Genomic DNA, 60948 nt, shown 5'->3' with positions numbered 1-60948 from the left:
TATATTTCATATTCTACTATGTAAAATATATGCGTACAAGAGTTTTACCGATGGCTTCATGACCGTCAGCAATGGTTAGCGACAAGAGTTTTATCAACGACTTCATGACCGTTGTTATGCCATCAATAAATGATCATTACCGACAACTTCTGATTGTTTTTGAAGGATTATGATCGTCAGTAATGTCCTTCTTTTTTGTAATCGTAATATAGGAACAATGATTGTGATAAGAAATTGTCTAAAATGTTGAACCTAAATAGAATGTGAAAATAATATACATCATCAAGAATAAAATGACATAACTCAGAAAAAACATAGTTTTTGCCTTTTTTAATTATGTTATTTCTTTGGCTTTTGTTAAAAAAACCTATGTTAATCATTTTCATTATGGAAAAAGGTTTTATTGTCTCTTGTTATTGACGTATTTGAAGGAGTTGATGCTAATTTTTTCTAAGAAGTTGGTGAAGAACAGATAAAGTTTTGATTAGGTAAAACAAATATAGCCGGCAATATATTATGATTTTCCTTTTTAAACCCTTTTCTACGTACCACAAGTACAACTATTTTTCTATCTTATTTTGTCACTCACAGAAACTTCAACAATGGAATAATGATTTTTTTAAACATTTTTTCCTAAGATTAACGACATGTAATGCGGGAGTCGGAAAAAAATAATTAATGGATAGGGTTTTAACATGTTATTATGCTATCATAATATTATGATTGTTATACTTAATTCGAGAAAATTAATGATAATAAAAAAATTAATAAAAGCCAAAAGTAAGACACCTTTAGTTTTTTTTTTTTCGTTTTTTTTTCTGTTAGAAGTAATTAATGTACTTTATTAACATAAATTAACAATATATTGTCAATTTTTAGACTACTTCAACCAAGAAAAATACTTATTTTTTCAATTCTTAAATGGGAAACCTAAAAGGTTTGGTTTGGCGCATTTGTCTTCTTTTATGAGTTCCATTCAGATAGAGTTGGAAAGTCAAAGTATGACATAGTCTTCTCCAAAGCTACCCTTTATACCATAATATAAACTATTCATGCATTTTCTTTTTCATTTTCCCTTGTTGATAATTAAGAATTATTTTTTTCAAAAATCAAAATCTTTTAAGTAATTGGTTCTTCTTCATAGATATTACTTTGTTTTCTAAACTATTTATGAATTTGATAATAAGTTTTCTTATACAATTTCTTTTTCTAATTCTAAATTTAGGTCAAAGTTTGATTTTTAATTTTTCTTGAACTGTCTGTTTGGAGTAAGTATCACTTCCAGAAGATATTCTAATACTTAAGTCTCGGTATTTGTCTAGTCACTTTGACAATAAATAAATAATAAAATAAGTAATCAACTATCTAAACTAGAATTGATCCAATTACGACATTAATAACTTAAATTAAAGTTAATTTAATTATTTTTTATAACTAATCATTGTTTCGTTGCTGGATAGTCGATCGCTCGGTCCACGAACATAGAAGACATAAACAAAATTTTTAATAGATAAGATTATGTGTGAAGTGCGTTATTGCTTCTTTTCATGACTTGGAATGTTCTTGAGACTCGTTCCCACTATCAAGATCCATGGTTCACGATGCAGACTGGGAAAAACTTGCATTCTCGTGGGAACAACACAAAACAAGTACTAAGTAATTGTTGGCAAAGTTATTTCTTTTCCATTATTATGTATTTATTTTTAATATATAAGTTATGAAACTTCTAAGGATTCTTTCTTGTACAGAAACAAAAAATTATTACTTTGAAAATGCATGCAATCTTGAAATTCACGAACTTACATATTCGTGCTTTTTGTTAGAACAACGTGCTTTGAATATGTAATTAATTCATATGGCTTTATGACAGTTTGAAAGCTGATACAGTTGAAGGAAACATCGCACATGATCATCACATGTTGTTACCTAAAGACACAACACAATAATGAATTGAGACATATTTGACTGACAAAGAAAACCACCATAAGAAAACACACATATTATTATATATACACATGTCTGTGTGTGAAGAAACAGAAAATTAGATGGATGAAACACTACATGGATAACTTATAATGGTTATCAAACAACATATCAAGATTTACAAATGAATGTCACGTAATATAAAATATATTAAAATATATTAAAAAGATTTGTAAAAATTAACTTATGAATACTAAAATATATTAAAATTTGTAAATTACCAATATACCATATAACACCAAAAAACCAATAAAAAATTTAAAATATATTTGCATTCTTTTATATATTATAAATTATAAATTAGTAATATTTCTTATCTACGTTGTACTTCCAACATGTTTTAACAAATTAAAATAACCTGTTACCAAATATGCCTTCGGCAAACATTGAATATACATTATGTTGGTAAGAAAAGCATTTGAAGTTTTCAGCTATAAAAACAACAGTGCTTTGCCCGGTCAGATGGTTGGGAAGATGTTAATTAAAAAGTCCCGACAATAAATCTTATCATGTTCTTTTCAATAGTTTCTTTTTTAATTTAGAAACTACAAATTAAAGTAGAGATTTATTAAGGAAAATGATATTTTAACACCAATTTTTGACATTATTTTGACACTCCACACGTGTCAAAATGTGGTTGGACGATTTCAAATTAAAAAAAGCTGAGACAAGGACATATTTGGAAGAGAAAAACCAAAGTTTTTTTTTTAATTTGAAATCGTTCAATCACATTTTGACACGTGTACAGTGTCAAAATGGTGTCAAAAAATTGGTATTAAAATATCATTTTCCATTTATTAAACTATAACTTAATTATTGACTTACAGTACTTCATGCTTATAAATAAATTTTAATTGATAATAAAATGTGCAGAAGACGTTTAAGTTCTGAGAGATTAAGATTATATGAGTATTGCTCTGAAATGTAACATGGTTGACATTCTTTTTTCAACTCTGATGTCAGCTTGGCAACTTAAGGAAGCTGTCGTGTTAATACGATGAACATAAGAGTCAAAATGTAGAGCCTGTTGTGGGGTGCATGGCCCTTACCACACTTCAATCTTTGAAGAGTCAAAGTGAGCAAACGAGTAATGTTTGTTCAGCGATTATCAAAATTTTCCTCCCATTGACTAGGCTGTTTCCTCTGTCGGCCTTTGCTTCCACTTCTTTATCTAAGCCTAGACAGTGCACATCTTCTTCTTACTTCTTCTTGCTCCGCACACAGCTTGGAGATCTTTTCATTCGCACCCTCTTTGCCATTGTTGTTCTTGTTCTCTCCTCTGATACAAAAGATTAAAACTTTGATCATGGGAAACTGCTGCAGAAAACCAGTGGCTCATGTGTCTTCCACAAGTTTCTTTGGTCAGTTTTTATTTGGTTGTTTTAATCGTGTGTGTGTGTGTGTGTTTGCCCTCATTTTTCTTTAGTGCAAAATATAAATAAGCCTTGAGTTGTTTTTCTTCTGCTTTGATGCCTTGAATTTTAATATTTGTTTGTCATGGTGGATGGTTCCATTTTTGTGTCTTTGGTTTACACGGAAAGAAGAAGAAGGCGATGGTTTCCAAAGGGTAAGAGTTAAAACAATAGTTCACAGGCTGTAACCTGGAAGATTATAGGATTAGCTATTTTTGTATGAACCTTCTTGTTCTGTTTTCTTGTTTTTTAGTGTTCTAAAGTCCTTGGTTTCGTAGAACTGGATGAATTTTTTTTTGTATGTTTGTTAACTTAAATGTAAGCCTCCAGATTGTGTGGGTATTGGTATGAAAATGATGGAAATTGTGAGGTTTCTTCGCTTTGATTCAGGTTCTAAATAATGTTGAATGATTTTCTCCTTTTATTTCTTCTTAGAAGCAGTGACTGGTATGAATTAACATTCTTAGTTGACTTTCAACTCTTTGATTTCATCTCTCTCAAAGAGTGACAATATTTGTGTATATATACATGTGTGTTTGGCTATGTGTGCCAAATTAATTTGTAGATAGTGTTTCAGATTAATTTACGCGTAATAGTACAATCTTCTGTACAAGAATATAGAAGTTACTGTAGTGGCTGATTGTAACTTGCATTTCATCCACTCTCAGGAGGCTCAAAGTCTCGAAGTAAGACAAAAGAGAACTCAAAATCTACTGAAGGAAAAGCTCCTTTAAAAACTTCAGGATCAAATGTTAACAAACTCATCTCCAGTAACCTAAAGTCCTTCACCTTCAATGAACTAAAAGAGGCCACTAAGAACTTCAGGCAAGAAAACTTGATTGGAGAAGGAGGGTTTGGGTTTGTATACAAGGGATGGATAGATGAGAACACTTATGCTCCCACAAGACCAGGGACTGGAATTGTTGTTGCCATCAAAAAACTTAAACCAGAAAGTTTTCAAGGCCACAGAGAATGGCTGGTATGTCCAAGTCCTACACAAACTCTTAAACTGTTGTATAACTTCTTGGTGTTTCTAAGCCTTGGCTCATTTTCTGCCCATTATGTTTGCAGGCAGAAGTCAATTATCTAAGCCAGCTTCACCATGAAAATCTGGTGAAACTTATTGGTTACTGCTCAGATGGAAAAAACAGGCTTCTAGTTTATGAGTTTATGCATAAAGGAAGTCTGGAAAATCATTTATTTAGAAGTAAGTAGTGCATTTACTCTTCAACATATTTATTCTGAAATGATGCATTGGGTACCATTGTACAAAGGGGTTAAAATAGGCAAGACTAAGCTTTGGTTGTAGGCTTGAAGCTAACCTGTTCTAGTTTGAGTTTAGGCCTACCACCAAAGCTAAGTCTTGCTTATTGTATAAAAGAAGTTTGGAAAATCATTTATGTAGAGGTTGTGCATTCACTCCTCATCATATTTAGTCTCCATTAATCCATTTGAGTAGTAATGTACAAAGGGGTTAGAATGAGATTAAGCCAAACTTTGGTAAACTTAAACCTGGTCTAATTCATAATTGCAAAATCTGAGTCTGATCTGATTATCTATTATATGTCAATGTTAAAGTCACAACTTTGCTTGTTTGAAGGCTCTGCTTAACCTCAAAACCTACTTACATGAGCTGTTTTATATAAGACCTATAAGCCTATATGTCTAGATTGGCCTTCAAAAAATCATTATTGGTAATTATGTTTTTATATTACTATATTGTGGTATATATTTTTATATATTATTTGTATAATGTAATCATGTAATGTTATATCATGCATATATATAACCAGACCAACCTATCAAGTCTAATAGACATTTTGCAGAGTCTCAAGAAACTTAGTCTTCATACATAAACAAGCTTTTTAAAAAGTCTAAACCATGATTTTTAATAAGCAGTTGAGGTCTAATTCAGGCCCTAACAGAACTTCTGACTTGTTTAGTATTTACACCCTTAGGTGCAACATAGTTGTTTTTGAACTGAACCATAGTTTCCTCTTGATTCATAATACCTTAAATTTGGTTATATATTTCTGCAGAAGGTGTTCAGCCTATTCCCTGGACTATCCGGATCAACATTGCAGTTGCTGTTGCAAGAGGACTAACATTTTTACATACCCTGGATACAAATGTTATATATCGTGATTTAAAGGCAGCCAACATCCTACTTGATTCGGTATTTAACACTGAAAGTTTGGCTTGTGAATTTGTGAAGAAAACAGCACCTGTTGTTTGCATGTATGTCTCATTCTGAAAGAGTAGAACTATGATATATGCAGGATTTCAACCCAAAGCTTTCGGATTTTGGCTTGGCAAGAGATGGTCCTACAGGAGACAACACTCATGTTTCAACCAGAGTTATTGGTACTCATGGTTATGCTGCACCAGAGTATGTAGCTACAGGTAAAGCAACCTTTCCATTTTTCTATACCCTTTTATGAAAAGTGTTAGGTTCTTAGCTTTTGGATGTTCATATTTTCAGTACCAAAAGAAAGCAAGGAACAATTGAGACACAAAAAGATGCAATAGTACACTGTTATTACTGTTAATGAACACTTGAGACTTACTTTTATTATAAAAACTGATTCCAATCTGAATGCATACTATACCAGTTTACTACACTTGGTAAAAGAGCCCTAGCACCTGGCGTAGGCAATTTGTCAGTCACTTCTTCCTGCAGGATCACAGCTTAAAATGAAGAAGCAAAATTGGCTAAAATATATGCCATTACACATAATATAAAACTAAAGGGCAAAACAGTTCATAATATTTCTTCATAATACTAATTTGTTCCATGTGTTAGGTGTAGAATAAACTTAAATGTATTATCCGTTGGAGTCTTACAAATAGTTAATGTATCACTCATTAGAATCTTATGGATAGTTAATGTATTAATCGTTAGAATCTTATAGATAATTAATGTATAAGCCATTTTTGTCTGTTTTGAGTACAACAGTCAAGAGCATGTGATTCTATAAATTGCATTGTTGATTGCATGAATAACACAATAACAACATAGGTGAATCAGTTTATTTACAAGAGAGATTTGTCTACACCATGTACTGTGTCCATGATTTGTGAAGTTGATGAGCCTATCTTTTGTTAAGTATAATAACTTTGCCATTTGACTAAACAAACAGGTCATTTGACCTCAAGGAGTGATGTATACAGCTTTGGAGTTGTGTTGTTAGAGTTACTAACAGGAAGGAGTGTAGTTGAAGATGAGAAACCTGGATTTTCAGAAGAAACACTGGTGGATTGGGCAAGACCATTCCTGAGTGATAGCAGAAGAATTTGGAGAATCATGGACACAAGGTTAGGTGGTCAATACTCCAAGAGAGGAGCACAAGCAGCAGCAATACTTGCACTACGGTGTCTAAATACAGATCCAAAAAACAGACCAACTATGGTGAATGTGCTAGCAGAATTGGAAGCACTAAATTCCTCAAATTCATTCCCAAGAACCCCAAAATCTGGAACTGAGAATCATACAACAAAGCATTCTAGTCATTCCCAAAAATCAGCTACAAATAATAACAGACTATGAGCTGTTTTTCTCTCTCTGTGCTAATGATGCTTATGCATCCCAACCACTGTTTTGTTCTTTCAATTTTTGGTGCAAATAGTAAGTTTGAATAAAATTTGTTAGAAACACTTTTAGGAGAGAAAAATGTATAAAGGAAGAATAGAATAATATTTTTTTTCTAAGATTAGTTAAAATCTATTTTTTAAATAAATTAATATAAAACAAATTTTACTAAAACAATGATTTCTTAATTCTTGTGTTCTTTTAGGTTTATTAGTCTCATAATTTTTGTAAAAATTGAATTAACCAGACAAACTCTATATTCACATAATTTACATGCAATATAAGTTTGGTAGCATCTACGCTGACTTTTTGAACGTTGAGTCTGCGTAATTAATTAAATAATATATTAGAGAGGTATTGCAAATCATATTGCGGTGTTTGGATAATATCTTACTATTTTCCTCCCCTATGAATAGTAATATCTATCATTTACCTTGAGTGGGTGTAGAAAAAAAGTATTATATCAATACTGTAATATATTTTTAAGCTTGAAAGAATCTCTAATTTGATTTAAACACAGTAATATATAGCACTGTTGATGTAATAAACTATATGAGTTTTTTCTATGAAAAAATTTTATATAAAAAATTATTTTAAGATAATCAATTTTTTTGGATTGTTTAGAAAAATGCTTTTCATAGCAACGAAAAGAAGTATAAATTTATTTGCATTTGTATTGATTAGTTCGGCATTCAAAATAACCAACTAATGTAAGGTTAAAAATTGTAGAAAGAATAACATGTGAGTACGAATTCCAATTATCCACGATTAAAAATAGGAAAATATTCTTTTGACACACCTAAATTTTATAGGTTCATTTGATATTATCTTTATTTATTTTTTATTTTCTTCTTTTTTGAAAACATACAAAATTTTACACTTTTAAAATCATTTTATCTTTATATCATATATCAAATAAATATAAAAATGTATTATAATATTATTAAAAACATGTCTTCATGGACAGTATCAAATAAACCACAGGTTTCTTCGTTGTTTATAAAGCAAAGAACAAAATACAACATTTGAACCTAGTGCATTCTTGAGTGGGTGGGTGGCTGAGTGGAGTGAACTAAGTGCATTATAATTATTTTAAAAATTAATAAAAAAGAATCAATTATATTTTTTATAAGTGGGTTGTAAATTTTTCTAATGTTTTAAATGTGCTCCGACATTATAATAGGAAATAAGATATAAAGCAGAATGTACTAAGTAATTTTGATACTGTATTAAAATTATATCAGTGGAGTAAACCTCTATTACAATGCTGTCATTCAAGAAAATAAAATCAAATAATGGCAGTAATTAGAAAGTAGAAAGTAGCTCCTTGCATGATGAACAATAGAAAAACAAATGACAGAATTCCACAGGTTACATTCTTCCCCACTTCTGCCTCCTTTGAAATTTGTTTACTTCTTCCACAATCTATCGTAATTAATTAATTTCAGTTCCCTACCCCACCACTACCACCACCATAACCATCCATATTGAGCCTATTTATTTATTTGTTACTACATATTGTGCCTGTCATACTAAAGTATAAAACTAAGAAAAAGTTGTACAAGGAAGTATCCTGAAAAGAATCAGTAAGCAGCTGCTTATAACACATTTTGAAGTATACTGCTATCATCCATACATAATGCACAGGATTCAATGAGTATAGAAAAAAAAAAAACTAAAAAATCGGAGGTTTACTCTTCTTTTGTGGAGCCCTTATGATTAGGAGCACCAAACATTACAGAGGTGCATGCACGCATCACAAAGGTTTCCAGGTACTTAATGAGAATAGTAGATCTCAATAATATACAAAACACAGACGTCAGATCTCATATCTTCTTCTAAATAACTTGATCCATTAATAGTCAGATCTGTCTCAAATTTATCAGGGTATTGCCAAATCATAGTGCTAATACTGATCATCGTAAGAAAGTATATTTACTGCTGCCAACCATACTGTTGTTGATTGCGATTTCCACCCATCATGTTCGAGCCACGACCAGGTGCTGAACCCCCATATGGACCACCTTGTTGGGGATAATTTGGAGCTCCAACTCCATACCCACTGCCACCGCCTCCACCACCGCCACCACGAGGACCACCACCAGGCATGTTATTGGACCCATAAGGTGCCCCCCGCCCTTGAGGAGGATAAGGTCCAGTGCCATAACCACCACCTTGACCTCCTCGATTTGGGTGATTGTATCCTCCGCCTTGGTTCCCATTGGGAGGATATCTTCCTGGTCCACCAGATGGACCTCTAGGCTTCCCATAATGATGATTAGGTCCTGCAGCAACTGGGGGTTGAGAGCCATGAATCTGTTGGTTTGGTCCTGACCGCATTTGACCATGTTGTCCGGACTGCTGAATGGGGGGAAGACGACTGTGCTGCTGTGGGTGCTGCATTTTCTGACGCTTAGCCATTTCTTCATTTTGCCGTTGCTGTTGGCGCTTTTTCTTTGTCTGAAACTCATGTGATGACTCGTACTTGGGTAAACTAAGCCGTACAGAAGAGTAGGAAGTTGAAAAGTATCGACCAGAAAACGATTAGTCAAGTAGAAACAATAAAGTAAAAAGGAAAAGGAAAGGAGTGAATGAGAAGATATTTATTCCTATTAAGATGACAGTTTCATACAAAAAGTGGCATTCTGAAAATTAGTAACTAAAGTACATCGAAGGTCTTACCTCTTGGGGTCACATGGTAATGGATCTGTCCAGAAATACTCAGCATCAAGTGCATCTTTCGCAGTAATTCTCTGAAGAAATCAAATCGGCAAACAAATTTTAGAAAAGGGATCACAATCCCAAACAAAATTAATAGTCATAAAATCACGTAAACATACACTTTTTTGTTACAATAAATTTTCAGGTTAGCCAACATAACTTCATATTTATCAATTACAGCACATAGATAATTACTTTACAGAATTCGTCTGAACTAGCAAGCACTGCCATTGACGTTTTTCCGTTTTTCACAAAGGAAAAACCAGACGCATAGCACTTTTCTCTTAAGTTTACTGAGAATTTTGTCAACATCCATGATATAATATAACAAGCCAGCTATTGTAGATACAGTTAACCATGTCAAAATAAAATAGATGGAGCGATTAAAAATAAAACTAGGAAAAACAGGTATTTGGACCCTGTAAAATAAAAATTCAAGATTACTTAACAATTAATAAATCAGACTTATAAGTGAAGAAATGATACCTGTGCTGGATCAAGTGTCAACATCTTCTCCAACAACTCCAGAGCATGATGATCAAAACTGTAAGTCATAGGGAAACAAGCTATTTAAATATAAAAAAAAAAAATCCCAGGAAATGAAATACAGATTAGCTTTTCTGGTGGATAGAAAAGCATGTATATTTTGATACTTACTGCCGGAAAACTTCCCTCAAACGTCTTTTCATTGGCCTTGTTGGCATAAATTTATTATAATAAGGTATCTTAGAAACCCCAGGCCAGTTGATTTCAGTTGGTGCTCCACACAGCTCATATATTTTATTTAATTGTTCTGGCTACAATGGTTACAAACAAAGCCGGCATTACATTTAAGCTGGAAAAAAATTTATCATGAGGATATACAGTAATGTCATGTATTTAAAAAAAAAAAAAGATCAGGAGTGAGTGTAATGCAACGTAATGACTAAATTTCCAAAGTATTGGGCAGGTTAGATCCAGCAATGTACACAAACATCATCATTAGTATTTCATCTTTTCTTGATGATAAAAATATAAATCACCTTTAAAATAAAAATTTAGACTCAAGTCCTAACACTTGTTCATTTCAGTTTCTGCAGGGAAACACTCTACATTTGAGTCCCTACATGAAAAATATTTACAAATGAAACCCTGACATTTAATTGGTAGTAAATTTGTAATCTATATTCAATAGTTTATTTAGTTTTAATTCTTATACAAAAAATACACTTTGTTTTGATCCCTACATGATAAAAAAAATCTAAATATTGATATCTACACCTGACACACGACATTTTTTTTGTTGTTGCCCCTCAATAAAAACAAATATATATCTAACACTTGTACTAACTTTAGCAAACTGCAGAGACCAATTAATGTATGGAATGTAGAACAACATGTCGAGTTTTTACATACAGGGACTACAACGAAAACTGGTGTCACAGGTGAAGACTAACTTTTTACTTACAGAGACTACAACAAAAACTGGAGTCACAGGTGAGGACTAATTTTTTTTTTTAATTTAAGCTAAAATTAACTTTCAGAGAAATGCTTATATTTAAAATAAAAAATAAATAAAAATTTATTTTAATGAAACGGAAAGGTAGTTTATGCTTGTGGCAAGTATCAAGACACTGAATATGATGAGCTACAATGTAAAGAATCTCTTCTCGATACCATTTATGCATAAGCTCGCTGATAATAATACAAGATAAAACCATAACTAGTCCGTTGCACTCAGTATCACATCAATCAGTCATCAATTTAGTTTTTAATTTCTCTCAACTTATCATATATAGAATATTACTAACCTCATCTTTTCCAGGAAAGATAGGCTTCCCTTGAAGAAGCTCAGCAAAAATGCACCCAACTGACCACATATCTACAGCAGGCCCATACTTTGTTGTCCCAAGCAGCAACTCAGGAGGTCTACATATATATATATATATATATATATATATATATATATATATATATATATATAAAAAAAAAAAAAAAACTCAATATGCATCGTCCAATCATAACTCATGACAAAAGATGACATTAATTACCTATATCATAACTTTTTTATCAGCATTTTGGTAATTACCTGTACCATAATGTAATGACACGATTTGTAAGATTAGCATTTTGGTCATTAGAAAACGATCGTGCTAGTCCAAAATCTGCAAGCTTAAGGTTTCCCTCATTGTCTATAAGAAGATTTGAGCCTGCAACAGAAAAAAATACATAAAATAAGAATAATAAAATTTTACATTCTAAACTAAAACAATCTTTTCAATATACAGACCTTTGATATCACGATGGAGTACTTGATTTACATGACAATAGTGAAGCCCCGTCAACAGTTGTCTCATGTAACACTTACGAAAGGAAGTGAAACACCACTCAGATAACAATAAAACAAGCAACTATTAATATATGAAATAAAACTTGGTATTAACAGTAATGCCTTAATTTGGGGAACTGTAAATCTCATCCCAGGTCGGTCAGCAAGGCCTGTTAAATCATGGTCCATGTATTCAAAGACCATATAGATGCCACCTCTATATTTGTTACCATCTGCAATCCCAAAAACAAGAATAAAAAGCGGACAAACTAGGTTTAGTATGCTAACCCCAAAGCAAATTGATGGAAAAGTTCACACACTAGAACTATAAAGCATAGTAATGCTACTGCCCACCAGTCGGGCTCATAAAACAAGAATGAATGACTTGCCTGGCCTCCCCTGTTCATCTTTCTCAGGACCTGAAAGAAAAAAAATAACATTCTAGATGTATAAATAAAACAAACTTTTAAATCCTAAGTCGTCTCAATTTGATAATAAAAGCTAATTTAGATCTTGAAAAAGGGTACCTGGAGAAGTCACAATTTCTTTCAGCTTGATCACATTTTCATGATGTAGTTTCTTAAGAATTTTGATTTCTCGTATAGCAGTTATAGGAAACTGCAATGGCAAAATTAACAGCACAGTTCAGAGGAAAAATTGTAGCAACAGAACGTGATTGTAACTTCTGATTTAGGTCCACTGAATGGAATGTGATACATTATGAATTTTTTTAATCAAAGATATACCCCCTCTCTCTCATTGTCCATACGTATTTTCTTCAGAGCAACAATTTCACCAGTTTTGATCTCTTTAGCCATGTAAACCTGACTGCAATCATAAATGTATGAAGGTATAGATCAGTTCACTTCAGAATGCATCAGAAAGGAAGCGGATGACATTGATATGAACAATGCTACAACTAGATAACATTTTATGTGTGATGAAGTTGGAAGCTATGTCCAGAGAAGAAATTGATGCGACGAAAAAATCTACTTCACAGAGAAAGAGGGCAAGGGAACATAAGAAAACAAATTGCACAAGAGTAACAGCCCACAAAGGATAGAAAATAGATCGAGGGTTTAACAAAAGCTTCTGTAACCGTGATCATAGCCACAAACGTCAAGGTTCTAGGGTCCTTGTAACCACATTGCAACTGAAATGCGGTCCCGTCCGCCACATTTTTTTCACAATTTCACACAACATCAAGGATTGCCAACAAAACTGAAACGGTGATCACAATTTTAAACCATGGAACCAATAAATAAATTGAAAAAAAGGATATATAACAATTAAACCCCAAAGCACCCACCAACAAATAACTATAACGATTTCTTCACTCTAAAATATTCCGATTTATAAGAGATAGGTGCTCAGAATCAAGACCCCTAAATGTTCAGGTTTAAGTTGCTTTGAATTTCAGCCCAACTCGACAAAATCTATCGGATTGCTCCAATAGAGTGTTGCATAGTAAACACGCTTTGTTATGATTGAGAACATACATTCTCAACTTCCATATTCAAAAAGACAACCCAAAACAAATGTAAAGCTTAAGCAGTACAGAAATTGAAAACTAACCCATATGTGCCTTCGCCAATTTGCTCCAGTTTCTCGAAGCAATCGACACTTCTGGATCCACAAGTGGGCGATTCATTAACGTTCAATTGCCCTGGAGCTGCAATAGCCATTGCTCCCTAATCTTCAAAGTTCCAAATTCGGATTCAACAGCGAATCGAATGAATCAGGGTTCCGCTTAGGGTTTCTCGCGCGCGAAATTTCCTGAAAATTACCCACAAAATCAAATAATAAAGCCTGTAAAGATAAAATTCTGATATAGGAGTTGTAAAGATGTAAGTAATTTTCAAAAGAATATATCTTTAATTTTGATTTTATTGTTCAAGTCTATTTTCCATTTAATAAAAGAATCAAATAATATACATTAGTATGACTTAACTATTAGTATTATTAGTTTGATTATAATATAAATGAGTTTTTAGACTAGAAAAGTTACAACTGTAATATTTGATACATATCTTTTTATGTATTTTACTCTTTTTATATCAATATCAATCTCACGTTCTATGAGATTTGATAAGAAAAAAATATCAATACTATATATTATCAATAGTATAAGATTTTATTAGAAAAATATATTTTGAGATTAATTACACGTATCTATTAAATTATTATAAATAGTTGAAATAAGTTGTCCTTTGGAAACTAATTTATGTTTACTAACACTATTATAAAAAATATATATGATGTCTTGCGTTCAATGTTGAAATACAAAAAAATCAACGTAATAATATGATAAATAATATTTTTATAAATAAATATTTAATTTTAATGTCAGAATTGATATTTTTCGACATCGTATCACCGTCATGATGTTGATGTTTTAGTTTCAGACATGAAAAAAATTACAAGTTTGAAATGTTACTTTAGAAACTTTGTATGTTAATGAAATCATTAAATTTTTTTGTGAGAGGATGAAAATTTATTGATTTTATCTTTGTATGAAACCTTTATATTTGTTCAAACTCAAACTCTTTTTTATATAATTTTTCTATCATTTTACACAAATACATATTTAATAACTATTTTAGATATGATTTTCTTTTGTTTTAACCAATTTTTTTGACCATATACATGGTCTTCTTTCTCTTTTCATTTGAGTTTTTGATGAATTTTTGTTTTTATTTTCGTTTTTTATAAACTACAATTTAGTTGAATCTGTTGGTATTATTGAAATTATTTGTTGTTTACATCGTATACATCTAAAAAGATAAAACTACAAATTCAAATGACTTGAAAATTTGTTTAAAATATCAAAAAATCGCGTACAAAAAATTTTAGATCAAAACCTAGAGTCTAAGTATGTAAAATATTTTTGCAAAGTTTAAAAAACACAAAATAAATTGATGAAAAATAAAAAACAACATTTTCTTAAAAATATATAAGGAACGTGATTGGAAATTTTTTTCTACCCCAAATTCATATAAAATATTGTCAAATCGATCAACCAAAACAAAAGTTATAGTCGTTTAAAGATAACAAATTAGTTTATATGTTCATACAAATTAGTTATGAATATATAGAATGCTAAAACTAGGCTACATTTGTTTGTTTTCTGCTTTTCAGATTTGGAAAAACTTTAAAAATAATCATTTATTAAAAAAAACACAAATGATTGGGACATCTGAAAATGCATTTTTGGACTTTGACGTAAAAAAATAACTATCTTCAGATGTTAATTAAGGTCAAAAATTATTATTTCCAAATGTTAATTGATGTTGAAAATGAACATTTTTCGATGTCATTTAATGTTTAAAAATAACAATTTCTAATCTTAAATAATATTTAAAATGATCATTTTTAACTTCTTTCAATATGATGTTGATATTCTTTTAGATGTTGAAAGCTAAAAAAGACAAATGTCACGTTCCTTTTTTTTTTTTTTACCAATGTGACATAAATTAATTTCTAATCAAAGAGTATTGATATGCACTTAAATAAGTAGGATGGGGTTTTTCATAAAATTTCATAATAGAAAATATCTTAAGATGGTATATAATATAAAAGTATTTTTATTTTTAAAAATAATTTATAAACTCTTTAATGTTATAAAAAAATATTTTACCGAATTATTTACTATTATTTTACCAAAGCAAGGAAAATATTTTGAAAAGATAGAATAACAAACAACGTATATATATTATCATGTTTAGAAGATACTGTGATTATATTTTTGTAGTGTAGTGTTGTCATTTTATGCTTCATATCTTTTATTTTATTTTATTTTTAATAAATTTTTATATAATGGCAATTGATTGATGACCTTTAGAATGTTAAAAGTCTTGATAGTAAAACTAAACTTCAAAATATTATACCTTCTTATTTCATGTTTTAGAAAAGGACAATATATCATTATTTTACTATTTATTTAAATAAGACTTTAATGCACTCTTACGTTGATCATAGACACTAAAAATGATCAAATATTAAAATCAAGTGCTTATGCTTTTATTGATATTTCATAAAAAAAAAAAAAAAGAATACGAAAGTACAAATACTGTATAGACCGTTGTTATATTTCGTATATAAAGTTAATATTGAACTCTCAAGATCCTCTATATGTTTAAATTTCATATCTAATTTGATCACCAAATAAAAATATGGTTTTTTTTTTTTTAGTTTGGAGCTATTTTTATTGATATTAAGTTATACTTTATCTTTAATTTCAGTTATTATATTAACTAAATTCATCAATATAAAGTTAACATCAAGACTGAATATATGTTTTAGTATTTAAAGGTTAATTTCATTGTAAGTGTTGTATGGTAAAAGCATGAAATATTTGAGATTAGATCACAAAATAATTCATAATCAAACATTTAAATAAATTATGAATAAATTTTCCAAATTTAAGCAGAACAACTTGTATTATTAACCCTAAGATCAAATGAAGAATTAAAATATGTGTGATCTTGTTAAGAATTATAAAATAATTTTAAAGGATTAGTCAATGATAGTTAGTTGTCATTAAACTAGTAAATCATGTGATATAATTTGACACTTATGGTAAGAATCTAAAATTTGTGTTTTAAAATTCACAGTGGATTTAAATTATTTAGATTTTATTATTTTAATATCAAAAATTTAAAGTGTAAATAAAGTTTTTATAAATAAATTTCATTACTTAAAAACAACATTCATTTTAAAAACTTTTTTTTCTAGAGCTTTCTTCCTTTTTTCTATGTTTTCTTACCTTCTGTTAATCTATTTGAATATTGGAGGCCACTTAAGTGATCATTACGACGAGCTCTTAAATTTTGATTTGATTAGTTTTTTTAATAGAGGAAGTTGGTTTTTTCGCTTATTTTCTTGGTTGGTATGTTCTTCCTATGCATGTAAATTATCTTAGTTCACATGCAGTGTTTGAGTCTTTTATACGATTCTTTGTTGATTAATAGTTCTAATTATGTGTCCTGATTGTTTTTGTGTTGTTCCTAACTACATACAGAACATCTTATATATGAGTTTAAAGAGATTTGGGATTATTTAGGGAAATTTCATTTGTCTAAGGGAAGCCAATTGCACATTTCTTTTATGTGATTAATATCTTGAAATTGCTAATTTATGTTAGTATGGTGTTTTGCCTATATGATTAAGTTGTGTGATTTAGTATGAGGTGTTGAATTGAAACTAAGTTTTAAATTAGCTTACTTGAATTATATGATGGAATTGGAAATGCTGCTTGATTGGTATTACAAATGGTGTTGTTTAAATTATTGAAGGTAGTGTAATTTGAAATTTGGTATGTTTTCACATCTGTAATAGTTGTTGAACTGTTTGGCAAGACTCAAATGACATAAATCTACAAAAGTGTGTTTTGTAGAATTATGCAGATTCGCTGGGTGAGAATATACTTGCTTGGCGAAAATATACTCGTTGAACAAAACCAAAGCTAGAGAGCTACTAACTTAATGGTCACTATGCGAAAATATACTCACTAGGTGAAGTCAAAGTCAGAGAGCTACTAACTTTGCGGTCATTGAGCAAGGATATACTCTTTGGGTGAAGCCAAAGTCAAAAAGCTCATTGACTTGGCAATGACTGGGTGAGGCAAGTCTCGTTGGATGACTTTTGAAAGAATTTAAGTTTGTGAGTTCCAATAACAAATTCACTGGATGAGCTATTTGGTCACTGAGTTAGTGAGCTTTCAGGTTCTATTTGCTCAACGAGTAGATATTTTCATTGAGCAAAATTAAAAAGCCTAACTTATTTTCTTATATGTTCTATTATGGTACTTTTAATGTGTGATATTGTGAGTGTTAAAAATGATAGTTGGTTTATGATGTATATCTCATAATGGTTGATAAATTTATGAATAAATATATATGAAAGTAATGATGTATGAAATGATGATGATTTTTGTTAATAAATATGAGCATTGTATTTGTTTGACATAATTCTAGGGATCCTATTGAGAGATTCTATGGTGGCGTGTCTTTAATGTATGCACTGATATATGGATAGTATTGAGAGTTATCATGTTGTTCTAATAACCATCAAATCTTAAGTAGAGAATAGTGGAGTATGTGGTGAGAGGAGCAAGGGGTCATAATATAGGGACTTTACTTTGGCCAAAGATGTTAACAGATTAACCTTGTGTGTGGTAGGATGAAACTCATTGACAATGACTCTGCAAAGTAGTAGAGGCCACCACAAGTACATAACTCACCAGAGTCTAACATCAATACATGTATCCAAATCACTGAGTTTAATATGAGTTTTATATGATATATATTTGTTACGAATAAGTTATGTGTGATAATATCTTTATGTTTATTTTATGAGTACTCTTTTTACATATCAACTTACCATTCTTCTAGGTTGTTTTGTATGTGTATTTCTTTCCTTCGAAATGGTCATCATAAATGATATACATATGACGTGATAATAGTTAATCTTGAATAGGATGAAAATAATATTTAAGAGTTTAGTTCTAAGTGAATTTAGTTGTGTTTAGCCTTTTTGAACAACTTTATTGTTCTTTTATTTTATTTGGTGTAATATCTCTTGGTTATATGGAAGCTTTGTATATATTTCACATTATATTCATACTTTGGGTAACTAATAATATAAGATATTTTGAATAGTTTGTTTCTAAATATTGTGATATTTTTTATAGTCAATTATATGCTAACGTGACAATTATACCTTAAAAGAAATATCAATAACATTTATTATGAAAATATCTATACCCTGTTCTCAATTTCCAAAATCATTTTCTTACCATTTTTTGATATGTAATGGCAATGGATAGATTGCAATTACATTTTTTATTTTATAATCTTATCCAATTTGCTACCAAAGTTACTGTACTAAATTATTCACATGTTTTCTAAATATAAATTTTGAATATTAAATCATCATTAAGATATCATCATAAGTTTTTTTTTTTTTTAAAAAAAAATCTAAACAAATGAAACTTCTTATTTTATTTGACTTATTTTATACGTAATATATCTTTAATATATTAATTATTAAATTAAATGATACATTATGCATATGCATATAATTATTATAGTCTTCTCATTAGTTGCCTTGTTATCTCATAATGTTAACAAGTCCTTAAAGTTTGCTTTTTCTTAATCGATTTCAATGATCACTAATAGATATTTATGTAACTCTCTCTAAGATTTTTAATAATTTTATTGGACTCTTATGTTACTAATCAGCAGACTTTACAACTAGTAAGACTTTAATACATATTATCATGTTTCAATATCTAATTTAAAAATTATATATTGTTTATATTCATATCCTTAACTGATATAAAAAATTCTCATTAGAACAATTCGAATAATACTCAATGACATATAGTAGTTATGTAAGAGAATATTTTTTCCACATTTAAACAAATTACAAAAGAGAATAACTTCATTTGTCCAACATTAATCATATTAAGAATTTTTAGAATATAAGATACACACTTTTATCATTTATAATCTATATTAAAGTTTTAGTTACGTATTGTTCATCTTTTCCTCCATTGATTTGACCACCTTCTTCATCACCACCACAAATTTCATCATCACCACCAACCCACTACAAACATTTCTTTTATCAATTATTAGATCAGATATGATACACAAAACAATGTCACATATTTGTAAATAACAAACAACCATAGTAAATAACATAAAAAAATGTTAATTTTTTGGTATTATCAAAGGGATTAAAACAAATTACAATTGCACATTTCAAGTACAAACCTAACAAAATAACTATCTATGAAAAAAAAACATAGAAGGAAGTAAGAAAAAAAAGGAGACTTAATAATAATAAATAATGATAAAAAAATGGATACGAAAGAATAAAATTATATTGGTTTTAATATTTTAAAATATATTATTTCTTAAAAAATTTATGAAAATCAATGTGTTTTAGAGGTATATTAAAAGAATACTACAAAATAATTAGTAATGAATTTAGACTTTACTACATGCTACCTATATAAATGTTGATTAAACTATCAATATATTTTTTTCTTCATATTTATATTGTGAAAGTTTACTAATTTGAATTTTCTGAAAATTTGTTAATTATATGAATATATAGTAGTTTTATAAATTAATTTGGATAAATCAAATTTGAAAGTTAATCTACAACAGACATAGTAATCATATTTACCTTAATTAATATAATTATACATTTTTATTCAATAATGATGACAAATTAATATAATAATGCATTATAAATTTTATAATTTATACATGTAATTACAAAAGTTGCTTCAAGTAGTATACCTATTATTTTTTAAATTTTAAAAAAAAAAACCAGTGAGATCCCAAGGTAAAAGAATAAACGTGATGATCATAATTTTTGGTTCAACTATGCAAAAGTTATGTAATATACATATAACCTATACAGAAAAAAAAAACAATATATATAATAATATAATTAGATTTTGTTTTTTCGGAATAATGATGTTGAAAAACTTAACAGATAACTACATATATAACGTTAGTTATACATATAATCAAAATAACTTTTAATTATTAGATTTCACGTATTAGTAAAAAAACTTATCATATTACTAAAAAAATTAAAGATATATTTAAGTTTTAGGGTGGTATTAAAACAATGTGAATATTTTTTTAAGCTTTAACATATTTGAAATTTTACAGGCAAAACACATTTTATTCTATTGTTTATAGCAACATTATAACGAATAAATAAATTTATGTATGACAATCAATCTTTCCATATAATAAACTATTAAGTATAAATAAAAAGTAAAATAAAAATTCTGATAATGTTTAAATTGTAAAATGCTCAATTAAAAACGTTTTTCTCTGCTATGAAAATAATCCAAGATTTTAATTTTGCCAATATAAAACTCAAATATGACCAAGTAGTACTTTTAAACCACCTTTTAGACAAACACTTCAAGATTTCCCATTTTAAAAAAAAAATATTTTGATTATCTTTTTACCTCCCATTTCTGTAAGATGATTTGTTTTAAAGTGTAAACCCCACCAATAAAATTCATGATATGAATACTTCAACTATTGTGTTTAGGGAAGATAGTTGACTTTGACTGAAATTGAATTCCCATTTGTTTTAAGGAAATTATATATATATATGGCACTAATTTAATTTGCAAAGAAAGATAATGGAAGGAAAACCATGATTGTTGTCTGTATTCATGAGTTTAAAGTAAAACATAATTGAAAAAGTTGAAAGACTAAAATAATGCACTATGAATTGAGTGCAATCCTATAAAGTCACATGGGCCAGTGGAAGAAAGAAGATAATGTTGATAAATCTTCAATATTTTATTTCATAAAGTTATTTCACTTTCTTGCCTACAAAAAACTATGCTATTTCCCCCAGCTGTGGTGATAATGTTGCCACAAAAATATTTTAATTTAATCATTAATATTGTATAATCTATCATTTTCTGGGTCAACCACTTTTATCTACACAATTCCTCTAGAATAATATAGCTTAATGTTAAACCATATCAATACATAGATTTATGTTAAAATATGTTGAAACTAGTGGAGGAGAGAAGTAACATGCATAATCTCATACTTTGTACACAAATTTAAATATATAAACTTAGTGGTCTCAAGAAAATGATCGAATGGAGCAAATCAAACCCTTATATCAAGAGGTTACAAATTTGAATAAATTTACAATAAAGAATAATGTCCGTACTTATATATTATATGTGTTTCAGGTGTAGGGTCGAGTTCAACGTCTAATGTTTAGGTAAAAGTTTAAAAGGTTTAAATGTTATTCTTCACTCGTAGTCATTCCTCCAATACAGTTTAGAAAACACCTACAGAAGATGTTGTGATGTCAAAGTGAGTTCATTGTTTGATAATTCAGACATTAAAACTGAAATAAATGTAATCACCTATCTCCTTACCTCAAACCTATATTTATAGATTTTGAAGTAGACCTTTAATTAGCAAGGACATAATTGCAGTCCAATTGGTGATAATCACATTTTATCTCATGTTATTCAACATTAGAGTTAATCTCCTAGTCAGTTGTTCGTTGTTTATGATATTTTTGTCACGAGGATAGTTCGTGGAGGTTTTCAATTCCGATTTATAATTGACTGAAAAATTGTACAATACAATATATTTATTGAAAATCAAAACTATGATCCGAATCTCATATTTAAAAAAAAAAGTAAAACGCCTTATAAAATTAAAGACTTATAAATTTAAATTTATTATTTTAAAGTTTTGTTAGAAAAGTAATATTATTTAGATATAAAAATAATTAAAACTCAATTAAAATAATCTTTGGATAATAATCTTGATATTATTTCAGTAAATAAATTTATATTTAATTTAATTTAATTTATATAAGGTCTAATCTAAAATTTTACTTATATACCATAAGTTTATCTTAAATGAAAATTTTTCTTTCATCATTTACTTGGTTGATAATTTTCTAATGATGAATATGAAAATCAGCATAATTCAAAGTGGGTTGATGAGAAGATATCAACGACGGTTCATCATACTGTTGGTAATTTCTGTTGTCACGAAAACGATTGTTGAATACACTCTTTTAGAGAAGTCACTGGAAAAATAACTCAAGTTATGAGACCAATATATACTTTTCATTTAAGAATACCTTTGATAATTATTTTGTGGGTTCAAATTTGAATAGCTTTCATTGATGGCATTATTCTTGAATTGTCATTTTTCTTTGTTGTGACAGCTTGTTTTATTAGCACCTTAAAAACTTTTGAATTCTTAGTCTTTAACTTTTCTGAAAAATATTTTAGTGCAATCACTTCTTTCTCTCATAAATGATTATAATGTTCATCATATTTCTTTTGATTCTTATCCAAAAACAGTTAACTTTTGTCTTAACCCCTTATAATAATATAGTCATTCACAATATTCAATCATGAATGTGAAAGAACATATCTTCTTCCTCTCTTTTAAAATTTATACGATTATTCTTCTTTTTTAACTTAATTTCATAAAACTGGTTTATAAAATAAAATTTACACTCATTTATATACACTAAATTAATCTTATTTTTAATGAACGTGAGACTTTCAATATGATGAATTACATCCACTAAAATTTCATCATGACTAGTTGTTATGATTAAAAACTCAACCTATGTATTGGTTTGACATAACAAATGGAACTCCTACTTAAAAGGAATTGTGGAATGCAAAATAGGAAAATCCCTGTGTTTAGTCAAAAAGATTTTAAGAAATTGAAAGACTTTTATAAGAATTTTGATTATTTTAAGGATTTGCATTCTATTTCATGTCATTTATTTCTTACCATACAACATAGTATTATAATTTCAGTATAATTTGTGATTTATTTTTATTTTTCTTTGATTAAAACATATATGGTATTGTGAAGTGAGTCACCAATTTATTAGACACATGTTGACTTAATTAAGAAAAAGAAAAAAAAAATTGTTTTTCTTTATACACCAATAGTTCATTATTTAACTTGAAAGAACATAATCTGGATTTTAGGAGGGAGACAAAAGGAAATAAATTCTTATATGAGAAAAAAAAGTCACAAAATATGAGAAAGAATGAAGGATATTATTATATTATTCGAAGAATATTTTCTATTATGTTTAAAAAAAAAACTTATAGTATATTCATTAATTATTAATTGATTTGGGTTTTGTTTCTATTTCTTATTCTTATTATTTTTCAATAGATAACTTAAAAAAAAATGTCACATTAATAATCCATATTTTAAAACTCCAATTTTAATAATAAAAAAATAGCAATAAAATAGAAAAGGTGTTATCTCGGTTTTATCCAAGAAGGAGATCCACAAATTTAAATATCGAATTTTTCACAAAAAAACAACTGGTGCTTATCCATGGAACCAGTGCTATGACATGACAATATCCTTTGTTGCTCCCAAATGTGATCAACTTGCCGCTAAAAGCACTTCATGTTGAGTTGTTCTTCCGTGAGCAACTTGTAAATTTTTAACTTTCTTAAAAAAATCACTTACCATTATAAGCAACAATGAAGAATTGCATATAATCCTTTCCTTTGCTTAATGCAGTTTCCTAAAACAGAAAACAATATATGCATCGCGAGCATTCATTTTTATGTCGGAAGTTTCACGTCAATTAGAGATAAAATCATTAAAGTGTATATAAGTGGATGTAAATCTGATCTTACAAGCTGATTTTGTAGAATTGAGTTAGACTTAAAATCCACTTCTAACAATGTCGACTTAGAATTTATGTTTCTATCGTACCAAATAGTTTGAAATACAGTAATGGAGGGAGGTTTAGGTGAATGTAGTGTGGTACTGTGAGACAACGAGGGTTGGTGAATGATGAAGGAATTGAAGGCAACTAAGTCAATGGAATAAGCTAAGAGGAATGAAATAAATGGAAGGTTGGTGGTGGTGTCAACTTTAGCAGGAGAGCTTTTTAGTATAATCATGCACTACCCTTATGGTTGTGCTGAGTTGACTTGTTGCAGATGATCGTGGATCATGCAAGTCCACATTTTTCACAAATCCAACTATTGAATGAAGAAGTAAACCAAGATGGAATAAACAAGAATGAATGGCTTGATTAGATGTTGAGTGTGCAAGTAATCATGATTTAGTTTTAGCACAGTACTTATCATAGCTCTTGTTTGTAGCAGTCAAAGTCTCATGACTCACACAGCATTAGTGGAAATAACGAGTCATGTTTCAAACATTAGATAACTAAGAAGGCATAATACACTGCATATTTGGCTTAATGATAATCCAATTGTTATGTTTGTTTTAGACAAGTGAATTTTAAATCTGATTCAACTTCACAAAATCGAATTAAAAAGTGAAGTTTATACTTATTTATATATTATGAATTGATCTTATCTTTAATCGACGTGGAATTTTAACGAATTTAAGTGTAATTTTTATCTTGACAAGGCTTATCTAGTGGAGGAATAGTACTCATTGACATACCATCCACATGGGTCTGCATCACATTTTGGCACCGGTATATTGACTCTTGATTTGTGGGGAACCCAAAAACTTTGCATTATTCTCATTAATTGCTCTTCTAACAAACAAGCAATGTCAATCTGTGTACAAAGATCAGCCATCCATGGTTAAGATTCTCTGTTGAGGTTTCTAACCCAATGATTGATATCTCCAACCCCATTATCAGATCTGTCCAAATATATAGCTATACACTTAAAATTCCTTCTTGTATATAGTAAAGGAAAAAGCTATACCATGAAAATTCCTTCTTGTATATTGGTAAAATCCGAAGTGTATTATAACTGGTGCACCACGACAACTCAGCAAAAGTAAACCCAAAGTTTGATGGCAAAGAGACTCTTCAAGAGACTTTTTGTAAATTAGGCAGCTTTGTCGGCAAGTTGGGCATAACAGACCCCACCTTTGATTAATGGGAGAGAAATGGTACTTAATGTAGTATTTTTTGGACAGAACTTTTCTAGATAAACATTTTGGAGGAATAGGGTGTTTTATGTACAGTTAAAGACTGATTTTTTGAGAACCCAAATGCATAAAAAAATAATTTTGACAGACATTTTTCTTTCCAATACATACAAAAGAGAGAAAGAGCAGAGAATTTGAAGTTCTCACTGCAGGTTTAAGAGATAAAATCATCTACCAATCATTTCACAGCAATGACACTTTTGTGATAAACACAAGCACTAGGTAACAGCACCACCTAAATACCATTATTAAAAGTCCTTGTACAAGAGTTGGCCCTCCAACTACTCTTTGTTTTTCTCTGCAGGGTTCATAGTCCCCAATATTCTGTCTTACTCTGACTAGCTCAGAACTATATATACATATATAATACTACAAGTTATAGGTAGGTGAAGTAAACAAGAGGGAGTAGAAGATGTGGCGTGTTCTGGCAGCAGTGAGAAGAAACTTTCAGAACACAAGAAAGAGTTCAAAGGTGGCAGATGAGAGCATGTTTGAAGCAGGAAACGGTGTTGAGCTATTTGGAGATGACAGAGGCAGAAGACAACATGGTTGGGGGCTTGTTTGCAGCATTCTTCAAGCTCCAATATCAATACTCTCATGTGTTTCTCACCCTCAGGTTAATGGTTCTGATGGGGTTTGGGTAACTGGGGAATTCTCACAGGTTTCTGAAATGAACCATCTCATGGTAAGTGACAGCATGAGATATGCAATTTTGATGTAGTAAATATTGTAAATACCAATTGCTGCTGCTGCTCCTGCTTTCCAAGGACAACATCACATACCTCTCTTTCTCTCTTGCCATCATTCTTCTTTTCTCTTTTCTTCTGTTCACAGTTTGGATCATATATGTAATACACTAGGTGATTTAATGGATCAGCCAGAGTTATGACCTACTTTTGGTGTTAATCAATGTTTCATTTCTCCTTTTCACTGTTTTCCCATTGCTAATAGAACATATGGCTGTAAAAAGTTGATACCTTTTCTCCATTTTTTGTTTCTCTGTCTCTCTTAACTATGCTTAAAATAAGAACAAGAAAAGTGGTTTGTTTTGTCAGCATAGAACATATGACTAGGTTCATGTCCTACAAAGAAAGAGAAAATATCGAAAGAGTTTAGCTTTAAACAGTTGATGATGCCTTTTCCCTTTTGGCATGATCAAATGTTGATGTAAAAAGCACACAACACTCTTTGTCTTGAGGTGGCTAATTTCTGTTTTACTGGTCACTCTTCTTTGTAATGGAAGCAAAACTTGTGAAATCTAAGGAGCAGTTTTCATGCTGGTATTATAAATTTAGGATTTGATGAAGATAATTATGAAAAGGTGAATTGTCAGTGTTCTGTCTGGTTCAATGATGTCAGATTGAGGAGAAGTCTCATGGGATGCCTTAAAGGAAGAGAATATATAAAAAGCAATTACTCTCAGTTTTCACTTTGATCAACCAGTTTCACTATTTTTTTCTTGCCAGTAAATATTTACCTTTAATCAGTTAATTTAAATATATATATATATATATATATATATAAAATTTTAAATTATACATTGATTTTATGAGATTAAAATAAATTTTTAATTTATTTTTAACAGGACTTTCTTAATATGAGTTAATGAGTGAAATTTAAAGCCTAACTCTTAATTTTTTTAACTATTTATTCTTACACATAATGTATTGTACTTTACGCAAACCACACTTTCCGAATGTATTTTCTCATCTGCCAAATTATGCATAGTTTTCTGAACAATGTTAATAATACCTTCTAGTATATTCTTTTTAAAAGCTAAAATTTATTAAAGTTAAAGATGAATGGTCTGATAGTGGGTGAAACAACATCTTCAATAAAAATAGATATTGTTAGAATATGTTCTAATTATACCTCTGATATCATGTTAACTTTAGATTTAACTTAACTCCACAAAACCGGTTTGTAAGATGAGATTTGCATACACTTATATACACATTGAATTAACATTATCTCTAGTTGACGTGAAACATCCAACACATCACTCTGAGAAAACAATCAAAGAAAAATGCTTATCACAATTTTTTAACATATTTATATGATTATATTTTTTATTATATACAAAATCAAGTCAACTTAAAATGTGTCGATTAAAATTAAAGATAAAATTGAAATAAAATTAATTTAAAATATGTACATTTAGAATTGAAGTTAATTTCTTAATATTTATAATACTTTTACATTCAACCAAATTAAACTTACCCAAAAAAAAATGTATGAATGAGTAAATGCTGTATGGTTTAATGAAGTTATATAGAATGGGAAGAGTGATGATTGTTTTAGGGTTGAAAATATAGTTGCAATAATATATTACACAAAATTATGAATTTTGTTTAAGGTGGTGCTGTAAGTCGGCGCAAGAGACACCAACTTTAATAGAATAATAATTCATAGAAAGCCACATTCACAGTATTCAAATTATTAGTGCCAATGTGTTGTGAATTTTAACATTTTATTTTCTCATGAATAAAGAATTTTTAACTTTAAATTCCACCGTTGATTATTAGGCTTCTTCAAAATCATCTAATTAAAGGAACTTTAATATTAAGGCTTAAAAAAGAAACTAATCTTAATTATAAAAGCATACACTAAATTTGAATACCAATTGTTTCGAATGTAATTTTTACCATCTATTTTTATTATATGATAAAAATTTATTGTTTTCTTGTGATGTTATGTGTGTGTATGTGACATTTTGGCGTGTGAGAGCCATTTTCATTACAAAAACGCGTGACCTACTCATTTCTCCACTATTGAAACTACCTAAGTTATATAACTAGGTGTAGCTTTATTTTCAATAGTGCTAAGATTGCACTTTTTACTCAATTTTCAATAAACAAAATTTCGTAGTGTTCAATGTATTTTTCTAATTGTCCACATGCGACTCACTCACTAATGCAAGTCAATTAAAAACTATGTGAATTGATTTAGTTAGATGAATAATAGGCATTACTAAAACAAATACGTAGGATACTTTAAGGTTACTCCCTAATATTCAGTTTAAAATTTAAAATATGTTAATTATGATACTAACAAAGAAAAATTCACCATTTGTCTTAGATCACACACTTAACTATTAATTTACTTCATAAAAATAGTTTATAGAATTTATATTCTTAATCATGTAATATTAAATTTTTTATTACGAAATGTTTTTGCTGAGATGAGACAAAGATAACTGTCTGTGTACTGATAATGCCGAATCCACATTCAAGTCAAAAATTTTCTCTGTAGGTTTTTTGTAATTCAATAGTATACCTCGAAATTAAACATTTATTTATAGAGTTTATAAGAATCTGGTCAATTAATTTACTCTTAATGATCATTAATGTAAACCTTAGCTGTCTGACCATAACCGTTATGACATTAATTACGCCTCAACTCTGATTAGAGATTGTTGAGAAGGAGCGGTTGAGAGAGACGCTTTCTTACAAATCCACCCGCTCGGTTTTGTCCTTGCAACTTGTCACCCTTTCCAATTGGTTAGCTTCAAGTCCATAGTAACACGAAACTTTTTTTTTTTCTTCTAAAATTAGATATACTTTTTATACAATATTGAAATAATTTCTACAATACTTTTTGAGTATTATATGGTTTGTTTTTACACTTCAAACTTTATATTTATTTTGTGTCAGTCTAAAATTGAAGATACGAGTGTATGTCAAAACACTTCAATATCTAAGTTAGTATGTGAATAATTAAATTATAAATGTGTATTTGACTAGTAATACATATATTAAAATTATCTTCTATTTATACTAATTTTACCAAATTTTCAGTATTTGTAAATTTTTAACCTAACACATTTACTTAGCAACATATTATGGATCGAGTTATCAATATGTTCTTGTTGATGGTATATCTCCTACAATATAATTTTATCATCAACATTCCAATAAATTATTTTCATATAATTAAATGTTGTTAATGTGTGTGTGTAAAAGACAATGGATAAAAGAAAGTGTTGAAGATTGATAGATTATGTATATAATGGTAGCTTATGCACATTTGCAAAGGTCTCCCACGTTGTTGAATAGTTATGAAAAGCACTATGATTTGTTGAGAGAGATATGTACATAGTGACATTGATGATCTCCACTTTGTTGGTAATGAGTGGTAATGACTACTATGAAGTATGAAGTGATGAAGGACAGTTTGATTTTACACATTCACCATCAATAGTAGAAGCTTTGCTGGACATGCTTTTGTGGTCTTTACCCTTCAATCTTGTTTGTGGTATGTGTTCATCATACCAAAACATGAACACTTATTACCCACAACAATTTTCCCCACTTACATTTCACATCAATACTTCCTAATTCTTTGCCCAATAATGGGGTTTCGGACAAAAATTAACCAATACTTGCTAATTGCTTCCTAATTTTCTTCTCAACATAAAGTGGCAAACAATCAAAAATAGTCAACCATTATGCCTTTTTTTCTTTCTCATCTTTTCTCTTAATTTTAATTTATATCATTAACCAATTAAGATTAAGCTATAATTAAATACACGAACATTTGTAAATTCGACACTGATACATTGACACACCCATGTGACAAAAACATTTAAATAAAACGATATTGTTCAGTTTTTTCTTCTAAAATTACTCTTTCATTCTTAATAAATGTTAAAAAAGAGTGAAACACACCATGTCATATGAATGTTTTTTTAAGAATCGGTGTCAAAGTAATGCTATTCTGACAAACTTTTACATTTATTTGACATAAAATGATCATAAAAGTGTAAAATTTTATTTTTTCAAAAAATGAAGAGAGTAAAAAGTAAAAAACGACAATATCAAACGAATGTAAAAAATTTAGATACGTCAAAGAATATTTTTCTAAAATTATAGAATTTTTTAGAAGAAAAAAAAATCTAAGACTATAATATAGGATTAAAAAATATATTAAATGAGAAATGGAGCAATAAATTAGGTATTGATGTGCTTTGTTGGTAATTACTATTACTCCTACAAATACTGTTATATGTAATGATTGAGTTATTGACCTTAATTGGTTTAACTTTGCAAATTTTAAAATAATTTAAATTCTTATAAAGTCCATTGGCTAGAACATAATCCTATTTTGTTAATTCTGTTCGATGTTGTCATACATGTAATAACAAGTTTAAACTTTGAATGAGTGAAAAAAGAATTAACCGTTATGTTATGCCACTTAGAACGCTATTTTTTTTTCTTCTTTTAAGGGATTTACGGAATCATATAATATATAAATTTAATATTGTTTATGATGTTTTTATGACTAAATTGGAATTATTGATTTAATTTGTATTTTTCTTTAAATTAAAGCATGGGAGGATTAAAAACTGTTATTAATTTTTCAATTATATTTAAATTTACAAATGCTGTTTCGAAATTCTTGAAATTCATTCACTCCGAAATCACTGTTCACTTCGAATTTCAGCCGTTCCACAGCCCATTGCATCTTTCCCTATCATTTCCAAATCGTGTCGTTCCTCCAAATCCTGCCGTGGACCCAGTTGCAGGTTTTAGGGTTTCGAAATCATTTTTTTTGTTCTGTTTTTTTGTTCTCCACTTTGGCGCCTTAGATAACGACCGTCAAAGTTCTTTTTATGCAGGGAAAACTAGAGATAGTTAAGAAGAATTGTGACGTTTTGAAGAAGCAATTGGTGCCTAGAGGACCTCGGATTCAATTTGGATACTTGGTATGATTTTGCAGCCAAAATCCCATATTTTGCCATTGCCTCAAATGAAATCGTTTGTCTTAATTTTTTATGGCTTTTAAATCGTTTATCTATATTAGCATATTTGTCGCCAGAAATAAAACAAAGACCTTATCAGACCCTGTATAATAGTGGTTGGATGCATTTTCTAGAACCATCCAATGGGCAAGGGGAATCACCAATGACGTATATCTTGAGATTTAAGGCATGACATTTTAGTTAGGATGGAATTATCCATTTGGTTGCAGAGGAAAAAAGATCCATGGAAAGATCTTGCTCAGAACATGAACAAAAGAGAGGAGAAAATTAAATTACGTGCGCTTCCTCTTGTGACCATCAACATCGGTGAGATTGAGAATTTAGCATAGAGATTGAAAAGATTTCAAATTGGACAAAAGGCTCAGAAGTTTAGTACTTGAAGCATTTAATGATGGATGGAGGATTTAAGGGAGATGCTTAGTTTGGTCAATGAGATTCTTTGAAACCTGAAACTCGTCATCATATCTAGGCAAAATCTCCTAAAAAGTGCCATAATTCTGCCTCGTGCTTCTTCAGTTTACGGCGATAAGGATAATGAAAAGGAAAACAAAAGTTTGGTTGAAGAGGGAAGGCGTGGGGAGAGGAAGAATCCAGGAAAACGTGAAATTGAAGTAGGTGACCTTCACTTTTAGGTTGAATTGCTTAAAATATTACATGCACCCAGGTTCCAATTTTATCTGTACCTTGACTTTAACCAGTCACATCTTTCCTTCTACATTTTTTTTCTCTGCCATTTCCTTGGTGAAAACAAATATCAGTAGTTTACTTAGCAAGTCCTTGCTGCATACCCGATTGGTATTTAACATTACCTATGTGTACCTGGAAAATAAAAGAGGGTAAGCAATATTATAAATTTGTTGATATTACAAAACACTTATCAGTGCTAATATACTCGATACCCTCCAAGAGGTAAAAGCCATCTTCTATTTCTCATATCTATATATAAATTTGGATAATTGTTTGAAAAATTATACTTTGACACTATAAAAAATAAAATATATTCACTTTACAACCTATCCTAAAATATAAAAAAAATATATTAAAGTATAAAAAATATGATTCAAATAATATATATTTATAGAGAGAGAATAGTCAAGGGTTGTATCTTGTAAGGAATGTCAACCTATTATCTCCCTAATGTTTTATGTATTTACCACTGAAAAGTCTCTTGGAGAAACAAAACCCTTGTTGTAACATCTTTTCAGAGCTTGGTTGTAAATTGGGTTAGGCTTTCTATTTCAATTTTAATGGTATTCCCTCGGCTGGCTTTTCTTGTCCCTATTCCATAACAGTGTGCCTTGTTTGCTTCCTTTTCCTTAACAAATGAAAAAACAATCTTTGCCTTAAATATCAGGGTGTGTTTATCAGTTAAGTTAGTTAAGATGCATTGAAAAACAATCTTTGCATTAAATATCGGGGTGTGTTATCAGTTAAGTTAGTTAAGATGCAGTTATTGTTCAGCAGTTAAATTAGTCGATGGTCAGTTTATGGGCAGTTATTTTTTATTAGTGGAAGTTTGAATTCATTATCCAGTTTATATGTTTAATAGTGAGCTATATGCATTGATTCAAGTTTTCTTTTTTCTGAATATTGATGCAAATTACCCTAACAAGTTAGTTTCTGAATATTGATGCAAATTACCCTAACAAGTTAGTTTCTGAATATTGATCCAGTGAGATTCATATCATGCAAGGCCCTTGGACACATCGCATATGCCGTTGACAAAAAATAAGTGGTCTATAGATAGATATAACTCCCATTATTCTAATCTGCCTCCAACTACTAGTACATGCATACATTTTAGAGTGCTACTCGCAGTTGTCCTAATCTTGTTCATGAATTACTAACCGGGGATCACTGTGTAACAGATGTTTGTTGGAAGTCCACAGTGAGTAGGTACCCTCGTTTGTTTCAGATTCCATTTGTTAAAGTGGAGTGGGCACTGGAGTGTTCTGCCGGCATAGATGGGTTTTGGGACACTGAGTTTATCCACGGTTGTCCGATTTGAGGCCACGAGTTTCAATGGTTTGCCCCCATCTCGGTCATCTAAGCCGTCTCCTCATCTATCATTCACGAAACCATGTTGGGTTGTGAGAACGGAGTCGAATGTTCGGAGGAAAAGGAGGAAGAAGCCAGATCCGCATTGTGTGGTATGTGAGGGGAGTGGAAGGGTTGATTGCCACCAGTGTTGTGGAAGGGGAAGGACAAACCAGACTCATTTGGAAATGCTCCCGAAAGGTGAATGGCCAATATGGTGTAGAACTTGTGGTGGAAGCGGTCTTGATTACTGCTCCCGCTGCCTTGGGACTGGAGAGTATAGGTATATCATGGGCTTCCAATTCATGAACCAGGATGATAATCAATCTCAAGAAAACAAGTCTTAGCCTTTCTTTTGTCTTGGATAATAGTACTAGATTCAAGGTATTAGAGAATGTTTAGATGCAACAACTTGTAATTTCTGAATGACCAGTGTCAATCACAGTATGAAAAACCTTGATATATAGATTGTTCCAAGTCTCACATCCCAGTATAATTTATCTTGACTTGCAGTTAATGTCATTTAAAGTATTTTCGTTTCGCTTCTAAGTTTCAGGAGAGCTTTGAAGGATGTCTCTAACCTTTGTGCACATTTAATGCTACTGTTAATTTCTCTTATAGTTTTCTTTTTTGTACTGTCAAATAACTAAAAATGGATTGAATATGCATCTTCAACATTTAGGAAGTTCCTACCATTAAATTCAACCTACTTTACAACTGTGTTTAGAGGAGATATTGACTTGCTGAGCAAGTTAAGAACTTGTTAATTTTGGCAATTTCTTCTCCAAAATTTGTTGAAAGAAGTTCCTCACCTCTATTAAATACATTTCTTTGATTCTGGTTAGTATATAATTGAAGCTTCTTCCATCTTATGTTTAGCATGCTTTTATAGTTCGCTTCAGAGTTGTCTGGCTTTTGAAAGATAGAAGTATTTTCTGACGAAGTCACATCTTAATTTTTTTCTTTCACAAGGTCGCTGTCATACTATATATATCTGCAGACTGCATATTTAGTTCAAGTATAATGATGCATACCATCTATCTTCTTTGACCTTATTGTATTTGGTAGGTAGTGATAAGGTCTCGGAAATTCAACTGTGGTCAGTCTGAATTTCCGAAAGGGTTTATTTGTTAGGAATATCATTCGTTTTGAAAAGATCTATGAAATTTTTGAAGATTGTTTTAAAAGTTTGAATACATAAATCTGGTTTATTGCTCTGGGCATTTGTAGTAATCAGACAGTGGTGGCCAGCGCTGGAATCATATGATTAACAATGGAAATAGATAAAGGACACAACAGACCCTGGTTTGCAGACCCAGTTTTACAGTGGAGTCAATGGCAGTTACTTGATTCTCTTCTACCTACTGGTGGATTTGCTCATTCGTTTGGCCTTGAAGCAGCAGTTCAGACCCACTTAGTGTCTGATTCCAATGATCTTAAGACATTTATCATCCATATATTGGAGAATACAGGAAGCTTACTGCTTCCTTTTGTGTACTCAGCTTGCATTTTGCCCAATTTGGAAAACTGGCATAAGCTTGACAAAATATTGGATGCTACCCTAACTAATGAAATTGGTCGGAAGGCATCAATATCGCAAGGATCTGCACTAATGAGGGTGGCTTCAGCTGTATTTTCTGAGGTTCCCTCCCTCAAAACCTTTAGAGATGCTTCTCTGGGTTTAGGTAATGTGTCGTTTCACCATGCTCCTGTCTTTGGACTTGTATGTGGAACACTAGGATTTGATAGTACTAGTTCTCAGAGAGCTTACATGTTCATCACAATTAGAGATGTGATTTCTGCCGCCACTCGGCTAAATTTGATAGGACCCCTTGGTGCAGCACTGTTGCAGCATCAGGTTGCTTCTATTGCGGAAGTTATATTAGAAAAATGGATGAATCGTGCCGCTGAGGAAGCATGCCAAACTATGCCTCTGCTAGATACTGTGCAAGGTTGCCATGGTTACTTGTTTTCAAGACTGTTTTCGTCTTAGAAGGCAAAAGGTTGAATATTGCATTTCATATTCTGATTAAGTCTGTGGTATCAGTTATATCATGTGCTTGTAGAACTTCAGTTACCCACACTTTGATGCGGATTATGTGATATCTCTTTCGGAATTATTTGTTAGTTAATGGTTAACATGTGTGTATGACGCAAGGGTGTGCTCTTTCTTCTTCATTACTTGGCATTCAATAAGGAAAAATGTGGCAAATGTTTTGAAATTTTTACGAGACTAATTCGGTAACAAAGATATTGGTGATGGCTCATTCAATTTTTGAAACTGTGTATATGATAAACCTTGAAAGAAACAAGACAATGCTGGATATAGATGTATTTTTAAAATTACACATAAAGCATTACTACTAACTTAGAATTTTTTTGAATTTTAAAAATTTTTATCTTCTATTGTCAATATAATTTTTATTTAATCATAAAGAAAACCAAGGCTTTTTTTGGAAAGGGTTTCGACCAAGAATGGTACAAACTAATCATAGTGATTCCAAGAAGACTCTACTAACATTATGATTACTTTCTCAGCTTCAGAAAGCAAGAGCACCAGCATCATAAGGGTGACAATAAGTCGTAAAATAGTGAACATCAGCCAACTACATGCCTTTTCTACTAACCCACCCTCCTTGAATCAACATAAGCTCCTTAAAATTTCAAGGTAAAATGTGATATCGAAATGACTCAAGACCGTTCAAGCGGAGAAACAAAGCAAAAGAAATATGTGATAATAACTTAAGAACAGAGCTAGTATTGAGGCCCACACTAGATCGAACTAAATGAGCAAGCCGTGGGATCAATTTGTTCAATGATTCTGCATCAACTTCTTTTATGCATGAATCTAAAGTCTCCCACATAGGAGAGCCTTTGGCTATGGAAACTCTCCAACTTTCAAGCTTGTCTGACTGTATCACTACATTTGCTGCATGAAGCTAATATAACGAAAAACACAAAAAGTTAACATATAAATAAACAAGAGTTAAAAGTGAACTTATGCAGGAACTGAAAATATCATTCAATCTAACCTGGACATAATTGAGCGATTGATCTTCTAGGCTTCATAAACTTTCAAGCATGCAGCAAACTAAATCAGACATATGTGGACAGATTGCAGTTCCAGCATGCTAAGACAAGACAATAACAATAAGGCACTCAGATTTAACAGCAGCATAACTTAATGGAATAATAGCACTATGTTATCCCTTCATAACAATCAATCATTATTCTTCTTACATAATCAGAATCAGATAAACATAGTCAAAGCATAACCAGAAACTGCACAACGTATAAACTAAAAACTAACACCAAAACAGACAACAAAAATATCCAAAACTGTGAATCCAATATGTGCAGGTTAGCACAAATCATGCTTACTGGGAAATGAATTCTACAACGCTTGGTATTCTAATTGATTGGTTTTGGGAAAGAAGTTTGAAAATTTAAGCACAAGAAAAGGATAAGTTATACTTTTGAAATAAACAAACTCTGAAAGTAGTACCAAAACCAAAACATCATTAAGATTATTAAAAATACCACACCTGAAAAATCATCGGTAATGAACAAAGCAGAAAAAAGGAACAACCAACATCATATCTGATGAGAATAAAATAATATTTAAGCAGTCTTGTGTTATAATCCATCTATATACACCAGAGCCAAGTAAACATATACAATCCTACAAAGTTTGACAAGATTTGACCAAACAACTGAGATGTAAATATACAAAATTTACATATATTTAATTTACAATCGGGTGGAAGAAAGTTAAGAAAAACAAAGCAAAGTGAGTGTATGAATTAAGTTGAAAAGCAATGGGATACCAACCGGTGCCCTGCGGACACTGTAAACTTTACTTAGTAAACTTTCTGCGAACAAAAAGGGTAAAACAATATCCATTGCTTTGTGTGCATCTGACATTTCAGTTACAGAAACATCACAGGGCCTTATTGTCAAGGAAGCTACACTACGGTATAGCTTTTCACCAGAAATTCTAACAGTTTCCTCTATCTCATCCATTGCACAAAATGCTCCAGACCATAATCTCTTTAAATGCTTCCCAACCTATGGGTGGTGCATGATGAAAGAAAAGCACAAATAGAAAAGAATGACATGTTGATATGCTTTAGATAATCAAAATCAACCAGTGCTCAAATTGTAGATAGGGATGGCAAAATGAATGGATTAGATATATTTATCAAATGAAACATGGATGAATTAGATTTTTAAATAATTATTTAATGGATCACAATGGATGGATATCCAATTCATAAAAAAAAAAAAATATTACCTCATGTTCTATATATAAGACAAATATATAATTCAAGAAGACTAATAAAAGTAGTTAAATTGATTAGTTTTAATTAATAATGTCGTAGATTCAAATTTTATTTAGGTGAAAGTTGTATTTAATGAGGCTACTCAAAATTCAATGAAACACTTAGGATGACTTGGGTCCAACCAATGGACCTATCACTAGGAGTATGGCTTGAAGGATTCAAGAAGGACGGGAGGAGGATATGTCAAGAGAGAGTGGACAATTAAATCACATCCTCACTTGGAAAGACCAACCAGCCAAAGCCCGCTCAGAGATTCTTTCTTGGTCGCTCAGCAACACACCACTCAGCAACACAGCTCAGCGACCTATGCTAGATGCCCAGCGACGCACCATACAGCATCCAGAAGCTGCTGCTTTTCTTTCTTTTTTCCACATGCTTAATTTGTAAAACAACGTAAACTTTCACGTGGCACTTGATCCATGAGTAGTGGAAATTGTTAGGCACGTGGCTGCAACATAGGGAGGGATTTCCGTCCCTATATAAGCAATGCTTTCCACACCTGTAAAATACTTATGAGATTAATAAGAAATTCTATTGAGATCACTCCAGCCCTTTTTTTCTTGAGAGTCACTGGCCAGAGAGAGTTCCCAGTCTCCTCTAGTCCCCTTCCCTAGTTAGGTTATCCCTTTCCCACGCCATACACCAGTTCCACTTCCACCTAGCTCATCTGTTTTTCCTTCTCTTTTCTGCTGCATCTTCACTCATCCTTCCGCTGGACTCACTCGTGTTGAGTAATGGGTTCACCTGCAGTCCAATCGGAATCAACTTATCAACTAATAAAAAAATATTTGTATTTGTAATGACCCAATAAAGGAGTTCATCTATAACAATATATAAACATGATTCTCTCATTTGATGTACACATTTCATATTCCTATTTTATCCTTAATTATGTTTTAAAATTAGAAAAATGGAAATAAACTACCCACGCACACTTCATCAGCACAACACAATATACTACAAATCACCCACTATTTTTTATCTGATTACCATTATTAATTTTATTTTCTTAATCTATAACAACATATAAAGGGGATTCTCCTCTTTGGTGTACACATTTCATATTTCTATTTACCTTTAATTATATTTTAAAATTTTAAAAATTAAAATAAACTACCCAAATGTTAAAAGTAACTACCTACACACTCTTCAGTACAACGCATTATAAATCACTCACATCTTTCAACAGCCCAATATACTACAAATCACCCACTAGTTTTAATGAAAGGGAAAATCAAACATTAGTTTTCATGAAAGGGAATAGCACATCAAATATAAATAGCTTTGTAATCTCTCTTCAAATAAAAAAATACTTAAATAAACATATAAACCATATTTTAACACCAGAATAAAGCCAATTAAACAACACAATAAAAGTAGGAAGGAAGAAACAGAAGACCAGAATAACTAGTACTATTCTCCATTGGCAAACATTACAAAACCCACAATGGAAAAAATTTCCATGCTTTTTACAGATAGTGACTCACCATAACAGTAGTTACTAAGGTTTTTGTTGCCAAGTATTAGAGTCAAAAAGAGAGAGAGAGAAAAGAGAAACTGAAAAGTAACTTTTGTATTGATAAAATGTACAAAGAAAACAATGGCTCTCTTTGTATAGAGAATGAAAAGAAACAATATCGACTGAATACAAAACTTTTGTAGTTAGTTAATTACTATAATTTTCAGGATTTCTTGTCTATATTGATCATTGACAACTCACACTTTTAAACTCAAGAAAAATATAAGTAATATTAATGATCTCTTTAAATTGCCATCCTTGAATAATGTCTTTAAGGGCAAGACATGTGCCTTACGTGAGAGCCAAAGCCTGGATCCACACTGTTCTAGTAAATCTGCAATTATGATGTCTAAACTGTCATCAATGGTTTTTTTTTAATCATCCACAAGTGAGTGACTTCCATATATGCACCATTGCATCCTAGACAGAAAAAAATGCAATAGTCAACTCAAGTACGTGCCTGAAAATAAAAATTCATATACTCATTGGATATTATCATGCATAACATTGCATTCTAAGGAAAAATAAGTTTTTCACTAAAAAAGGCAAGGAAAAGCTGCACAAAAAAAAAAGGAGAAATCTTACATGGAAATAGAGAACCAAACCAAAAATTTTAGGGGGTAAAACTACATTTTTTTTTTTTTGAGGTTTGATAAAGACATTTATTATATAGCACTATAATCTTCTATCATATAGATTAAAAGTAGGTAAAGAAATTTTCTGGATTCACCTGGAAATGCCCTTGGTAAGGATTAGATTCAGTACCGGGCTCACCAGATTACTTAAATTGAACTTACCTGCACATTTTTGTCAGGATCATATTGGTTGCGTACAAGCCTTGGAAGTAAAGAACGTAAGTATGGCTTAAGAGCATCCCCTGCTTGTTTTGCTATTTTAGAAAAGCCAAAAGCAGCACCCCTCTTTGAATTCAGAGAAGCTTGATAATTTGCTAAATCCATGAACTTATATATCAAGTCCAGTTGTCCCATCTCATTCGCTATGTTACACAACTCCTTATAAGTGTTCAGTTTTCCTCCACTAGCACTTCCACCAAGAGTTCCATCCATAAATACTTCAGTATCTTCAACAAGCTGCACAAAATAACTACAGAAATGTGGTACTGACATGAAACCCACAGGTCCTCATGGCAATCAGTAATTAGTGATACTAACAACAACTACTTTATTGAGACTCAGAATTGTCTCCTGAATCATGAATTATATGATGTTATTTTTCATCTGGCGGTGATAGCTAGCCCTAAAAAAGGATAAGAAGCAATACTTCTAACTTCAACAATACAGTATGGAGAATAAGGTGATGTATAAAAGCTACGCCAAATATCATAGCTAATGTCAATCCAGTGTGATAAATAATACGAGGTGAAAACATAATTTATTTTCCAATGCTTCCACAAGAAAAAAGGGGGAGGGAGAATAAAAGATACAAGAATTGTTTAAGAATAACAATTTGACAGAAAAACTAAAACCAATGTAGCCCATTTTCCAATAAATGGTTAAAAATCATAATATACTTACTAAAATTGGGCAAGCCATGTTACATCTTGACCAATTGTCCTTAAATGAATATTCTATTAGATTCTATATTCAAATATAGAAAATCCTGTTCGGAGCATTTCTTTTTTCCATCGCTTAGCCTCATCTATCATTCCATGATTTAAAAAACCACGTACCATGATTTGATATGTCCAACCATCAGGTTCATAACCCTTTTGACATATCTGACTAATCAACGAACGAGCTTTGCTCATATCACTCTTGGTTAATTCTTTCAGCAACAGATTGTAGGTGAAAATATCAGGCGGAAAGCACTTCTCTATTAGTCGTTCCAAGTCCAAAAAATTGGTCATTCTGCGACAACTGGAAAAGGCACCAATCACCAAGTTAAGTGTTGAATTAGCAGAAAATCCCACTCCTCTTAAATAAACGCATGTATCGTGGAGTTTTGGTGAAATCAAAGAATGTTGAAGCAGTTGATTGCCCATAAAAGAACTAATAGGGCGTCCCGTTTTCTCATATGCGTTAACAATACGTATTGCGTCCTGATATCTTTGCAATGAGCAAAGCTCCTGCACAATAACCTCATAGCATTCAAGACTTGGATTGAATCCAAGTCTGAACATGCTCTTAAAGAACCCAAGTGACATGTCTATCCTATTGCACTTGCAAAGACCATTAACCAAGGTAGTATACAACTTCTTGCATTCCAAACCCTGGCCCCGGACAACGTTAAAAAAACTCAGAGCATCAGAAATTCTCCCACTGCGCAAATAACCTCGCAACACAAGAACACGAGAGTTCAAGTTGGGCTCAACACCATTACTTTTCATCAATTCAAATACTTCCCTACACAAGTCAGGCTTCTGGGCACGCCCAGCTCCTTCCATGAAAAAATTATAAATGCGACAAGGAGATTCACAGCGAGTAGGAGATTCACAGCGAGTGAGCATCTGCAGTAAATTGAAAAAGCGCCCTCTTGAATTATCCATTTTAAGTAAGCAGCAAATTACAGTTGTACACAATGGAAAGTTCAGCTTATGACCCTTCGATTTCATTTCATAAAGAAGCTGAGCAGCATTATCTCCCCTGCCCAACTTAACAAAACCGTTAATCATCTTAACATACGAAGCCCTGGCAGCAACAGTCTTAAGTTCCCCAGGTACCAAATTAACATCTTGCACTCTCCCAGCCTGGCACAGAGCATATATGTACTGGTCATACGTTGAAGCAGTAGGCACAATATCCAGGCTGACAGAAAGATCAATCAACTCTTTCATCTCATCAATCTTGCACTCCCTATACAATGCACTCGCAAGCGTGCGAAATGTCTGCTCATCAGGAAAATAACTCTTGCCAACCAAGCTTTTGACAACGTTGTACGCCTCCACAACACATCCATCCCAACACAAAGTAAGTATCAAATACTTGCATGCCAAGTGATTGAGAGACAGACCAAACTCAGAACGAGAACTGTACAACTCCCACGCAACATCAGCCATCCCCACTTTGCAAAAAAAGCACAAAACAGCATTCATGGTTGCCACGTCAGGGGGAATGCAACTTTCATTCATATCCACCAACAAATCATACACTTGTTGAAGTCGATTCTGCCGCAAAAGCCTATAAATCAAAACATCATACCTAGAAGAGGACATACAATACCCTTCAGAATCCTTCTTCTGAGAGAAAAACTCCAATGCTTCATCCTCCCTACCACCTCGAACAAGACCCTTTACCCAAGCCCCATAAGCATGATCCAATGGAACCAACCCCGAGCTCCCGAATCGCTTAACCAACTCAACCGCACGCTCAAACCTAAAACACTCACACAGAGCGCCAACCAAAAAACTCACTTCAGGCCCTTTTAACCCCTCCCCACGACGCACCAAATCGTTGAGAAAACCCTCAGTCTCCTCCAACCTTCTCTCTTTGCACAAATGCTTAACAACGATGATATTGGTAGCGTGATTCTCGAAACCCCTGGCACGAATTTGCCTCAGAATGATGTCAAAAGCGTTAAAGTAGTTTTTCTCAGCGAGGGAGTCTAAAAGGACGTGATAGGAGAAGGAGTCGAGGTCCAAGCCGATGAAGCGCATTCGGGCGTACGCATGGAGCGCGTTTTGAGGCTTCCTGGCGATAGCATAGCCCAAGACAAGGATGTCGTGGAAACGGGCGTTGTGGAGGAAGACGCCGCGGCGGAAGCCATCGAGGCATTCGAGGACACCGGGTTTGCGGTCGGCGCGTACGAGGATGTTGAAGATGGCAACTAAGGTGGTGCGCGTGTGGTGGAAGTTCGGTTGGCTGCCGGCCCAGTCCAAGAACCTGAGGCAGGAGTTGATGTCGCGGTGAGTGGCGGAGTAACGTAGGACGCGGAGGACGAGGCACTCGGAGAGCGGGAGGGAGAGCGCGGACAGTGCGGGGAATAAGTCTTCGTTGTCGGCGGAGGCGTTGAGGAGTTGGTAGATGCGGTCGACGAGGGGGTCTAGCTGGACCTTTCGCGTCGCGAACCACGTCTTGAAGGAGGACACGACTTCTTGTTTCGTGATCTGATATGAATTTGAAGTTGAGGGCGTTGATGGAGAAGGTGATGCTGCGAGAGAAGCGCATGCAGCATGGGAAGACGAGCAAGGGTTGACAATGGAGAAGACAAACGATTTGGATCTGAGACGGTGTTTGGTCACATGTTTGATTGGTAGCATAGTGGTCATGGATCAACGAGTTCTTCTTCTCCCAGGGTACCGGCGCTCTCCAAGTGTTTGTGTATATGTCTGTGTGAGACTGACTCAGTAACATCAAAAACCTCCTTTTCCTAGTTCTGGGTTTAGTGGGGGTTAAACAACACTCACACTAACTAGTTTACCTCATTCTGCTTTTTTTATCAATCTACCAAAACCTCAAATTCCAATATCTGTTCCCAATTTGGATAATAAAATTGGCGGAACAACATATGAGTCCTCAATACCTTACATCAAAATTTCTGTACAAAATAGATTTCAACAAAATACAATTTTAATTTTAAATAAAAAGATATTCATATTTAAAATGTCAATACTTACTTTATTATTTGGCCATCGGTTATTAGTTACTTTTATATTATATCTTAATTTCATTAGTTTTTTTTTTCTTTTTCATTAATATTTGTATAATACGACTAAACGCACATATCAAACTTATATTTTTAAATATTTAAAGACTATTTTCGTTATATTTAAAGAACACAAAGTTTAAAATTTATAATTTCTGAAATATAGAAATTAAATTAATTTTAATCAAATCTTTAAGAAATCAAACACAATTTTAAAAACAATGAGACTAAGAGTAATTAAAACCATAAAATAGGAATTAAAAATGGTTGAATTTTTCTATGAAAGATTCTTCATAAAAATTATATAAATGTGACCTGAATTAATCTATATAAAAAATTAATATTAAACTCTTACAATATTGAGTTTTGGTCGTTGTTATGATTGTGTTATTGTTTTTATCTATATTTTAAGACATCAAATTTATGTTGTTATCTATTTTATACGGTATTTAATTTTATTGTTATTATATATTCACATTAAATTATTCTAAAATAACACATTTGATTTATCATCTAAATTATTTATTTATGTTATAATTTTAATATAATTTATTTCATAATTAAAGTAATACAATGGAATATTGATAACTAATTTAATTTTGCATATAAAGAGTTTAAATTATATTATAAAATTTTTATAAATCACGTTTTTTTATTATCATTAGTTCATTTTTTTCCTCTTAACTAGGATATATGAATCACTTTTGTGAAAAAACTAATAATATTAGCACTGTTATTATGACATGAATGAAGACAGAGATTGGACAATAATGGGTAATCTAACCATATCACATTGACAAGAGAAGAATAGGATCTATTAACACAAATGTGTAATGAATATTGATATAAATTTGAAACTAGTTCCTTACATGAAAATTACTCAAACTAAAATATTGTTCACACACTGTGTATTCTTCAGCCTTTCCAAGAAAAAAGTTTTTAGCACCACCAAGAGAAGAGCACCTTTCTTCTTTCTGTTCTGTTTCCCTGTTGCTACTACCACAGGTTATGTCACAGTTTTCCTCTTTTAACTTCTGTTCAAGTTTTAGGTCCTTCTCCTTATTACCATGCTTTCTGCTTGCTTTTTGTTCTTCATGTGTTTGATTAACCCTTTGCTTACTGTTCTTTCTTTCTGTGCTCTGATCAGGAGTTGAGTACCATACTTCATCATGAGGGCTCTTTTCTCCCTGTGGTTGTTTCTGGTTCATTGGATAATCTCTTACTGTACCTGCACAGGTAGTTAGCATATGTAAAATAACTTTGTTAGTAATGTATCAGTTACAAAGATGGAGAATTTACTCGTACATATATAACACCTGTGAGACCTGAGTCCAACTTATATAAATATAATACCAGTGAGACCTGAGTCCAACTTATATAAAGATGGATATTATTTTCAACTCAAAATCTCGAGACGATGAATTTATAGATTTTATCTCTATACAGATTAGTACCTAACGTGAAACTTAGACTTACACTTGGATTTTTACGTAAGAGAGGAAAACTTATGTTAATGTTAACCCACATGTGAATTGCAGAAATGAAAAGTTTAGAAGCTGATAAAGATCACAAGTTAATATCATGAGTGCATGCAACGAGATGAAGTCTTAGAGTATAGGAGTATTTACTGTTGGGAGAAGTCTCAGTGCTGAAGAGGTAAATATGTTCAGCTGAAATGTCTGGTAGTGGGATACTGTCAGTGTTTGTATCATTAGTGCTGGTACTACTGGGGCGTGATTCATGGGGGAGATGCAGTGGTCCTCTTAAACGTACAATTTTATTGAAACGCCTTACTCTTAATATACCACACGAAAGCTTCTGGAGGAAAAACTCCTCATCATTCTTCATTTTCCTGTGACCAGGTTGTATCAAGATGATTCACTAAAAAAAGGTTGGATTTTACCAACTATATATCAGATTTATGTTGTTGTTAGAAACAGAATACTTGAAGCTGTAAAGGGTGATTAAGTTCTGAGTAATAGCCAAATCTATGAGCTCATATGGTATGAAGGTATGACTTACACAGAAATTATATGTTTCAGTGGATTTGATCGGATAGTCGTTTTTAACTTTAACAGTCTTCAGATGAAAAGTTTCAAAAGGGTTATATTATTCTTGCATATCTAGTCAATGATAGCAAGTTTAAATTCATCTTACCTGTCTAGTATAAGCCAAGTTGCCTTTAACTTCAAGGCTGATTTCAGTGCAACTGCCTTTAATGATGATCCTAAAGCCATTTCTATCTCAAATCCAACCTGAAAATATGATGTGCAAAGTTAACAAGATTAAAAAATAGAGGGTTTATGGTTTTCTTAACTAGTGTTTATAAATTATATGACCTTTTCTGATTTGTATAGCTGAAAAGTACGAGCAATGTCTTCATTGTTCATATACTGTTTCTTCTTCCTGGCAACTTGTTTCTCTACCATCTTCTGGTTTGCTCCAAACATTAATCTGCTATCCACACTGCTTTTGTATCCCACTACAAAAAATCTTGTGTTAATCAATCAACTTTAAACTTAATCAATTTATAAGATAAGATTACCATCCACCTATACATTATAAATTCGACTTTATCATTAATGGATGGAGAACTTTCATCACATCATGCAAAGTGAACCTGTAAAAATGATTAATATGCTTTGGAGAAATAGTCAGATTAATCAGCACAACACTTATTGACTCATTGTTCTTTGATTTTCCATTTTCTTTCTTCCAAAATCCATTTCAAGGTGGTGAATGGAACAATATCATAAGAAGCTCCCTGCAATCTGAGGAAGATTACTCACTAGGAGTCACAATTTGATGCATGACTGCAATCAGTGTGAGAACATCTCCTGGCACAAGAGACAAGCCACGCAGAGACCATTCCAAAATTCTTACATTGATTTCTCGAGATACATCATGGATCACCACCACATGTTTCCCCTCCATTGCCCTACCGTTGCTGAGGAACTCCACCTTTTTGTACTTCTAAGGGGCCAAAACTTGCAGCAGCTTAATAAGTACGAGTTTACCTTGACAAGGAGCTGAAGACAGTGTGTGTCCAAATTGATCTGTCAGAGAGTGATAATATCTTATGCCAGCATTTCTTGTGCTTAACGAGCATCCTAAGTAACCCCTTCAAATTTGTTATTCATGATTGGCCTTAATGGCTCAGCTTTGGTAAAATCTAAGCCAATTCCCCTAGCCATTGTCCTTCAAGAATTGTCACATAAATAGGACAGGAAATTTGACCAAACTTTCGATGAGAACGAATGGTTTCTTGGTGAGGTAACGAAATTACCAAGCCTGATCCTTCTGCATGATTATGTTCTGTAGCTGTAGAAACTTCGGGCTTGTGTACAAATTTGTGTCTTTGCCATATATGTGGGAAATCGTAGTGAAAAGGGTTGGACCAAAACTCAACTTGAATCTGAGCCTATGTGATTGTACTATTCTGCAAAATTTCATTCTAGAGCCAGCAGCATAGCTAGGGATATATTGCAAGTTATTAGATGTTTTGACTCGTTTCATACTCTCGCGAGAAATCATTATTTGAAACACTTAAATTTTTTACATTAATCATCTGATACTATCCTTACTTATTTTTTACTCTCTTCTTTCTTGAAAAACTACAAAACTTTACACTTTTTGAACCATTTTATTTTTGTATTCTATGTCAAATAAATGTAAAAGTGTGTTATGGTATTATTACTCTACTCTTATGTCAAACCAACACATAAAATAAAACTATAATGTTAACTTTTAAAATTAAATTAGTTCATAAACTTACAAATTGGTTTATCTTGAAAAAACTAAGGGTGTGTTTACTTGAGGGTAATTGGGAGAGAGTGATTGGGGGAGAATGATTGAGTGGATTTGAGGAGATTTAAGGGTGATTTTTTTTGTGTTTATTTGAGTGGATTTGAAGGTAATTGAGAGTGAATTTGGGGATGAAGTTTGTGAGAATTAGTGTAAGATTTGATTGATGTGGCATTTTTAAAAAATATGTTTAATTGGTAAAAATTGAAGATTACCAAAATGTCCCTAAATATTAAAATAATATAAAATGATAATTGTTAATGTTATATTTAATTGTAAAAATGTTTATAAAGAGAAAAAAAATAAAAATTAATTTTTAAAATATAAAACAATGTTAATTTAGTAAATTGAAATAATAATAATAATAAAGAGAAAAAAAATCATTATTATGATTATTATTATTATTACTATTATTAATTATTATCATTAATTATTATTATTAGTTATTATTATTAGTTATTATTATTAATATTATTAATTATTATAATTAATATTACAATGAAACTTCGTTCTTCTTCTTCTATCATCACTCCACTTCATATCTTCTCTCTGCGGATGGACCTCTGCATCTCACAGTGCACACCATCAACCATGGAAAGACATCACGACCATTGTCATCCTTCGTCCACTACTATCACGGCATGGAGCTATTGTGCATTTACCACACCATCAACTTCCATGTCATGCGTGCTGCATCGTCCACCGAACGCTATCGCTGCAACCTCCCACGGCCATTCGCATCCATCAACCTTCATCCTTCGAACGTTGCATCGTCCACCTTCATCCAGCGCTGGAACTCCATCGTCATCAATATGACGCCCTAACGACAGCATCCTCCACTGCTTCAACCACTTTCATCATAGCCGCTGCATCCTCCAAATTCAGCCTTCCATCCCAACGCTGCGTCGTCTCAGGCCATCATGGAACGCTGCATTCATGGCTGTCAAAGCTCATTTTTCAGTCGCTGTAACCGGATACGCGGATGGTGTAACCGAATACACCTCTCCTTGTTTTTCTTCTACGCGCTGTAACCGGTTACGCGTACCGCTGTAACCGAATACAGCATTCCTTCTTCTTCCTCTACAATGGTGTAACCTCTCCTTCATCTTCTTCTCCACCTTCAAACACTCTTTTCATATCATCAATCACATTCTTTCTTCATCTACCACCAACATGAACTTCTTCATACACCACCAAGCTTGCAAACATTACACAAACACAACAATGCTGTGTGTGAAGGGAGGAATCTTCACTGTTTAACGCCACAACGAAGCAAAATAACTCAGAGGAATCTCTGCGTTTTCAAAACGGACCCTCCTCAAAGTCTCTCATGAATGCACAGTTAAAACACTTTGAATTTAATATGTTATAAAACGCTGGGAATTAATTATACAAATAAGGGCATTTCAGACATTGCGAGAGTAATCCCTCTGAATCTCTTCATATATGCAAGTGAGTGAGTGAACATTGTAACAATCTCGCTATTCACTTCAAATCATCGCTTTCAATTCACTCGAAGTGAACACGATATTATGCTTAATTCATCGCTCCCAAATATTCGTCTACAAGAACTTAACCTCAAGTGAATAAAAGTTACTTACTTTAATTTAGGTAACTTTTTAATTCAATCTATTGGACTACATAGATAATACTTACTTTACCATTTATGTATGACAATTTGGATGGTAACTGAGTTTAAAGATTCTAACAAAAAAGAACAATATTGATGTGTTTTTACTTAATCCCTCTTTTTTACTTCTTTTAATTTTTAATTTCTTTAATTACTAAATATATGGTTTGTTCATACAATTTTTTATTTTTTTAAATGGGAAGAATTATGCATGTGTGAAAAATGAAATCTCAATATAGCATTTTCATTTCATGCATTTTAAAGCCAATTTGGTGCTACAAAGATTGGTTTATTTTCAATAAATAAATATATATATATATATATATATATATATATATATAAATAATGGTTTAGGATTTAAAATTTAGAGTAAATATGGAAATATTTTTTTTAAGGTTTAAAATTTAAGTATTTTAATTATCTAACAAATTGTAATTAGGATTCTAAAAAAAAATTGTTGAAAAAAAAATCAAAGAATTAACAACTATCAATTTATGTGTATGTCTTCCTTTTCTCAAGTCATCTTCAACAACACTCGCAGCAAAGTCATGACATTATTTTAAAAAAAATATCCTTTTTGGTGAAAAAAAGTAATTTTTGAAATGGTATATGATATTTTTGAAATGAAAATAAGTAACTCCATGAATAACTTGGAATTTTCATTTTAACGAAGAGAATTATTTTGTTATAATTTTTATCTTTATAACAATTATTTTTTAATGCCTTTTATTATTTATAACTTTAAATGTTAAAAAAATTAGAAAGTATAATTACAAGAATTAGAAAAAGGTTAAACAAATAATTAAAATAAGGCTTCTAATGAATTTCAGTTCAGAAGTCTAAGGTTGGGACTGATCTAGGGTTTGTGACTATGCAGACTATAAATATCAATCATTGAGCACAAGCAGTAGCTTTTTCTATTCTTCCCACTCCACACTCTGCATTGCCACTCTTCAATTCAATCACACCAGATGGCTGTCACCTTCTCAGATCTACACACCGAAGAGGGTATCAAATCCCTCGATCAATTCCTTTCTGGGAAAACCTATATTTCTGGGTAACACTTGTACCATTCACTCAATTTCTATTAAAAATTCAATCTTTCATTGTTTCTGATATTTGGGTTATTGAATCTGTGTGTGGCTTATTTTTTGTTTGACTTCAGGGATCTATTGACAAAGGATGATATCAAAGTGTATGCAGCTGTTGTGGAAAAGCCTGGGGACTCTTTCCCCAATGCTGCCAAGTGGTACGATGTTGTCTCTTCTCAACTTGCCTCAAGGTTTGTTCCTCTCTCTCACTTCATTTCCTTTTTTCTTTCTGCTGCAATTCCGCTTTTGTTATTTTTTTTTTGTTGGATTTTGCAATTTTTGTTAATATTAAATTTTATTTGAGTAGCTTCCCTGGGAAGGCTCAAGGGGTTAGATTCAGTACCGTATCTGCTCCAGCTGAAGCTGCACCTGCCAAAGCGGTATGCATTTTCTTTAATCTTACATTTTGTTGTCTCAGTGTAATTTTCTTTTTAAAAAATCGTTTCTTATATTGAAAATGCATAAATAATTTAGTCATAAATCGTGAGTTTTGTTGCTGATGGGAAACTAATGGAAAAACCTTTTGTAAATAAGAGTGTGATGGTTGGTGATTGCCATGCATATTTTGGTAGGTTATCAATCTGAATTTTTATAGTTGTGTTTTGGAGCAGCTATGAAGTTAGGGTTACGAGGGAGGTATGGGAATGAGAGGCACGACACTATGGGACCTGGATTCCCTTCTGTCTGAAATGTAATTGCAGAGAACAATACTTCTTGTGAAATGTTAGCTACTTTGAAGGCACATTGTAGAGCTGAACAATACCTTTTCTTCGAAAGTAGATTTTAAACTTAATTTAATCTCACAAAATTGTCTTATAAAGATAAGATTTGTATCTATTTATATATTATAACTTGTCTATATTCCAGATCAATGTGGAATCTTCAATACACCCTTTTTCTAAGGATTGAATATAGCTGGTGTGATAGCGAGTGATAGAATAAGTCCAAGAAATTTCAATAAAATGGGTTTTGAATCATCTTAAAAATGGAATATATAAAAAAAATGTCTAAAAGAGTGTAATTGTCTCTTAGCTGATTCATTCATATTTTTTACATCAGTAAAATACAAAAGAAGAGTTAACCTATTCAAAAAGTTAACCCCTCACTAGCTAAGCAATTCTGACACTACTAAAACGAGATAGTTATCTTGATTGGGTTCATTAGGATGTGTTTACTAAGTAAACTCGTTATATAGGATAACAATATTAGAGGCTGGAATTCTAGAATATAAACTTTTTGCTTTTTATATTATTCTGATACTTCTTGTGAAATGTTATATATTATTGTAGCCGTGCAGTAGCTGCTAAAGTGAACTTAACTGATGTAATAATTGGGATTTATTTGAATTGTCAGGCTGCTACTGCTGATGAAGATGATGATGATGATCTTGATCTCTTTGGCGACGAGACAGAGGAGGATAAGAAGGCAGCAGAAGAAAGGGAGGCTGCTAAAAAGTCTGCCAAGAAAAAAGAGAGTAAGCTTTCTTAAGAGCATGGTGACAGTAATTTCTGGTCCACGAAACATTTCCCATGAATAAAATGTTGATAGAAGCTGTTCTGGACTTTGTTTAATTCAAGTAAAATTGTCTTGCTATTTGGGAACCGTAGAAACTAGGCATGTTGCTATACAGTAGAACAATGGTTGAAATTTATGAGAACTTGTCACATACAGGAGCTTTTTCATATCTCTAGATTTTACTTCATTGCTGAAATTGTTGGAAACTTTAACTGAATGACGTTGTATAGGTGGCAAGTCTTCTGTCCTACTCGATGTCAAGCCTTGGGATGATGAGACCGACATGAAGAAGCTGGAAGAGGCAGTCCGCAGTATTGAGATGCCTGGTTTATTGTGGGGAGCATGTATGTTCAAAGTTTCATAAACTTTTCTCCCTCAAATCTGATCCATTCACTATAATGGCTATGCATTGTCTCTAAATTTTTTATCCTATCAGTCAATCAGAAATCAGTGTTAACATGATTTTTAAGACAGTTATTGTTTAAGTCCAAATGAAGCCACTTTACATAGTAGTTTGTGATTGAAAGACATGGTAAACCTGCCTTATAATGGAAGTGTATAATTATTTTTTTCTTGAAAACATTACAATATATCTAAAATGGCTTGTTTTAATTGATACAGCCAAACTGGTGCCAGTGGGATATGGAATCAAGAAGTTGCAGATCATGATGACTATTGTGGATGACCTTGTATCTGTGGACACCCTCATCGAAGAACACCTGACAGTTGAGCCATGCAACGAGTATATCCAAAGCTGTGACATTGTTGCATTCAACAAAATTTAAGTTTTCTTGTTGGACTTCAAGTTTGGCCATTTTCAAGCGGCTGATCAGACTGTGAGTCTGATTGATACTCCCTCCCTTTCATTCTTCATGTTTGGTATGTTTCGGTAGTGGTTTTGTTGCAAGGAAAACAGATAGATATACTGAGTATCCATGCTATGGTGTAACTTTGAATATTACTTTTTTATTTAGATTCCAAGATAAATGAACAATGTTCTTGCATTTAATTGTTTATAAGTTTCTCCGCTCTAAACAGGTTTGGTTCCTGACTCGTAACCATTATATCTTCTTTTTAAGTTATTTATTGGTGCTTAGTTGCTGTTGTTGGAACCAACCAAGAATATTCCCTTCACCAAAGCCAAATTTGCTGACTTTGGCTTTATCAACTTCACCGAACAATCATTGCTGCTACTGCAACAGTACCCTTCACATAAGAATTCTGATTTCATTCATCTATGACACACCAGTATGTTTCTAGAATTCATCTTACTAAAAGAGGGATGTTAAACTTTTTTTCTGAAGTTAATTTTAATTTGATATAAACACTAGTTTTTAAAAGTGACAAGTTTCTGAAGAAGTGTTAAAGTTGACTTTCTAAAGAAGCTTCTGTGTTGACCCTCGAATATTGGAAGCTAATATGAATTTTGAAAGAATTTAGAACATGAAAGAATATGGTATCATAATTAAGTGTACTAAAATGACCCTTTCTATAAAACACTGGTTTTGTGAAAGACTAGTTTTTTTTTTTTTTAACAAATATAATTTCATTTCAACTTGTTGACGATGTTTACCTGTTCACACCCATTTCCACTTATTCACTCTTTCATACGAAGTATAATAAACTGATGTCTGTATCACTTTATTTTGTAAAGTTTTTTTTTTTTTTATTATTTTTTGGAACTCAAATTTGGTTTAGTATATACTAACTGAAATCTTGGTGTTTAAAAAAATATGGATTACGAATAATTTATATTGTTTGAATTTATCTTGATTTTAATCGAAAGTCAGAGTAGGATGGATGTATCATTTTAGTGATAAAAATATCATTAATTTATTATGTAACTTTAAAAACAGATTATTTTTTTAATTATTTAATATTTTTTTTCTTTTACTTTTATCTAATTGTTTTTAATACTTTGATGTTTTGATAATTATATCTTTTAGAAAGAAATTATGTTAAATATTTAATAATTTTATATTTTGTTGTGATTTTTATTTTTATAAAAGTTTATATAATTAATATTTAAAAAAGTAAAAAATAAATATAACGATACGAGTATAAGTTAAACTTAAATTTAACCTATTTTAAGATAAACTTTCAATTATATACTAAAAATATTTATCTATCAATACCAGAAAATGCATACTGAAAAAGTAGGTAAGAAAAAGAAAAAGAAGAGTTCAGGGTCAAAGAAATGTCGAAATCAAAAGTACAATGTGATTTATTTATTTTATTAGTGACAAAATGCTTAAAAAAATGTGATTAACCTTGTCTCATGGTCCTTCAGACGTTGTTGGATACATTCATAATTGATGTAGGTCACTTCTATATTATTATCGGTCTATCCTACATGATTTTCTGGAAAAATAAATTAATAAAATAAATAGTTGATTTTAGGAGAAATGCAACTAACAAAAATAATTTAACAAAGTTGGTAAATAGTTGACTTTCTTAAATTCGTTATTAGGAGTTTAATTTTTTATTATGTGTATGAAGAAAATTATGCTTAAAAACAGTTTACTTTGTGATTTGAAGTGTATTACTCTCAACTGTCAATTAAAAATAGGATTAAATATATTTTTAATCTCTATATTTTGGGACGATTTTGGTTTTAGCCCCTTTTTCAAATTAAGGTATGATTTAATCCTTTAACTTTAGAATGTTTCGTTTCATTATAGCATTTGAATTGTTTAGTTTGACACATTTTTGCTTCAATGTTAATTGAGAAATGCATTTGAAACAACAAATAAAGTTAAAAAAAATTGGTACCTTAGTTTGAAAGAGGGACTAAAAATATGGATAATGATACTCAGACAATATTTTTTTGACAACACTTAACATCATCTACGTATCATTGTGTGATTATTCAAAATTATTTCACAATCAATAATAATAATCATAAATACCACCATGGACCAATCAAAAAATGATACGTAGATAATGTTTAAATACTATAAAAAAAAATGTTGTCTAAGTATTATTATCTTAAAAATATTTTGATGTAAAAAAAAAAAGAAAAAATAAATGAAAGTAAAATACTGTTGACATTATTATTTTAATGTTTCTATTAATATTTTGACTTGTACCTATTTGACACTGGATATCGAAGATAACTTCTCATTTAGACTCAATCTTATACCGTGGTAATAGTAGTCAATCTTCTTAAATTTGTAGGTCAACTTGCTACAGTAAGTTGACTGATGTATTTAAAAATATTTAAAAAAAAAACAAGTTGGACAATTAGTTGAAAATGTAAAAATAAAAATGATGGTCACATTATTTTATTTTATTGAAGGTAAAATCAAAGAGTAAGATGCATAATAATTAAATAAATATAAACAGTAACATCAAAAAATGTTTTAATTTATGAGATACTTGCAGCTTAAATCAAACATATTTATTTAAAAAGAAAAACAGGAAATATGTTATATAGTATGCATTATTGATACATTAGTTTGATCAAAGGTATTTATGGTCACTATAATATCTGATTGTTTTATACTAAATCAATATTTTAACATCTTTTAGAGGTCCTTCCTTCTTAGTATTTTATGTTGAATATAATAACGAAGACAAAACATCAAAATATTGATTTAATAGACACTTAATTTAAAGAAAAAATTTATTGGGTTTTCAAAGAAAAATTAATAATATAGAAATTTAAATATTATTTTAAGAACAAAATGTGTTTAAAATATTTTAAGTTTGTAATCGAGTCCGGTTCTTCTCCTNCCCGTATCGAATAGAACATGTTTAGATAAATCTTCATGGAAAACTTGTTTTATTTAGATCGGAAATATCATAGTATATAAACTGAAACATATTTTATTATATGCTATTCTATTTTATTAAAGTTTCTAAAACAAATTTTGCTAGCACGATACTTTCTTCGTATTCCTTACTCAATTTTCAGTATTGAAAAGAAAATATTAGTTAAAATAAAAAATTGAAAAAAACATGTTAGAGTATTGTAAGGTAACAAATAATTTCGTATTAAAAGAGAGGATTTACAATTATGTTACTTGTGTCTACGGAAGATGTCTTGCCAAAAATGTTACCATCGATTTAAGATAGAATCATAGAATGAACTCACAATGCAATAGGAATAATGTTCTAAAATGATATTAACAACAAAAAAAGGTTTATAAATTGATTGAAAAATCAAACGAGATCACCAAACAAGACACAAAAGAATAGTTCCGTGTTGTGTTTAAATTAGATTCGAAAGGTTTTAGAAGATAACTCGTGTAACTGCAATTCTGCAACAAACGCGGTAAAAAATAATGGCTGTTTGATTAATTATTCCATGGAAACTGCTGATAGTTTGTGTTGGAAATTCCACTATGTTTCTTTTCTCCCACTAAGAATTTTACTTTAATTTATTGTATAAAAGAAAGAGTCACAACACAAATTCTGAAGTGGTAAAATCAAGACTTTTGCATCAGTGGAACAAACCTCAGAAGCATAAAGGTCATCTTCTCTCTCCCTCTTCCTACTTTCTCTCTCTTTTTCCTCAAACTCCGAATCTTCAGGTACTAACCTTTGAGTTCTTGCTTCTTCTTTTTTCTTTTCATAAGTTCACTACGATGAATTCGGAAACTTTCTGCACTGATGCAATTTTTTTGGGTTTATACCTCCTTTTTTTTTGTGGTTGATTGATTATGTAAAATTCAAGCTTAATTTTGCCATTAGAGTAACTGGGTATTGATAAATTGAATCCCCATTTGAAAAAAATCTCTTCTTTGTTGACAAGTTTGTTGTTGTCTCCTTAATTTTAACTTGGGATTTAGGTATGCTTTCTCTCCACTGTTACTGTTTCTCACGATAAGTGCTCTTTGAATCATGGATGAATTTTGTTATTCCTTTATTCATCTTTGATAATTTTGTAAATCCTTCTAGGAAAACGTTGATTTCATTTCAATTTTTCTATTATGATGGATATGCGAGCATTTCCCCCTTGTTACTGTTGGACGTGATTCCTTAAATTATTCTTTGTTGTGTTGATGGATGGAAGCATGACTTCTCAATGAAAGCAGATTGTTATTGCAATTGTTGTTTTGCGTAATTTTACACTGATATCTAGCATCTGGTGTTGATGATTGCAATTTGTGATTTGTAAATTGTTGTGAAATTTGGGTGCATTTCCAACTAAATTTCTATTACATCATATAGTTATTGTTAAAATGTATTGAAAATCGCCACATTATGAGAGAAAGCCAATAAAAAGCTGTGACCAGCATCCTTTCTTGAGCCCAATAAATTTCAGTTGATTGTAAAAACAATCAAAGAATATGTGGGTAGCTTTTCTTTCATCAAATTTGTTCAAGTTTTTAATGTTTTGATCCGAATGTATGACTCTGGATGAAAAGCTCCTTTGTTCAGAGTAGTCTTGACTCTTGATTTGTCCTTGGTTCAAATTTTAGTGAGGATAATTACTGTGCTTCTTTGTACTGTATGGTTGACTTGGCCTTAACCACCTTTAGCTTAATTGGGATAATTTGTTCCTGTGAGTTACTAAGTTATTCAGTTTAGACCATCATATTAATACTAGCATAGTCAATTGGTGTATTGAATCTTGTTTACTGATTCCAACTTTATAACTACTGTTTTGATTAATCAAATCAATGTTATTCATTTCTGAATTTGAGGTTGTCTTTCACACAGAACGTTGAATTTTGGTGCAGATTTTACAGATGTCAAGTGGAGCAACGCACTGGTGTTATGCGTGCAGACTACCAATTGTGCTTGATGGGGGAGACAGTCTCTGTCCTTACTGTGATGGAGGTTTTGTACAAGAACTTGATGAGTTGCGAGGAGCAGCACCTGCCCCCCAGCATTCATATTCTTCATCACAGTCCGGAGAGTTTCATCAAATGCCTGACCTTTTTGATGCTATACATGCTTTCATGGGGCAGAGAGGTTCTGACCAGAGATTCGGGCTTATGGATGCTGTTGATAATTTCATGAGGCATAGAATGGCTGGAAGAAACTCAAACTTTGATGTTAGAGCAAGGTCAGGTTCTTTCCCAGCTCCTGAACAGAGTTGGGGTGTTTTCAGTTCTGGTCCTTATTTAATATTTCATGGTCAAGTTCCTGGATTCACCTTGGCCAATGGCAGCCCAAGAGGTGGTCCTAGGCGTGTTGATTTTGGTGATTACTTTATGGGTCCTGGACTGGAAGAACTTATTGAGCAACTCACCATGAATGACCGGCGAGGTCCACCGCCGGCGGCACGTTCTTCGATCGATGCTATGCCTACTATTAGGATAACACAGGCACATCTTCGCTTGGATTCACACTGTCCAGTTTGTAAAGATAAATTTGAACTAGGCACTGAAGCCAGAGAGATGCCTTGCAACCATATCTACCATTCTGACTGCATTGTTCCTTGGTTGGTTCAGCATAACTCGTGTCCTGTTTGCCGTGTTGAGTTGCCACCTCAGGGACAGGTTAATTCCCGCAGTGCACGAAGTTTTGGAGGAAGGAATGCCAGCACCAGCAGTGGCACTGACAGCAGCTCCAGGAGCAGGGAGAACAGCAGCACTCAGAACCATGGAAGGAGAAACCCCTTATCATTTTTGTGGCCATTTCGCTCCTCTTCTAGCTCAAACAATAGTCATTATTCTGAGACTGGTGGAAGCAGCTCTTCAACCACTCCTGATCAGAATAATGGAACAAGTTATAGTGGTTGGCCTTTTGATCACTAGAAACCAACCGTTTCTTCTCCTGGATAAGTGTAATTTCCTGTCTAATAATGCTTGTAATTTAAATTGCTAAGAGTTTATCAAGATTGTTTTTCAAACTTAAGCTTATGTAAGGAAGATAAGATAGATGCTTCTTAAAATCTTTGTACATGAAATTGTCTGTTCAGTTGAATCTCTTTGAAACTTCAACGTTTCACCTGTCATTATGCAGTTTGATTGTTTCTTGCTGCTGTGGGTTTGTTTGGTTTTTTTGGGGGTCTAGGCAGCAAGCACAAAATTCCAAGGATAATTTGTTTGTTAGATGAAACTTTTACCCACATCAGGTTTCCTTCATGAAATCACTGCATCATCAAGTTTATGCACTTTTGAGAATGTTTTGAGTCCAGATTCTCTGGATTTTTTTAATGCTGTATTTTAGTGAGTTGTCAATGAATGTGTATTTTAGTGAGTATATTTATAGCTAAAATAGAATTGGAAATTTGTTGGAATTCTACAAGTTGTCACTGAATGTGTTAGTCTTTGCTTGCATGCCATGATGAATAGGTTTCTGTTTGGTTTATTTTTGAGAAAAAGTAAGCAAATATTGCACCTATTGACATGACTGTGATGTATATCCAAATTAGTCAGTCAGATATTTACATTAGAATGCTTCTCACAATTTGATTACATTTACAAATGGTAATTTTTTCTCTCTAAATATCTATAATTCTTATACTTCTTCCATGCAGAAAAATGTAATATGTACTGCTTTTGAAGTTTATTTAACTTTGCTATATAAAAACTGAGGATAAGATACTATATTCAGTCAATTTATAGATGAAGAAAAGGAGAAAATATCACAGTGTATATCTTTGATAAAATTTTGTTTTACCTAACCTTTTCATTCAAGTTTTAAATACAAGTTAAAATGACTGTTATCCACATTCTTTTTGTATATTATATTTAAAGTATAAAAAATTATAAGTATAAAAACACAATTAGATGAAAAAAAATGTATAGTAAGCTTAATTAAGAAATATCGTATTTAATTAACGTTACAAAACTAAAACTTGAGAAAAATAAATGTTTTTATGAAGATATTAAATGCAATTCTTAAAGTAAAAAAAAAAAAAAAACAAGAAAAAGGAGGAAAAAGGAATGTCATAATTTCTTGTTTTTAGTTTACATGGCAATAACGTGAGGACAATGGATTGGGTTAATAACAACCAGGTTAAATATCTTTTTAGTCTCTATACTTTGAGGCGATTTTGGTTTTAGTCTATTTTCAAATTATGGTACAATTTAGTCTTTCAACTTTAAAAGACTTTGGTTTTAGTCTTTTTTTACCAAATTTTTTAAACTTTATTTGTTATTTTAAACGCTTTTTTCAGTTAACATTGAAGTAAAAATGCGTGTAAACAATCCAAATGTTATAATAAAACGTGCTTGAAACAATAAATAAAGTTAAAAAAATTTGGTAAAAAGAACTAAAACCAAAGTTTTCTAAAGTTAAAGGATTAAATTGTACCATACTTTGAAAATGGATTAAAACCAAAATCGGCTCAAAGTATAGGGACTAAAAACATATTTAACCCTAACAATAAAAGTAGAAATATGCAAACAATCAAATAAAATTAACAAAAAATATATTTAACAAAGAAGAGTTTATACAAGATAATTTAGTTGATTAATGTTATAATCAACTAAGTAATTTCAGACAAATAAATTTGAGTCAGTGTTTTAAATATATTAATCACTAAAAAAACTCCAAATTAAAAATAACTATTGCCCAAACTTTTCTTGTTTATTTTAAATAAATTAAAATAAATAAGAACATCATTATCCTATCTCTTCGCCGTTACTGTAAATTTTAATTTATTCGACTAAATACTTTTTAGTTTTCATATTACGGTAAGAAACTACAATTAACAATTTACTAAACAAAAAGAAATCTCAACTTTTTTTTTTCATAATATATTCATTAAATACCATTTATATTTACTACACACATTGTCTAAAATTCTTCGCATGACCAAAACAGTTCCATCAAAAATATAAATTATTTATTTTAAAAAAATGAAAGCCAAATGCATACTTTGGTTTTTAGTCAACTGTTATTATTCATGTAATGAATAGAGGAAGTAAGCTTAAATAAATGTTAAAATGTACACCAAAAAATAGTACAAAGAGGTATTTATTTATTTACTTAAAACTCAAATAAAATAAAATCAAACATTTAGCCAAAAATAAACATAAATAAGCTAAACAAAGTTATAAACATCCTCTCACTTTTAATTTTTCTCACACCAGACATTTCTTAATTAATTATTTTTTTCGTACTGATAGAAATTAAAATTAAACTATGGTTTTGTGATATTGTAATTTACACAGAAAGACAAAAAGTTGGGACTATGTTGGCATGCATACATTAATTACAATTCCAATGAGTCA

The 60948-nt window shown here is 31.3% G+C and overlaps 8 protein-coding genes across 19 annotated transcripts; 6 read left to right on the top strand and 2 right to left on the bottom strand.

The window, feature by feature from the left end:
• Positions 1 to 2955: 2955 nt before the first annotated feature.
• Positions 2956 to 7036, top strand: LOC106763904 (probable serine/threonine-protein kinase PBL2). Its single transcript, XM_014648079.2, has 6 exons — positions 2956 to 3344; positions 4064 to 4374; positions 4467 to 4602; positions 5435 to 5571; positions 5675 to 5798; positions 6536 to 7036. Exons 1-6 carry the CDS (start codon positions 3290 to 3292, stop codon positions 6940 to 6942), a joined length of 1170 nt encoding a protein of 389 aa, XP_014503565.1. The 5' UTR covers positions 2956 to 3289; the 3' UTR covers positions 6943 to 7036.
• A 1481-nt stretch (positions 7037 to 8517) lies between these two features.
• LOC106765235 (cyclin-dependent kinase C-2) lies at positions 8518 to 13698 on the bottom strand. The gene is made up of 12 exons (XM_014649782.2): positions 13589 to 13698; positions 12760 to 12841; positions 12541 to 12631; positions 12403 to 12432; positions 12137 to 12246; positions 11975 to 12047; positions 11774 to 11894; positions 11496 to 11613; positions 10363 to 10502; positions 10192 to 10249; positions 9667 to 9737; positions 8518 to 9478 (listed from the first exon to the last, which is right to left on the bottom strand). Exons 1-12 carry the CDS (start codon positions 13696 to 13698, stop codon positions 8920 to 8922), a joined length of 1563 nt encoding a protein of 520 aa, XP_014505268.1. The 3' UTR covers positions 8518 to 8919.
• A 12088-nt stretch (positions 13699 to 25786) lies between these two features.
• On the top strand, positions 25787 to 26563 carry LOC106764315. Its single transcript, XM_014648594.2, has one exon. It carries the CDS (start codon positions 25922 to 25924, stop codon positions 26228 to 26230), a length of 309 nt encoding a protein of 102 aa, XP_014504080.1. The 5' UTR covers positions 25787 to 25921; the 3' UTR covers positions 26231 to 26563.
• A 4417-nt stretch (positions 26564 to 30980) lies between these two features.
• Positions 30981 to 46525, top strand: LOC106765215 (protein PHOTOSYSTEM I ASSEMBLY 2, chloroplastic). Of its 4 annotated transcripts, none has more exons than XM_022781933.1 (4): positions 30981 to 31033; positions 31127 to 31213; positions 33139 to 33590; positions 46504 to 46525. In XM_022781933.1, exons 3-4 carry the CDS (start codon positions 33235 to 33237, stop codon positions 46508 to 46510), a joined length of 363 nt encoding a protein of 120 aa, XP_022637654.1. In that variant the 5' UTR covers positions 30981 to 31033; positions 31127 to 31213; positions 33139 to 33234; the 3' UTR covers positions 46511 to 46525. The 4 variants fall into 4 exon arrangements, with proteins under 4 accessions (XP_022637654.1, XP_022637653.1, XP_022637652.1 ...); XM_022781932.1 differs by lacking the exon at positions 46504 to 46525 and adding an exon at positions 34538 to 34673; XM_022781931.1 differs by lacking the exon at positions 46504 to 46525 and adding an exon at positions 34538 to 34666 and having other exon boundaries at positions 33139 to 33691.
• Positions 34548 to 35424, top strand: LOC106765214 (urease accessory protein F). Its single transcript, XM_022781930.1, has one exon. It carries the CDS (start codon positions 34581 to 34583, stop codon positions 35298 to 35300), a length of 720 nt encoding a protein of 239 aa, XP_022637651.1. The 5' UTR covers positions 34548 to 34580; the 3' UTR covers positions 35301 to 35424.
• On the bottom strand, positions 36024 to 43669 carry LOC106765359 (pentatricopeptide repeat-containing protein At1g71210, mitochondrial). 8 transcript variants are annotated; one of them, XM_022781923.1, is made up of 6 exons: positions 40860 to 43669; positions 39967 to 40260; positions 39465 to 39589; positions 37139 to 38394; positions 36340 to 36438; positions 36024 to 36246 (listed from the first exon to the last, which is right to left on the bottom strand). In XM_022781923.1, exons 1-3 carry the CDS (start codon positions 43392 to 43394, stop codon positions 39548 to 39550), a joined length of 2871 nt encoding a protein of 956 aa, XP_022637644.1. In that variant the 5' UTR covers positions 43395 to 43669; the 3' UTR covers positions 36024 to 36246; positions 36340 to 36438; positions 37139 to 38394; positions 39465 to 39547. The 8 variants fall into 8 exon arrangements, with proteins under 8 accessions (XP_022637644.1, XP_022637646.1, XP_022637647.1 ...); XM_022781925.1 differs by having other exon boundaries at positions 36340 to 37375; positions 37869 to 38394; XM_022781926.1 differs by having other exon boundaries at positions 37869 to 38394.
• Positions 46526 to 50100: 3575 nt separating the features above from the next.
• Positions 50101 to 52827, top strand: LOC106763015 (elongation factor 1-beta 2). The gene is made up of 6 exons (XM_014647167.2): positions 50101 to 50262; positions 50371 to 50487; positions 50604 to 50676; positions 51650 to 51770; positions 52042 to 52155; positions 52433 to 52827. Exons 1-6 carry the CDS (start codon positions 50177 to 50179, stop codon positions 52594 to 52596), a joined length of 675 nt encoding a protein of 224 aa, XP_014502653.1. The 5' UTR covers positions 50101 to 50176; the 3' UTR covers positions 52597 to 52827.
• Positions 52828 to 56095: 3268 nt separating this feature from the next.
• On the top strand, positions 56096 to 58890 carry LOC106762926 (probable E3 ubiquitin-protein ligase RHC1A). Of its 2 annotated transcripts, none has more exons than XM_014647053.2 (2): positions 56096 to 56284; positions 57499 to 58890. In XM_014647053.2, the coding sequence occupies exon 2, from the start codon at positions 57508 to 57510 to the stop codon at positions 58519 to 58521; it is 1014 nt and encodes a 337-aa protein (XP_014502539.1). In that variant the 5' UTR covers positions 56096 to 56284; positions 57499 to 57507; the 3' UTR covers positions 58522 to 58890. The 2 variants fall into 2 exon arrangements, with proteins under 2 accessions (XP_014502539.1, XP_014502538.1); XM_014647052.2 differs by having other exon boundaries at positions 56100 to 56346.
• The last annotated feature ends 2058 nt before the right edge of the window (positions 58891 to 60948 follow it).

This window comes from Vigna radiata, chromosome 6 (genome assembly GCF_000741045.1).
Source record: "Vigna radiata var. radiata cultivar VC1973A chromosome 6, Vradiata_ver6, whole genome shotgun sequence".
NCBI classification, from domain to species: Eukaryota; Viridiplantae; Streptophyta; class Magnoliopsida; order Fabales; family Fabaceae; genus Vigna; species Vigna radiata.
Note: the sequence above shows the minus strand (reverse complement) of the source record. Positions and strands in the feature narration are given on the sequence as shown.

Excerpts from the sequence above, each read along its gene's own strand:
- LOC106763904 (XM_014648079.2), top strand. The coding sequence starts at position 3,290 with ATGGGAAACTGCTGCAGAAAACCAGTGGCTCATGTGTCTTCCACAAGT. Across the intron at positions 3,345-4,063 it reads GTCTTCCACAAGTTTCTTTG|GAGGCTCAAAGTCTCGAAGT; the intron begins GTCAGTTTTTAT and ends ATCCACTCTCAG. Across the intron at positions 5,572-5,674 it reads CCAACATCCTACTTGATTCG|GATTTCAACCCAAAGCTTTC; the intron begins GTATTTAACACT and ends TGATATATGCAG.
- LOC106765235 (XM_014649782.2), bottom strand. The coding sequence starts at position 13,698 with ATGGCTATTGCAGCTCCAGGGCAATTGAACGTTAATGAATCGCCCACT. Across the intron at positions 12,247-12,402 it reads AGATGAACAGGGGAGGCCAG|ATGGTAACAAATATAGAGGT; the intron begins GCAAGTCATTCA and ends TTGGGATTGCAG. Across the intron at positions 11,895-11,974 it reads ACTCCATCGTGATATCAAAG|GCTCAAATCTTCTTATAGAC; the intron begins GTCTGTATATTG and ends TTTCTGTTGCAG.
- LOC106764315 (XM_014648594.2), top strand. The coding sequence starts at position 25,922 with ATGTGGCGTGTTCTGGCAGCAGTGAGAAGAAACTTTCAGAACACAAGA.
- LOC106765215 (XM_022781931.1), top strand. The coding sequence starts at position 33,235 with ATGGGTTTTGGGACACTGAGTTTATCCACGGTTGTCCGATTTGAGGCC.
- LOC106765214 (XM_022781930.1), top strand. The coding sequence starts at position 34,581 with ATGGAAATAGATAAAGGACACAACAGACCCTGGTTTGCAGACCCAGTT.
- LOC106765359 (XM_022781924.1), bottom strand. The coding sequence starts at position 43,394 with ATGACCACTATGCTACCAATCAAACATGTGACCAAACACCGTCTCAGA. Across the intron at positions 40,261-40,859 it reads GTTGGACATATCAAATCATG|CTTGTTGAAGATACTGAAGT; the intron begins GTACGTGGTTTT and ends TATTTTGTGCAG. Across the intron at positions 39,590-39,966 it reads ATCCTGACAAAAATGTGCAG|GATGCAATGGTGCATATATG; the intron begins GTAAGTTCAATT and ends TTTTCTGTCTAG.
- LOC106763015 (XM_014647167.2), top strand. The coding sequence starts at position 50,177 with ATGGCTGTCACCTTCTCAGATCTACACACCGAAGAGGGTATCAAATCC. Across the intron at positions 50,263-50,370 it reads GGGAAAACCTATATTTCTGG|GGATCTATTGACAAAGGATG; the intron begins GTAACACTTGTA and ends GTTTGACTTCAG. Across the intron at positions 50,488-50,603 it reads TCTTCTCAACTTGCCTCAAG|CTTCCCTGGGAAGGCTCAAG; the intron begins GTTTGTTCCTCT and ends TTATTTGAGTAG.
- LOC106762926 (XM_014647053.2), top strand. The coding sequence starts at position 57,508 with ATGTCAAGTGGAGCAACGCACTGGTGTTATGCGTGCAGACTACCAATT.